Source organism: Pleurodeles waltl, chromosome 6 (assembly GCF_031143425.1).
Source record: "Pleurodeles waltl isolate 20211129_DDA chromosome 6, aPleWal1.hap1.20221129, whole genome shotgun sequence".
Lineage (NCBI taxonomy): Eukaryota > Metazoa > Chordata > Amphibia > Caudata > Salamandridae > Pleurodeles > Pleurodeles waltl.
The window spans coordinates 127,228,846-127,300,934 of NC_090445.1; positions in this window are offsets into that span (position 1 = coordinate 127,228,846).

The following is a 72,089-nucleotide window of genomic DNA, read 5'->3' on the forward strand; positions in this document are numbered from 1 at the left end:
CTGCCGCGGTCACGGTATGTTGGCGGCCGTCAGCACGGCGGTGGGTGGCATTTCCAGCCAGGGTTGTAATGAGGGCCTTAGTCCCTTCAGTTGGGGTGGGGGCATAACCATGCCCACATTGGTTGGTAGCCACCACCGCAGTATCTTTTATTTATTTTTAATTCACTGGCATCTAGTAGGCTTGCCTAAGGGGTCCCTCCCCTTGCATGAAATTGGCGCAAAAAAAATTCCTTGGTGTCTAGGATTGGCCTAAGAAAAAAATGCCAATCTGCCCCCAAGGTGGGCGGAAAAGGCCTCAAATAAATTTGCCCCGCAGGGGAACAGCCCTTGCCTAAGGGGTCCCTTCCCATCTGTTAAAAAAAAAATAGAAACCCTGGTGCCTAGTGGTTTCTGTCCCCAAGGGGGGCAGAAATGGCCTAAAATAAATCCCCCCCCCCAGGAGAGCGACCCTTGCCTAAGTGGTCGCTCCCCTTGCGTGAAACTAACCTAAAGAAAAAAAAAAACTGGTGTCTTGTGGTTTTCCTAATAAAAATAGGCCAATCTGCCCCCAAGGGGGCAGAAATGGCCTAAAAACAAGTTGCCCCCACAGGGAAGTGACCTTTGCCTAAGGGGTCGCTTCCCTTATGAATGTAAACAACAACAACAAAAAATCCCTGGTGTCTAGTGGCTTCTGCCCCCCTGGGGCAGATTGGACTAATTAACATAGGCCGATCTGCTCCCAGGCGGGGCAGAAAAGGCCTAATAAAACAATTGCCCCCTGGGGAACGACCCTTGCCAAAGATCTGATTGCCATTCCTGTACATTTGGTGGTGACTCAGCGCCCCAAGCATGTGCTATGTTGCGCTGGGTCACTATTGCTGCCACGGCTAACCATAGTCCCTGATGCTTCGGCCAGATCTCCTCCACTACTATATTGAGAAGAAACAACTTGGGGTCCAGGGGGGCCGTCCTCCCAAGCACCCGGGTTGCCACCTTCGAGACCCTCCGCCAGTATGATAGAAGGTGCCTTCCTGCCCACACCGCCTCAAACACTGCGGGGTCTGTGCCCTACCCATCTTGCACAGCACCACCCTAGAGTAGTATGCCCTGTGTCAAATTTGCAACTGGATTAGCCTGAAATCGGGCCCCAATTGCAACTACCCTGGGACTTTGCTTCACCTCCGCCCAATCTTCATCATCCAGTGTTCCTAAGTCTGCCTCCCATATAGAGCGGAGGGGTATCATTGGGTCCGGGGAGTTGTTCATCAATTTCCTATGTATCATAGAGATGGTCTTTACCTCCAGCGGTTCCTCCAGGAGACGGTCCTCTGAGGGGACTGAGTCCGCCGAAGCATATTCTTGCTGGAGGTCATCGAACGTCACCAGTGCCTCTACCCTCCATATATAGGGATGGCCAGACCACCCTCAAACACCGCTTGCTTCATTTTTTGCAGTGCTATGTGGGAGCAGCCACCGCCTCACAACAGCAGTTTCCCGATCCAGCTGCTGAAACATCGCAGCCGGTATTCTATAGGGAGTATTCTGGAAGACATATAGGTCCCATTAGGACCTTGGCGGCAAATGCCGCCTACCGCCATGGAGACGGCCTCCAACGTACCGTCGCCGTGGCTACTGATCGTTCATGACATTATGACAGTAGCTGGAATTCCGTCTACAATCATGGCGGTGGACGGCGGTAAGGTGGCGCTGCTGCCAGCAGCAGCACCACACCAGCAAAACATTGCTCATTCGGCCTGGCAGCAAGCAGGTAAGTTGGGTTCTCCAACAGGAGAGGGGGTAGGGGGTATTGTGTGTGTGTGTTGGGGGGGGTGTGAGTGTGTTTGAATGCGTGCATGCGTGTGTAATGCGTGTGTTCATGAGTGGGTGTGAGTGTACATGCATGTTGTGTCGTGAGATTGCATGTGTGCTTGGATGTATGTTCGTGAGTGTGTATGAATGTATGAATGCGTGGGTGAATGTGTGTATGCGTGTGTTGTGTATGGGTCTGTATGTATGTGCGTGTATGTGTGTAAATCTGCGGGGGTTGGGTGTGGGAGGGGGAGAGTGGGGTAGGACTCTGGGGAGGGGGAGGGAGTGGGGAAGACCCCTATCGGTGCCGGGGAAGGAATTCCCTGGCACTAATAGTGCCTACCGCCATGGTTTCAGTGGAGGCACAGAAACTACTGAAACCATGGCTTTGGGTGGGTCAAAATGCCATGGGCAGCCTAGTGACGGCCGCCGGGCTAGAGACTGTAGTCTCCAGGTCGAAACTGAATTTAACGGTCCCCCTCGCAGGCAACACTTTAGAGGTGAGGCCTCTCTGCCTACCCTTTGTTAGGTTTCCCGCCTTTGCTTCCGCCAAAAGTGGGGGTTGGCAAAGTGGGATGCCAGCTGCTGCTAGCAGCAGGCTTGGTGGTCGAGTTTCAAGGGCGGTAAGCCCGCTGAAGGTCGCCGCCAGGACAGTGCACATTCCTGAGGGAGGGGGTGTTAACTCCTCCACCCAGGAATGGCATTGTCTTACAAAATGGAGAGGCGTTCCTTATCCCCCAGGTTTGTATATTGGCTGTCTGGAGGTGGCAGCTGGATAAGACCAGTCAGCAACCATGCCAGGTTATGTTAGGTTTTGCAGGGGGCACCTCTTGGTACATTTAGGGATAAATCCAATACTGGCACCAGTTTGGATTTATCATTCTGAGTTGTTTGATACCAAACAACCCAGGGTTCATAATGGCCATCATGTAGCTGGGAAACCCGTGTTTAACCAGTGTCCAGCACATGCATTAAAATGGCTGTTCTGTTTACTCACTATGGGCCAGATGTAGGAAGCCCAAAAATTGCGAGTCATTGCGAGTCGCAATTTCCAACTCGCAAAATGGTATCCAACAAGAAAAAACCGACTTCATTTTGCGACTCGCAAATTAAGTTGCACCGCAGATTGCGAGTCCGCTGTTAGAGAGGTCTCTTTTTGCGACCTTGCTAAAAACGGACTCGCAAATTGCTAGTGGGTGTCGCAAATTGAGACTGTGCCGCAAATTGCATGCAGGTGCAGCAAAACAGTTTGAAAAATACTTCCTGGCTCTTGCTGATGACATCAGAGCCTGGAAGTCATTAAATACACCTGGGAGGAGGGAGGACCACACCCTTTTCCAACTGCTGAGCAACCACCTGGAGGAACAGCAGCAACAATGGAAAACTCAGGCAGTGCAGGCAGGAAGAGAAAATTGAAGTTCTCTGAAAAGGAACTTGAGGTGCTGACAGAGCAATGCTGCCAGCAACATGACCAGCTGTTTGGAAGGGCTGACCTGAGTGTTCCAGACACGGAGAAGAGGAGAATCTGGCAAGACATCCAGGAGAGGGTCAACGCCATAGGGGTGAGCCACCGAAGTATAGATGAAATAAAAAACGGTGGTATGACCTGCGCTCCAGGACAAAGGAGAGGGTGGCAGAGCGCCTCAGGGAGATGAGGGGTACAGGAGGAGGCGCATCCACCGTCCCACCCCCCACAACCATGGAGGAACTGGTGGAACAGACCCTTGAGTCTGAGGCAGTTGCAGGAATGGGAGTACTGGACACGTCAGCGCCAGGAACATCAAAAAGTGAGTACCATGAAACATGCATGTACACCCATAAATGCTATACCCCCACCCACCCAGTACACAGCAGCATGCACAACCAAACTAGCTCCATTCCAGACTTGCAACCACCAGAATGGTGCATTATGGGCAATGTAGTACAGTAGTCAGCTTATAGGCAACTGTTTATTAGGAGGCATACAACAGATGTTAGATACTGACAGTGTGTTCCCTATGTCCCACAGGTCTCCCACAAGACACCCCCACCAGCCACACCGTCCAGGGTGCAGAAAGCAGCCAACAGGCAGCGCAGGAGTCTGAAGCAGGAACTACAGGGCCCAGCACCACACCACCACAGTTCCCTCCGGCTGAACAAATGGACATGGTGGAAATAGACACAGCACCTGGTCCCAGCCACAGTGTCAGACAGCAGGACCCTGAAGCACCACTGCGTCGCAGACGCAGACCCATGTCCAAGCAGTGTCCCAGGAGGATGTAGGTGACTCATCCATATCTGCAGCTGAGGCAGCCCTCATATCTGATCAGCGCCTGCAAACAAGGCAGATGAGAATCATTTCTGGGGCAATGCAACGGATGGTGCATACTTTCACCAATGGGCTGGCACAAGTGAACACACAGTTCACACGTTTGAACAATAGTGTCGGTGATCTTGCCCTCTCCATACGGCAACTGGTGACAGAACTAGTGTCAGAGAGACAGAGTGCAAGGCGCTGGTACACAGATTGGACCGCATGGCTGCATCCATCGTCCGTCTCGCAGTCAACACCACAGGGCTGTCACGCCGTACTGTGAGCTTGCAGGTGGACTTGGGCCACTTTGCAGGGGATGTGGCTCGGGGACTGGGTCGCATTAGCCACGCTGTGGACATGCTGGAGGCTCGACAGGTGGCTCGGGGCACGGCAGAGACACCTCAGGATAGTGAGGAGGGTTCCACCATCAGCAGCGCATCTGCCACAGACACACGTGTCTTGAGGAGTGGCAGTGCACGTCAGGGGTCTGCTGACACCTAGCACTAGTCATGCTGGGCGTCCCAGGCGGAGGTGTTAGGCCCATGCACTGCAGGACACATGAGGCACATGAAGTGAATGTGCCCTCATTGCAGGTGGACATTTACAGCCCCTTAACAAACGTTCAGTTCTTCACTTATTAGGTTCACGTATTAAAAAGTATTGTTTGATCCACTTCACAACTGGGCTCTTTGTGTGTGACATAAATGTGTGTGGTGACAGTTACCACGTACCTTCCAAAGTATTGGTTTGCAATGTGGTCCCGTCTCTGTCTGCCTTGATTTGCAATGCTTCTATCCCCAGGATGGCGATGTGGTAGCTCTTGCTCGTCATCCTCCGAATCTGGGTCTTCAGGGGTGAGATGTAGCCCACATCTGGTGGCAATGTTGTGCAGTATAGCGCATGCGCCAACTATCTTGAATGCTGTTATTGGGGCATACTGGAGCGCACCTCCACTTCTGTGGAGGCATCGGAATCTCGCCTTTAACAGTCCAAAGGTCCTCTCTATGACATTTCTGGTCCTCCTATGTGCACTGTTATATCACCTCTCATTTTCATTGCTGGGTGTTAGCTACGGGGTAAGTATCCATGGTCTTTGCCATATGCACTGTCACCTGTTTGGCAAAAATGAACAATGTTAGCAGGGCATGGATGGTTTCTACAGTGACCTGTGTGTATGTCTTCAGGGTGTCTGCAGCAATACCTAATAGATATCTGTCTCCAAACTCCCCACGTTCTAGGCGTTGGTGTATCCCACTGTGCCTGAAAATGTAGGAGTCATGTGTACTCCCTGGAAATTTGGCTACCATGTCAGTGATGACATAATGGGCGTCACATACCACCTGGATGTTCAGTGAGTGGGTACACTTCCGATTGCGGAACAGATATTCTAGATTTGCAGGAGGGCATATTTGTATATGTGTCCCGTCTACACACCCTATTACATGGGGGAAGTTGGCAATTCTGTAGAATTTCAACTTGGTGCTGTTGATTTCTGCCTCATTCCTGGGTAGGTATATGTATCTGGACATGTGTGTGAGTATGGCATCTAAGAAACATCTGAAGGACTGTGAGAGTGCACTTTGAGATACCCCACCTGTCACTGCAATGACCCCGATAGCTACCCGAGGCCAAGAGGTGCAGTGAGCATAGCACTTGCACATGTGTGGGGATGGCGCTGCCGTGCACAGTCTGTTGTTGAAGCTGCGGATTGAGTAGATCTATTCTAATATTGCTGCACTGCTGAGTCTGTATTTATCATAAATCTCCTCCTCAGTTTGTTGGAAAAGTGTCTGCCTGGTTCTGTATATCGTCTCCTGTCTCTGGCTCCTCCTCCTCCTCCTCTGCTGGGCGGCGTTGACTCTCCTCCACCTTGCTATCACATATATTTCAGCCATCTTGAGTAACCCAGATGCCTTCTGGGTCTCCTTTTATACCTTGGTTATGGTTACCACCTGCTCTGAGTTAGTGGTAATTTTGGTGTGCAAAATGGGCTTTTTGCAACTAGTCGCAATTTGCGAGTGCCTTTTTCATATGGTTTGCGACTCGCAAATTGCATCTACCTATTTGCGAGTCGCACAATGGGGTCGCAGAATTTGCGAGTCGGTAATGGCTCACGTCGCAATTTGCGATTCGGAAATGGTTTTTTTGCATCCCATTTCCAATTTTGCGGGGTCGCAAATTGCGATTCGGGCCATTTGCGACTTGCAGATTTTTGCTACATCTGGCCCTAAGTCCCAGGTTTGGCAAGGACACAGTGGGGCACATGCAGCTATGCCCTCAAATATCATATGAAGCACCCTGCCTTAGGGCTGTAAGGCCGAGCAGATGGGTGACTTACCTGTAGTAAATGCAGTGTATGGTGGACAGGGCACACAGGCAGTGTACTATGTTGAGTTTGTATTTTAGGCTTGCACCAGGAAACTCAGCCTGCAATGGCAGGGCTGGGTGCATCTGGATGCATGGCCCTAGAGGGTGGCACAATCAGTGCTTCCCTCAGGGGCCTACCCATAGTACCCCATGAGCCTGGGCACCTAGGTGCCCCTTTACTAGGGACTTACAGTGGTAGCTAAGGGTGAATCCAGCTGTGCCAATGCATCACAACAAATTTAGGGAAAGAGCTCTGGCCCAGGGAACCTGGTTAGCAGGGATCAACGGCACTACAATTTCTAGAACACATCAACATCAGGCAAAAAGTGGGGGGATAACCATACCAAAAAGAGGCCCTCTCTCACAAAGGGAAAGACCAACAATTTGTCCCAGTTAATTTGGTAACCAGAATCCCCAAATATGCGAAGAATCTGCATTATCCTATCAATGGACCATCAGGGTTTGGTGACATATAGCGAAATGTTGTCAGAACACAAGGAAATACACTCCTCCCATGCTCTGCCAGACCCTATACCCCGAATCAAGGGATCCTGGCGGATCCACGTCACCGGTGGGCTCAAGTACCAGGGTGTGACGGGCTGACACTGGCGTCGGACCCGCCATACCCCTGGGGCACCGGACGTGCGGAGCTTCCTGACCCGGAAGTCCTCGGGACGGGAACCAATCCTGAGGGACTTCTGGGTGAAGACGGGCAGAAAAGGGACTCTGCGCTCAGACCGGGGAGAACAGGAGGAGGAGCCAGAGATGAACGGAACGCTGAAGGAGACGACAGCAACATCAGGAATGGAGGAGAATACGAGGACGGACCTGTGGATGGCGCACGAGCAGGAAGACACCGGGACCACCAGTCGCGATCTGAAGGAGGGGAGGACTAGGAGGCAATACTCCAAAACCCCGGCCATGCTCGGGAACAGATTGGCCTCCACAGGTGTGTGGGCAGGGTTAAACAAGATCAAGGGGGGGGGGCAGGAATCAAGGAGGGAAAAAACGCAGGGGAAGGATAACTGGGGTTGGTTTGATGTGTTATTCCTTTTTCTTGTTCGTTTGGTGGCGCATTCCTTTTGGCTACCAATTTTTCTTGTTTACTTAATTCTTTTCCATTTGTTGTTTGCTTTAGTTTGTGGTAGTGCTTAAACTGTGGGGTTAAGGGAGGGGTGGCTACCAGGCAAGGAGAGGGGAAAGGACAAAAAAACCCTCAGGAGTAGCATAGAGTACCTCTCTCCACTACAGTTCCAAAACAATACAGGAAGGTGAGGTATAGCCTGGTCCCAGGAGAAAAACAAAAGAGAAAAAATAGGAAGACAGAAATGGTGCAGAAGAAGAAGAAGACAAGAGAAGTGAGGGACAAAAACCCGCCAGTAGAAGAAAAGAAAAGGAAAAAGAAAGAGCGACAGAAGAAAAGTGCAGAGAAGATAATAGGAAGAAAGGAAAAAGCAAACAGGGTGAGAGAGAGCAATAGAAAAAAAACAGAAGAAAACAAAAAGGGAAAACACATTTAGGCCACTTACCGTTTCTTTTCTTTTCACATGTGCGTCCTGGGAGTTGCCCTGGAAAGGGAGAAGACCAGAAATAACGCTAGAGGAAGAGTGACCAATGAACGCATAAAGAAAACAAAACAAAAAACAAACAGTGGCCTGTAGTCTGACAATAAAAGACTATACGTATACAATATACCCACGACTTTTTATCTTCCTTGCGACCCCATTACAGTGGTGTCAGAAGTGGGATACATGCCTTCTTAGGAAGAATCCACAACAGCAGGGGCCACAATGGAAGAAAAACCCACACTCGCTGACATGATAGCCCACCTGGCAGAAGGACAAAGGTATCTCCAGCTGGTCTGGGAGTAGCAACTAAAGGTAGCGAAGGAAGAATGTGAATCACTGCAAACTGCCCTGAAGAGCAGGCCACGATCATTGCCAACAATCAGTTGGTCCATGAAACCGCCCTAAGAAAGTTGACAGACACCATAGCCCAAACGAAGGTACACCCCAACGTCCCAAGCAGTGTTCTTCAAAAATATCAGGACAATGAGGATCCTGATTCTTTCTTCACTAATTTTGAGAGGGTTGCAAGCTCTGCCAATTGGCCCACGGACAAATGGGAACAATACATAGCCCCACTACTCACTGGTCACTTACAGGCGGCATATCAAGCAGTGAACCCGGGAGTTGTAACACCATATAGTGAAATCAAAAAGGCAATGCTTGAAAGCATTGGTTTGGATCAGGAAAGTTATTGTGTCCGGTTTCGGCAAACCAAATGGTTGCCACAAGAAAATCCCTGTACACTGTACTATCGGGTATATCATGCAGGAGGAGAGTGGCTCCACCCCACGGATACTACCAGGGATGAGATATTTAAGGCTATTATCCTAGAACAATATCTTGATGCTCTCCCCTCCAGTACACAAAATTGGATCAGACAACACCCCACTCTCACATTCCGTACGGCAATTGATTTGGCTTGTGCTTTTCAACGAGCTCCCAACTTCCGAGGAGCTCATCCCAAAGCCTCCCCAACGACCTCACGAGTTCCTGTTCACAAACCTATATATGCCAAACCGACAGCGGGCCCAGTACAGATAGGGCTACATCACATCCAACCTCTTTTAGAGAAGTTCTGACAGGACCACAATGTTTCCATTGCTCCAAGTGGGGACATATAGCCCAACATTGCCCGTTAAAGAAAGAACCTGAGGAACCAATGGAGATTGGTATGATGAAGGGCCGGGTGTTGTGGTTGGGACATAATCAGGTGAAATACACTACTACGATGACGCTTAACAACGAAGAAAGGAACGTGCTTATTGACTCAGGGTGTAGTCAGAGCATGGTAAAACTAGACTATGTACGGCCTGGACAGTGGACTCCGAATGTTCAGGTCGTAATAACATGCGGGCATGGGGACCAGAAAACATATCCCGTGGCTACGGTCTTGATTAATATGAAGGGACAAGAAGATTATCTTTCTGTGGGGGTGATACCGAATCTTGGTAAGGATGTGATAATAGGTACTGATTATGAAGATTTTGGGCACTTATTAAACAACAACACTCAGGACCGTATGGCCGAGTTATGGTGGAAAGAAGCCCCTTTCGTTTACACCGACATTGAGGCTAACAGTGTCCAAAGGAAGCTCAGCAAAAAAAAGAGAAGGGAACAAAAGCGAAAGTATCAGGCAAATACGGAAGGACACAAGCTCAATAGCCCTAAGGTCATAATGTCTGTGGCAGGGAATTTTCGACAGGCCCAAAGAGAGGACCCCACTTTGAAAAATGCGTGGCACACTGCATTAGACTCAAATAGGAATTCGGTAGGTCCTACATTTACTGTTACGAATGACTTGCTGTATCGGGAATGTCCCAACAATCCAGAAAGGAAATATCAGTTGGTAGTGCCCCAGAGCTATCGAGATCAGGTTCTCCATCTAGCCCACGGAGATAATGGGGAAGGCCACTTGGGAAGGGAAAAAACAGAAGCAGCAGTTCTGCAAGGTTTTTATTGGCCAGGGGGCTATGGAGACATAAGAAAACATTGTCAGATATGCCCAAAATGTCAACTCATAAACCCATCACATGACCGTGCTGTCCCTCTACAACCATTATCCATAATAGAGATCCCTTTCTCCCGGGTGGGCATGGACTTATTGGGACCCCTAACCCCATCCGTAAAAAGGGACATCAGTATTTATTGGTTTTAGTCGACTATGCTACGAGCTATCCGGAGGCTATTCCGATATCAAATATGACCACCAAGACCATAGCCCAGGCCATGATTGAATTCTTTTGACGTGTAGTCTTCCCCAAATAAATCCTTACTGATCAGGGTACTCCATTTATGTCACGACTCATGTCAGAAATATGTCACACCCTTGGCATAAAACAAATCCGGACCTCCGTGTATCATCCACAGACATATGGTCTAGTGGAACGCTACAATAACACCATTGAGGCCTTATTGCGAAAAGTCATAAGTGACTCCGGAAGAGATTGGGGAAAAAAATTGCCCCTGGTCCTTTACGCCTTACACCCACACATCCAATCGTCCACCGGACATAGGGGGTTATTCCAACTTTGGCGGAAGTGTGAATCCGTCCCAAAAGTGACGGTAAAGTGACGGATATACCACCAGCCGTATTACGAGTCCATTATATCCTATGGAACTCGTAATACGGCTGGTGGTAAATCCGTCACATTTGGGACGGATTACCACCTCCTCCAAAGTTGGAATAACCCCCATAGTCCCTTTGAGTTATTATTCGGCAGACAACCACGTACTTTACTCGAAATGTTGTCCGAACAGTGGGAAGAGTCTGAGGATGACATAAAGGACGTCCTATGATATACCAAAGACCTTAGAGAAACTCTACATACTATTTGGGGTGAGGCTCACAAAACCTTGAGAGAGGCCCAACAAAGACAACGTTATATTACAATACCCACACTAAGCCACGTAATCTAAATGTAGGAGACAAGGTACTGGTGCTCCTACCCACTAGCAATAATAAGCTATTGGCCCGCTGGCAAGGCCCGTACACGATCCTGGACCAAGTCACATCCACAACATACAAGATTGAAATACCCGAGGGAACCGGTAGGGAACAAATATATCATATCAATCTTCTTAAACAATGGCATGAGAATCCCAAGGCTCTTTCTAATCTATATATAACCACCACAAATGACAGCGAGATTCCTGTCTATCCCACAACGGTAGCACCCCAGTCCGATACCCCAATGCCCCACAAAAATGAAAACCTATTCCCCAAACAAAAGGAGCAGCTGGAACATCTAATCCAAATCAGCCTAGACGTGTTCTCCAAAACCCCAGGCAGGACCCACTTGATTCAGCACCAAATACGTTCTAATGGGGACAAAGTAGCCCATCAATGACCTTGTAGAATCCCCGAAGCTAAACGTAAGGTAGTGGAACAAGAAGTTAAGGCTATGCTAGACGCTGGCATAATAGAACCCTCCTCCAGCCCGTGGTGCTCTCCAGTGGTCCTAGTGCCGAAACCCGATGGGTCCACTAGATTCTGCATTGACTTTAGGCAGGTCAATGCATTATCTCATTTTGACTCATACCCAATGCCCCGAATTGACAAACTACTTGAACTGGTAGGGCAAGCAGGGTATATGACCACTCTAGATCTAATGAAAGGGTATTGGCAGATACCCCTTAGAGCCAAGGATAGGGAGAAGACGGCATTCCCCACACCCTCTGGTCTGTATAATTTTACAGTTCTACCATTTGGGCTCCACGGAGCAGCAGCTACCTTCCAACGGCTTATAGATATGATTCTGCGACCCTTCCACACATATGCCGCTGCATACTTAGATGATATAGTCATTTATAGCACCACGTGGGAAGAACACCGCGAACACTTAAGGAATGTGTTACACGCATTGCAAACTGGCCACCTCACTGCAAACCCAGAAAAATGTAAAGTGGGGCATATTATTATCAGATACCTCGGACATATCATAGGGGAAGGACAGGTCAGACCCCAAATTGAGAAAGTACAGGCCATTACACAATTACCCCTCCCACAGAACAAAAAGGACATCGGAGCGTTCCTGGGCATGGTCGGGTATTACCAGCGGTTTACACCTAATTTTTCTGAAATAGCCGCCTCTCTAACTGACTTACTGGGGAAAACAAAACCAAACCGTCTATCGTCTCTCTCTGCTCCCAAGAGGCGCAGCTTTGAACGCTTGAAATCTCTTTTGACCCCTGAACCAGTACTCTGTTGCCCGGATTTTGGTAAGCCTTTCCTGGTCCAAACGGATGCCTCTGATCTAGGTCTAGGGGCAGAGTTGTCCCAATCCGATGATGATGGGTTTCTGCATCCAGTGGTCTTTATCAGCCGGAAACTTTTGCCCTGAGAACTCCATTACCTGACCCTTGAGAAAGAATGCCTGGCCATCAAGTGGGCTATTGAATCCCTCCGTTATTAATTAGCTGGACGCCAATTTACTCTAATCACGGATCACGCGCCCTTGACGTGGTTAGCCCGTCACAAGGATACCAATGCACGGGTCCTCCGGTGGTTCCTCTCACTACAGTCTTTCTCCTTTCAGGTTCTTCACTCCCCTGGGACACGTCAGGCTAATGCAGATTACCTGTCCTGGTACCCGTCAGACGCGTGGCTCTACCAGCCACTTCCTAGGGGGGTGAATGTGACAGGCCAACACTGGCGACGGACCCACCATACCCCTGGGGCACCGGATGTGCAGAGCTTCCTGACCCGGACATCCTCGGGACGGGAACCAATCCTGAGGGACTTCCGGGGACGGGCAGAAAAGGGACTCTGCACTCAGACCGGGGAGAACAGGAGGAGGAGCCAGAGACGAACGAAACGCCGAAGGAGATGACAGCAACATCAGGAACGGAGGAGAAAGCAAGGACGGACCTGCGGACGGCGCACGAGCAGGAAGATATCGGGACCACCAGTCGCCATCTGAAGGAGGGAAGGACCAGGAGGCAATACTCCAAAACCCCAGCCACGCTCGGGGAAGAGCGTGGCCTCCACAGGTGTGTGGGCAGGGTTAAACAAGATCAAATGGGGGGTAGGAATCAAGGAGGGAAGAAAAGGCAGGGGAAGGATAACTGGGGTTTGTTTGATGTGTTATTCCTTTTTCTTGTTTGTTTGGTGGCGCATTCCTTTTGGCTACCAATTTTTCTTGTTTACTTAATTCTTTTCCGTTTGTTGTTTGCTTTTCACCGCCAGAAACAGGATGGCGGGAACGGGTGTCGTGCCGCCCGCCAGGGTCAGAATGACCCTCTTTGTCTCTATCGACAATGTCAAACTACACCATGTAGCCGATCCTGCACAGCCGACAAAAAGGAACATACAGTAGTTCCCAAATCCCTCTCACTACTGGTGAAGAAGTTCCTCTACAAGTTGTAAGCAGCAACACTGATACCTCTCCGAGCTTAGGGAGAGTGGAAAATGATCTTGCATTAGTTCCACTAAAATCAAATTATACAGCAATTACTGATCGATTTGACACAATTTCAACATAGACGGATGGCGCCATTTATTCTGAGCCACCGCGAGAAAAACCCACCCCACATACAGATATGGCTTCAGTTTTTGTACAAACTGATTTTGGATACTTTGCCGACATCAATGACAATGTTTCGGACTCATTTGCCTCTTCGACACATGAACTGTCAAAAACACGTAAGCTGATAAACTGGCTTAAAGTAACTTACTTTATCCTTCCATGGAACTATCTGTAGCTTTTCTTGACTGTACTAGCTTTCATATTTTGGATTGGGTTTGTCATAACTTTCTTTTTAATAATACATGATAATTTTCTTCCTGAAAAATCAACCATTGAACTGGTGGATGAGGTTCTAAAACCACATTTTTCTTCTCACAAGGTCCACAGAGACTTGTCTTTTGTGAACATTTCGGCCTTACTAATTCCTGATGGGATTGTTTGAGATAAAGTAACATTTGATACATACGGCCCCCCTTAGGTCATTCAAATACCATATGTGTTTAAACTTTCAATGAACGATATAATAATACCCGGAGTTGTTTCTGATGATTGGGATGTGAAAACAGTTGATTCTATGATGACTGAATTGCAGTATTACACTGCCTTTGAAAACGAAGATGTTTATCAATCTAAAGAGAATTATGGTGATATGCTTTGCTATTATTATTATGGGCACCATTTCACCCATAGAGCAAGTACCTCAAAGACTGTTTTTAATTACACACAATGGGAACATAGTCCAACTCCACCTCAAGGGAGTTCTAAAACATACTCTGACAAGTTTACATATTTTTCTCGGCATGATGTTAGAAATGCTGAGTCATATTATTTTAAATTACCACCGATAGAAAATGTATGCATTCTATTGACAAATACAAAATGTATTTATTCGGATTCCTTTGTTTCCCGGTTGACTATAGAAGGCTATGAATATTTGCTGAAGTCGATTGATTTAAAAAGTGTGTGGGGAACTAGACATTGGCAAATACGGGGGATGGAAGCTTTATTTAGAGCAAGCCTGATACCTGTTCAAATTATATTTTTAAATGAAACTGTACAAGAAATGAGTTGTTTAGGCTTAGCGAAGATTAAGGAATTGAACATGCCCAGTATTCCTGCCCCTGCAAAATTTCATAAATGACAAAAATATATAAATGCAACTGCAGACCAGCTCGATGAATGGGTCCAGAATGGCACTTTTAATGTTTCACTGTCACGTCCTGGCGGGTGGTTATTGTGGCCAGTAGAGACCAATGGGTGTCATAAACGTTTTATAAATTCCACAGGGGGTTTTAGAACTAGTAGGCCAGACCTTCGCTACATATTGTTCCAACATGTGGGTATAGTAACAACATACACTGTAGGGAAACTATGCCAGAAGTGGTTAAAGAGTTCCTCACTAGATGTGGTTAGAGAACACCTCAGTCTCCTGTCTCCTGTCTAATACCACCGACTTACAGGACTTTCTGTTAGGCCCCAGAAAACAATGCAGAAAGCGCTTCTTATATGAAGTATATAAAGAAATTAGGAAGCTATCCCAACAGGAAGCCGCTGCCTGGTTAAGGCAAATTGACCAAGAAAACTTACAGAAAGCATTAGCTGTTGTAGATAATGGGATTTAAACCTTAAATAACATCGTCTTTTCTGCAATAGACATTATACAAACAGATATGTCTTCATTGCACCATGGACAGAGTCAACTAAGGTCCATTATGCAGTGGGGTGGACACTTCAAACACTGAAGGCGGGTCGCGTGCCCTGGCAACATGTCAGTGTAAGGGAAATATTTTCTACATTTAATTTAGCGTGACAACAACAACTAATGGCTAAGAAAGAAGTGACTTATGTCATGCTAAACATCGAAAAGTTAGAAAAGTTGCCTTTTACTGTGGCTGAAATACTATCTGCTGAGTGGTTAATACACAGGGTCATTAATCTTCCTAATTCCACACTACAATTCACCTCCTGTTTAAAACACATTCCGGTAGGCAGATATGAAAGGCTGGGAGATAGTTAAATCCATGAGGTGTGGGAGCTACCCTTCTCGTACAAATGTCTCAGTGGCATGAAGGAAGTCTTTCTTAACGGTAGTGAATTCGATTGTTTGTAAACAGCTGTCCTTGCATCGGGCGTGTAACGCGTCTGCAGAAAACGTGGCTTGTAATCTGAAGGGAGTTCCAGTCCCCTTGATTAGACCTACGTTCCAGGTGCTTTCAAATGGCAGCTATGTTCTCCTCAATGGTGAAGACTGTTGTGGGATGCGAGCCGGAATAGTTTATGTTGTTTCGGTCTCTAAAATTGTTACATGCTGCTGGAACGCACTTTACCCTCCCACTAGAATAAAAGAGGTGCCTGACATTTGGCCCCATATTGCTATGTCTAATATGAATTTTGACAACTTGAGCAGACTCAAGGCTTTATTGTTTTAAAAACATGTGGCTCTCACATCTGCACGAGAGACCTACGCACTTCAGGTGGCAAGATGGCAAGGTCGTCAGCAGAGATACAATCCCTTTTAAGTACCAACTTTCTGTGACACTTTGGTGAACTCGTGTGACAAATATTTAATGCGTCCAGTACTACTGGATTCGCACATTTCTTTAATGCTGTTGGTTCTGGTTTCGTTCACACCTACTCCTCCATATTTGGTTTGATACCATCAGCCATCCACTCAATATTCTCCAGTATTTTCATGGGATTTCCAATAACTTTGGCCAAAATAGATGGCAGGTTGCTGTTGCTATTTTTTATGCGAAATGGCTGTCCCACCGCAACAAGGAGGAATGAGAACGCTCCAATCAGCGCAGCTGTGTCGTGAACGCATGATGCAGTATTTTGGAGCAACACTCCTGGTGCAATTGGATTGTGACTGGTCCCTGTCATTGAGACCGGTTTTGCATTGTGTGCAGCCTGTGTTTCAGTTTCTCTGGTGCTCTTTCGAACATGCACTGGAAGTTTGTCTTTCTACGCAGCGCTTGCTTTCATTGGACGCTGATCTGTTTAATGTTCTCGCTGAGGGTTCATTACCGGACATCCGCATTGAGGGTGCGTTTGCTACGGGAAGCTGCTTCTGATTTGCCCATTCTGGAGGATGTGGCTCTTAACTCATCATTGGGCACACCAAGGAATGCTGCTGCCTTGGCTGAGGCTCATGCTATGGAACGCAACTGCTCCTTGGTCCTTCTCGGCGATGCCTTTTCAACTTTATTACCTGCCGAAGTGGAAGATTTTCTGTCCTCCATTGTCCCAGAATCAAATGGAAGTTCTAAAAATGACTTGACATTCGGTCTTTTTTAAGCCACATGTTGACCTTTTAAATTGTCCTTTTATATATGCTCATGTGCCTCTTTAACTTGTCATTATTGAAATTTTTACATATATATCTTAGGTTGAGCTTTAGTAGCTTTTATGTACATTTAGGCTTTGAACAACCTTCAACCAACAAACACACATCCTTACATAGCGAAATTTTCTCAGAACATCAGCTGTTTTATTAAAAAAACACTTCCCTGTCCCTTGTGCCTTAGAGGGAGATTCTAGCCAGAGAGCCACAACTGTATGCTGATAGCTGAACGCTTTGCTACAGCTGCTTATGCAGACTTCAGGCCTTTGCTCAGGTATGGGGGATTATGTCTTCCCAGGGGAACCTGAAGGGCAGAATTAGAGCTTAACAGGCTGTGCTCTATTACAGCCTAGGTAGGAATTAGTCTCTTGACTCTAGTGACAATATGGTAGCGTTATTTCTATGCTTTACTCACCTTGTCACAATTTTAATCTTGACATGCTGTATCGTCCTGGTTATTGCAGCCCATGCTTTGCTATCTAAGATGTAGTTGCTTCATCAAAATCTTATTGAAACATACTGCCTCTGTTTTGTCATTGTGTATGTGAGACTAATGTAACTGAGAGAAAAGGATGAGACCTGAGTGACCACGGTTTCCCTGAGAAATCAATTATGTCATGTGCTCCCCTGCCCAATCATTCCTGCCCTTGGGTAGAGATGAGGCACTGCTAGTTAGCCGGAGAAAAACCCGGATTGGGGCGACAGGTGTCACCTATGGAGGGTCAGACGCAGTCTCCCACACCACAGGTGATTCTGCCGCTCAAAATCCAGTAGTCTCATTAGAATAATGAGAGCCTATGTGACAAAAGGAGACAGGCTTATGAGGTGGATTAACCTGTGACTGACAATACCTGCCTGGCTGTCATTCTTGTCCTCTTTATTCTTGCTGCATTGTTACTCATGACCTGATGTTACTTCATGTCATGTTTGCCGTGATGGGGAGACATGTGTATCTTCACGCGGTGTCTTGGAGGAGCGGTGCAAATGTTCTCAGGAGATATGATTTTATCTTGGAGATAGCGATAACCTACCACTTGGGAATGGTTCGTTCTATGTGTCCGATGGGAATAGTTCCTTTTATGTGCATTCATGACAGTGTCTGAGCAGTTCTGATATTATGTTTATTCTGACATGTGCCTTTTCGAAGTAGTGACAATCTGATTGGTGCTTGTGATGCAACATACCAGTAAACTTTATGTTTACTTGACTACTGCTTGCTTTCGCAGAGTACTAGTAACCTGTATGATGTTCTGACAATTGCCTGTGTCGCAGGGTATTACTGATACATGTAATTTCGGTCTAAAGTTGTTTTGTGCAATACAGTTTATTTTTATATAAATTCTTGTTGTGTTTTCTTTGTGGTGTATTTATTGTGTCACATGTGTTGTGTGTGTTCTGCAAAGCTTTCCACATGGCCTCTGGAATAAGCCTGGCTGCTCTTAGCAAGCTACCAAGGGGGAGAGGAGGGATTATCTTGGGTGTGTAACTCCCTTGTCCTGCCTAAAGTGGGTGGGTCCTGCCTGGCTGATGTGCATACCCTAGCCAACCAGAAACACCATTTCTAACATTGGTGATCAGCGGTGAGGATAGGACTTGCGCTTGCACAATACCATTGTGATTCATTATTGCACTATTAATTGCACTTCAACCATTACTGTAGGAAGCTGGCCTGGTGTGTGGTGGGTACCTAAGGTTCAGGTATCGCCTATTAGTGTGGTGTAGGCAATGTCTAGATGTCAGGCTCTCTAGAGGTAGCTGTGGATGAGCAGCCAAGGTTTATCTAAGAGACGTGCAAAGCTCATGCAATACCACTGTAGTCGCACAGCACTTACACACATAATAGAAAACACTCAGGCCCTCATTACAACCCTGGCAGTAAATCCCGCTTACCGCCGTGCAGAAGACCGCCAACATACCGCTGCGGCTACAGGTATTACGACCTACAGCTCGGAATCCGCCACAATACAGACACCCACACAAGTCCGCCACACCAAAGGTCAGTGATAAACTGGCGATAACAAAACGGACACCGTCAAAACCAACAAGAATACGCCCACACTATCACGACCCACGAATCAACGCGGCGGACCTTCAACAGCGGTAAACCATTGGCGGTAAACACCGGCCACACTGCATGTGGAGCACTCTGGGCACCAGGCTCCCTCCAGAACCAGTGGAGAATGACATCCACTACCTCAGTCTTTGGCAGGATGAAGCACTCTGGGCACCAGGCCCCCTGCAGAACCAGTGGAGAATGACATCCACTACCTCGGTCCTTGGGAGGATGAAGCACTCTGAGCACCAGGCCCCCTCCAGAACCAGTGGAGTCTGTTATCCACTTGAGAGACTGTGGCTTTGCACTCCCCAGGATAAAGCAGGGGGCAAAGCACTCACTGGAGAGACTTGAGAGACTGTGGCTTTGCACTCCCCAGGAGTGAGCAGTGGGCAACCCACCCACTGGAGAGACTTGAGAGACTGTGGCTTTGCACTCCCCAGGATGAAGCAGTGGGCAAACCACCCACTGGAGAGACTTGGGAGACTGTGGCTTTGCACTCCCCAGGATAAAGCAGTGGGCAAACCACCCACTGGAGAGACTTGAGAGACTGTGGCTTTGCACTCCCCAGGATAAAGCAGTGGGGAAACCACCCAATGGAGAAACTTGAGAGACTGTGGCTTTGCAGTCCCCAGGATACAGCAATGGGCATGGAGCCACCTCGTGCAGCAGTGGCGTTGTGTGTTCATCTGGCTGAGGTGCCCCACCTCACCCTGAGGTTCCAGGTTCATTTCAATCTAATGCCCCTGCAGTGTTCTCTCCGTTTCCAGTCAGGTATCTAGTGCAGGCTTTGCCCATGCATTTTGGGCCCAGTGGTCCACGGACAGTGATTGGTGCACTATCCGGACTTGTGTAGTTGGTGTACATAATTGTATTTCCTGGATTTTGAACTTTGATAATGAGATTTCACATGATTACATTTGTTCAAATCATTTCCTTTTGTCCTTGCGTTCTTCCAGGGGTTGGGGGTGTGTAAGTGTAATGTTGCTGCATGTATTTGTGTGTATGGTGTTGTGGGTGAGGGTGGGGGTGGGGGTGTGCGTGTGTGTGTCACTTTCTTTTCCCTCCCCCCTCCCCTGTGTTGTAGTTGCAGTACTCACCGTGGTCGTCGCTGCTGTATTTGGTGCTCCTGATAGAAGTGAAGGAAGACCAGCATCGTCAGGATCTGCAATTCTGGCTCCATGGCGTCCTGTTCCTCGTGGGGTGTGGAGAGGTGAGTGTTTTCCCTTCTGTGTACTGTTTCCGCCGTGTTTTGTTCGCGTTGGTTCCGCCCTGGAAAAGGTGGCGGATAGGCCTCTTGTGATACGATGGGTGGTACATTGTCTTCCGCCTGTCTGTTGGCGGTTACCGCCGTGGTGTTTGTTTCTACCACCGTGGCAGTCGGAGTGTTAAAGTGGCTGTCTATGTTGGCGGTTTCCGCCATGGTCATGATTCAGTTTTTTTCTGCCGGACTGTTTGCGGTATTTTACCGCCGCTTTAACACCGACAGACACCATAGCCCAAACGAAGGTACACCCCAACGTCCCAAGCAGTGTTCTTCAAAAATATCAGGACAATGAGGATCCTGATTCTTTCTTCACTAATTTTGAGAGGGTTGCAAGCTCTGCCAATTGGCCCACGGACAAATGGGAACAATACATAGCCCCACTTCTCACTGGTCACTTACAGGCGGCATATCAAGCAGTGAACCCAGGAGGTGTGACACCATATAGTGAAATCAAAAAGGCAATGCTTGAAAGGATTGGTTTGGATGAGGAAAGTTATTGTGTCCGGTTTCGGCAAACCAAATGGTTGCCACAAGAAAATCCCTGTACACTGTACTATCGGGTATATCATGCAGGAGGAGAGTGGCTCCACCCCACGGATACTACCAGGGATGAGATATTTAAGGCTATTATCCTAGAACAATATCTTGATGCTCTCCCCTCCAGTACACAAAATTGGATCTGACAACACCCCACTCTCACATTCCGTACGGCAATTGATTTGGCTTGTGCTTTTCACCGAGCTCTCAACTTCCGAGGAGCTCATCCCAAAGCCTCCCCAACGACCTCACGAGTTCCTGTTCACAAACCTATATATGCCAAACCGACAGCGGGCCCAGTACAGATAGGGCTACATCACATCCAACCTCTTTTAGAGAAGTTCTGACAGGACCACAATGTTTCCATTGCTCCAAGTGGGGACATATAGCCCAACATTGCCCGTTAAAGAAAGAACCTGAGGAACCAATGGAGATTGGTATGATGAAGGGCCGGGTGTTGTGGTTGGGACATAATCAGGTGAAATACACTACTACGATGACGCTTAACAACGAAGAAAGGAACGTGCTTATTGACTCAGGGTGTAGTCAGAGCATGGTAAAACTAGACTATGTACGGCCTAGACAGTGGACTCCGAATGTTCAGGTCCTAATAACATGCGTGCATGGGGACCAGAAAACATATCCCGTGGCTACGGTCTTGATTAATATGAAGGGACAAGAAGATTATCTTTCTGTGGGGGTGATACCGAATCTTGGTAAGGATGTGATAATAGGTACTGATTATGAAGATTTTGGGCACTTATTAAACAACAACACTCAGGACCGTATGGCCGAGTTATGGTGGAAAGAAGCCCCTTTCGTTTACACCGACATTGAGGCTAACAGTGTCCGAAGGAACCTCAGCAAAAAAAAGAGAAGGGAACAAAAGCGAAAGTATCAGGCAAATACGGAAGGACACAAGCTCAATAGCCCTAAGGTCATAATGTCTGTGGCAGGGAATTTTCGACAGGCCCAAAGAGTGGACCCCACTTTGAAAAATGCGTGGCACACTGCATTAGACTCAAATAGGAATTCGGTAGGTCCTACATTTACTGTTACGAATGACTTGCTGTATCGGGAATGTCCCAACAATCCAGGAAGGAAATATCAGTTGGTAGTGCCCCAGAGCTATCGAGATCAGGTTCTCCATCTAGCCCACGGGGATAATGGGGAAGGCCACTTGGGAAGGGAAAAAACAGAAGCAGCAGTTCTGCAACGTTTTTATTGGCCAGGGGGCTATGGAGACATAAGAAAACATTGTCAGATATGCCCAAAATGTCAACTCATAAACCCATCACATGACCGTGCTGTCCCTCTACAACCATTATCCATAATAGAGATCCCTTTCTCCCGGGTAGGCATGGACTTATTGGGACCCCTAACCCCATCCGTAAAAAGGGACATCAGTATTTATTGGTTTTAGTCGACTATGCTACGAGCTATCCGGAGGCTATTCCGATATCAAATATGACCACCAAGACCATAGCCCAGGCCATGATTGAATTCTTTTGACGTGTAGTCTTCCCCAAAGAAATCCTTACTGATCAGGGTACTCCATTTATGTCACGACTCATGTCAGAAATATGTCACACCCTTGGCATAAAACAAATCCGGACCTCCGTGTATCATCCACAGACATATGGTCTAGTGGAACGCTACAATAACAACATTGAGGCCTTATTGCGAAAAGTCATAAGTGACTCCGGAAGAGATTGGGGAAAAAAATTGCCCCTGGTCCTTTACGCCTTACGCACACACATTCAATCGTCCACCGGACATAGTCCCTTTGAGTTATTATTCGGCAGACAACCACGTACTTTACTCGAAATGTTGTCCGAACAGTGGGAAGAGTCTGAGGATGACATAAAGGACGTCCTATCATATACCAAAGACCTTAGAGAAACTCTACATACTATTTGGGGTGAGGCTCACAAAACCTTGAGAGAGGCCCAAGAAAGACAACGTCATATTACAATACCCACACTAAGCCACGTAATCTAAATGTAGGAGACAAGGTACTGGTGCTCCTACCCACTAGCAATAATAAGCTATTGGCCCGCTGGCAAGGCCCGTACACGATCCTGGACCAAGTCACATCCACAACATACAAGATTGAAATACCCGAGGGAACCGGTAGGGAACAAATATATCATATCAATCTTCTTAAACAATGGCATGAGAATCCCAAGGCTCTTTCTAATCTATATATAACCACCACAAATGACAGCGAGATTCCTGTCTATCCCACAACGGTAGCACCCCAGTCCGATACCCCAATGCCCCACAAAAATGAAAACCTATTCCCCAAACAAAAGGAGCAGCTGGAACATCTAATCCAAATCAGCCTAGACGTGTTCTCCAAAACCCCAGGCAGGACCCACTTGATTCAGCACCAAATACGTTCTAATGGGGACAAAGTAGCCCATCAATGACCTTGTAGAATCCCCGAAGCTAAACGTAAGGTAGTGGAACAAGAAGTTAAGGCTATGCTAGACGCTGGCATAATAGAACCCTCCTCCAGCCCGTGGTGCTCTCCAGTGGTCCTAGTGCCGAAACCCGATGGGTCCACTAGATTCTGCATTGACTTTAGGCAGGTCAATGCATTATCTCATTTTGACTCATACCCAATGCCCCGAATTGACAAACTACTTGAACTGGTAGGGCAAGCAGGGTATATGACCACTCTAGATCTAATGAAAGGGTATTGGCAGATACCCCTTAGAGCCGAGGATAGGGAGAAGACGGCATTCCCCACACCCTCTGGTCTGTATCATTTCATAGTTCTACCGTTTGGGCTCCACGGAGCAGCAGCTACCTTCCAACGGCTTATAGATATGATTCTGCGACCCTTCCACACATATGCCACTGCATACTTGGATGATATAGTCATTTATAGCACCACGTGGGAAGAACACCGCGAACACTTAAGGAATGTGTTACACGCATTGCAAACTGGCCACCTCACTGCAAACCCAGAAAAATGTAAAGTGGGGCATATTATTATCAGATACCTCGGACATATCATAGGGGAAGGACAGGTCAGACCCCAAATTGAGAAAGTACAGGCCATTACACAATTACCCCTCCCACAGATCAAAAAGGACATCGGAGCGTTCCTGGGCATGGTCGGGTATTACCAGCGGTTTACACCTAATTTTTCTGAAATAGCCGCCCCTCTAACTGACTTACTGGGGAAAACAAAACCAAACCGTCTATCGTCTCTCTCTGCTCCCAAGAGGCGCAGCTTTGAACGCTTGAAATCTCTTTTGACCCCTGAACCAGTACTCTGTTGCCCGGATTTTGGTAAGCCTTTCCTGGTCCAAACGGATGCCTCTGATCTAGGTCTAGGGGCAGAGTTGTCCCAATCCGATGATGATGGGTTTCTGCATCCAGTGGTTTTTATCAGCCGGAAACTTTTGCCCTGAGAACTCCATTACCTGACCCTTGAGAAAGAATGCCTGGCCATCAAGTGGGCTATTGAATCCCTCCGTTATTAATTAGCTGGACGCCAATTTACTCTAATCACGGATCACGCGCCCTTGACGTGGTTAGCCCGTCACAAGGATACCAATGCACGGGTCCTCCGGTGGTTCCTCTCACTACAGTCTTTCTCCTTTCAGGTTCTTCACTCCCCTGGGACACGTCAGGCTAATGCAGATTACCTGTCCTGGTACCCGTCAGACGCGTGGCTCTACCATCCACTTCCTAGGGGGGTGAATGTGACAGGCCAACACTGGCGACGGACCCACCATACCCCTGGGGCACCGGATGTGCAGAGCTTCCTGACCCGGACGTCCTCGGGACGGGAACCAATCCTGAGGGACTTCCGGGGACGGGCAGAAAAGGGACTCTGCGCTCAGACCGGGGAGAACAGGAGGAGGAGCCAGAGACGAACGGAACGCCGAAGGAGATGACAGCAACATCAGAAACGGAGGAGAAAGCAAGGACGGACCTGCGGACGGCGCACGAGCAGGAAGATATCGGGACCACCAGTCGCCATCTGAAGGAGGGAAGGACCAGGAGGCAATACTCCAAAACCCCAGCCACGCTCGGGGAAGAGCGTGGCCTCCACAGGTGTGTGGGCAGGGTTAAACAAGATCAAATGGGGGGTAGGAATCAAGGAGGGAAGAAAAGGCAGGGGAAGGATAACTGAGGTTTGTTTGATGTGTTATTCCTTTTTCTTGTTTGTTTGGTGGCGCATTCCTTTTGGCTACCAATTTTTCTTGTTTACTTAATTCTTTTCCGTTTGTTGTTTGCTTTTCACCGCCAGAAACAGGATGGCGGGAACGGGTGTCGTGCCGCCCGCCAGGGTCAGAATGACCCTCTTTGTCTCTATCGACAATGTCAAACTACACCATGTAGCCGATCCTGCACCGCCGACTAAAAGGAACGTCCAGTAGTTCCCAAATCCCTCTCACTACTGGTGAAGAAGTTCCTCTACAAGTTGTAAGCAGCAACACTGATACCTCTCCGAGCTTAGGGAGAGTGGAAAATGATCTTGCATTAGTTCCACTAAAATCAAATTATACAGCAATTACTGATCGATTTGACACAATTTCAACATAGACGGATGGCGCCATTTATTCTGAGCCACCGCGAGAAAAACCCACCCCACGTACAGATATGGCTTCAGTTTTTGTACAAACTGATTTTGGATACTTTGCCGACATCAACGACAATGTTTCGGACTCATTTGCCTCTTCGACACATGAACTTTCAAAAACACGTAAGCTGATAAACTGGATTAAAGTAACTTACTTTATCCTTCCATGGAACTATCTGTAGCTTTCCTTGACTGTACTAGCTTTCCTATTTTGGATTGGGTTTGTCATAACTTTCTTTTTAATAATACATGATCATTTTCTTCCTGAAAAATCAACCATTGAACTGGTGGATGAGGTCCTAAAACCACATTTTTCTTCTCACAAGGTCCACAGAGACTTGTCTTTTGTGAACATTTCGGCCATACTAATTCCTGATGGGATTGTTTGAGATAAAGTAACATTTGATACATACGGCCTCCCTGAGGTCATTCAAGTACCATATGTGTTTAAACTTTCAATGAACGATATAATAATACCCGGAGTTGTTTCTGATGATTGGGATGTGAAAATAGTTGATTCTATGATGACTGAATTGCAGTATTACACTGCCTTTGAAAACGAAGATGTTTATCAATCTAAAGAGAATTATGGTGATATTATTTTAAATTACCACCGATAGAAAATGTATGCATTCTATTGACAAATACAAAATGTATTTATTCGGATTCCTTTGTTTCCCGGTTGACTATAGAAGGCTATGAATATTTGCTGAAGTCGATTGACTTAAAAAGTGTGTGGGGAACTAGACATTGGCAAATACGGGGGATGGAAGCTTTATTTAGAGCATGCCTGATACCTGTTCAAATTATATTTTTAAATGAAACTGTACAAAAATGAGTTGTTTAGGCTTAGCGAAGATTAAGGAATTGAACATGCCCAGTATTCCTGCCCCTGCAAAATTTCATAAATGACAAAAATATATAAATGCAACTGCAGACCAGCTCGATGAATGGGTCCAGAATGGCACTTTTAATGTTTCACTGTCACATCCTGGCGGGTGGTTACTGTGGCCAGTAGAGACCCATGGGTGTCATAAACGTTTTATAAATTCCACAGGGGGTTTTAGAACTAGGCCAGACCTTCGCTACATATCGTTCCAACATGTGGGTATAGTAACAACATACACTGTAGGGAAACTATGCCAGAAGTGGTTAAAGAGTTCCTCACTAGATGTGGTTAGAGAACACCTCAGTCTCCTGTCTCCTGTCTAATACCACCGACTTACAGGACTTTCTGTTAGGCCCCAGAAAACAATGCAGAAAGCGCTTCTTATATGAAGTATATAAAGAAATTTGGAAGCTATCCCAACAGGAAGCCGCTGCCTGGTTAAGGCAAATTGACCAAGAAAACTTACAGAAAGCATTAGCTGTTGTAGATAATGGGATATACACCTTAAATAACATCGTCTTTTCTGCAATAGACATTATACAAACAGATATGTCTTCATTGCACCATGGACAGAGTCAACTAAGGTCCATTATGCAGTGGGGTGGACACTTCAAACACTGAAGGCGGGTCGCGTGCCCTGGCAACATGTCAGTGTAAGGGAAATATTTTCTACATTTAATTTAGCGTGACAACAACTACTAATGGCTAAGAAAGAAGCGACTTATGTCATGCTAAACATCGAAAAGTTAGAAAAGTTGCCTTTTACTGTGGCTGAAATACTATCTGCTGAGGGGTTAATACACAGGGTCATTAATCTTCCTAATTCCACACTACAATTCACCTCCTGTTTAAAACACATTCCGGTAGGCAGATATGAAAGGCTGGGAGATAGTTAAATCCATGAGGTGTGGGAGCTACCCTTCTCGTACAAATGTCTCAGTGGCATGAAGGAAGTCTTTCTTAACGGTAGTGAATTCGATTGTTTGTAAACAGCTGTCCTTGCATCGGGCGTGTAACGCGTCTGCAGAAAACTTGGCTTGTAATCTGAAGGGAGTTCCAGTCCCCTTGATTAGACCTACGTTCCAGGTGCTTTCAAATGGCAGCTATGTTCTCCTCAATGGTGAAGACTGTTGTGGGATGCGAGCCGGAATAGTTTATGTTGTTTCGGTCTCTAAAATTGTTACATGCTGCTGGAACGCACTTTTCCCTCCCACTAGAATAAAAGAGGTGCCTGACATTTGGCCCCATATTGCTATGTCTAATATGAATTTTGACAACTTGAGCAGACTCAAGGCTTTATTGTTTTAAAAACATGTGGCTCTCAAATCTGCACAGAGACCTACGCACTTCAGGTGGCAAGATGGCAAGGTCGTCAGCAGAGATACAATCCCTTTTAAGTACCAACTTTCTGTGACACTTTGGTGAACTCGTGTGACGAATATTTAATGCGTCCAGTACTACTGGATTCGCACATTTCTTTAATGCTGTTGGTTCTGGTTTCGTTCACACCTACTCCTCCATATTTGGTTTGATACCATCAGCCATCCACTCAATATTCTCCAGTATTTTCATGGGATTTCCAATACCTTTGGCCAAAATAGTTGGCAGTTTGCTGTTGCTATTTTTTATGCGAAATGGCTGTCCCGCCGCAACAAGGAGGAATGAGAACGCTCCAATCAGCGCAGCTGTGTCGTGAACGCATGATGCAGTATTTTGGAGCAACACTCCTGGTGCAATTGGATTGTGACTGGTCCCTGTCATTGAGACCGGTTTTGCATTGTGTGCAGCCTGTGTTTCAGTTTCTCTGGTGCTCTTTCGAACATGCACTGGAAGTTTGTCTTTCTACGCAGCGCTTGCTTTCATTGGACGCTGATCTGTTGATGTTCTTGCTGAGGGTTCATTACCGGACCTCCGCATTGAGGGTGCGTTTGCTACGGGAAGCTGCTTCTGATTTGCCCATTCTGGAGGATGTGGCTCTTAACTCATCATTGGGCACACCAAGGAATGCTGCTGCCTTGGCTGAGGCTCATGCTATGGAACGCAACTGCTCCTTGGTCCTTCTCGGCGATGCCTTTTCAACTTTATTACCTGCTGAAGTGGAAGATTTTCTGTCCTCCATTGTCCCAGAATCGAATGGAAGTTCTAAAAATGACTTGACATTCGGTCTTTTTTAAGCCACATGTTGACCTTTTAAATTGTCCTTTTATATATGCTCATGTGCCTCTTTAACTTATCATTATTGACATTTTTACATATATATCTTAGGTTGAGCTTTAGTAGCTTTTATGTACATTTAGGCTTTGAACAACCTTCAACCAACAAACACACATCCTTACGTAGCGAAATTTTCTCAGAACATCAGCTGTTTTATTAAAAAAACACTTCCCTGTCCCTTGTGCCTTAGAGGGAGATTCTAGCCAGAGAGCCACGACTGTATGCTGATAGCTGAACGCTTTGCTACAGCTGCTTATGCAGACTTCAGGCCTTTGCTCAGGTATGGGGGATTATGTCTTCCCAGGGGAACCTGAAGGGCAGAATTAGAGCTTAACACGCTGTGCTCTATTACAGCCTAGGTAGGAATTAGTCTCTTGACTCTAGTGACAATATGGTAGCGTTATTTCTATGCTTTACTCACCTTGTCACAATTTTAATCTTGCCATGCTGTATCGTCCTGGTTATTGCAGCCCATGCTTTGCTATCTAAGAAGTAGTTGCTTCATCAAAATCTTATTGAAACATATACTGCCTCTGTTTTGTCATTGTGTATGTGAGACTAATGTAACTGAGAGAAAAGGATGAGACCTGAGTGACCACGGTTTCCCTGAGAAATCAATTATGTCATGTGCTCGCCTGCCCAATCATCCCTGCCCTTGGGTAGAGATGAGGCACTGCTAGTTAGCCGGAGAAAAACCCGGATTGGGGCGACAGGTGTCACCTGTGGAGGTTCAGACGCAGTCTCCCACACCACAGGTGATTCTGCCGCTCAAAATCCAGTAGTCTCATTAGAATAATGAGAGCCTATGTGACAAAAGGAGACAGGCTTATGAGGTGGATTAACCTGTGACTGATAATACCTGCCTGGCTGTCATTCTTGTCCTCTTTATTCTTGCTGCATTGTTACTCATGACCTGATGTTACTTCATGTCATGTTTGCCGTGATGGGGAGACATGTGTATCTTCACGCGGTGTCTTGGAGGAGCGGTGCAAATGTTCTCAGGAGATATGATTTTATCTTGGAGATAGCGATAACCTACCACTTGGGAATGGTTCGTTCTATGTGTCCGATGGGAATAGTTCCTTTTATGTGCATTCATGACAGTGTCTGGGCAGTTCTGATATTATGTTTATTCTGACATGTGCCTTTTCGAAGTAGTGACAATCTGATTGGTGCTTGTGATGCAACATACCAGTAAACTTTATGTTTACTTGACTACTGCTTGCTTTCGCAGAGTACTAGTAACCTGTATGATGTTCTGACAATTGCCTGTGTCGCAGGGTATTGCTGATACATGTAATTTCGGTCTAAAGTTGTTTTGTGCAATACAGTTTATTTTTATATAAATTCTTGTTGTGTTTTCTTTGTGGTGTATTTATTGTGTCACATGTGTTGTGTGTGTTCTGCAAAGCTTTCCACATGGCCTCTGGAATAAGCCTGGCTGCTCTTAGCAAGCTACCAAGGGGGAGAGGAGGGATTATCTTGGGTGTGTAACTCCCTTGTCCTGCCTAAAGTGGGTGGGTCCTGCCTGGCTGATGTGCATACCCTAGCCAACCAGAAACACCATTTCTAACATTGGTGATCAGCGGTGAGGATAGGACTTGCGCTTGCACAATACCATTGTGACTCATTATTGCACTATTAATTGCACTTCAACCATTACTGTAGGAAGCTGGCCTGGTGTGTGGTGGGTACCTAAGGTACTTACACCTTAAGCCAGGTTCAGGTATCGCCTATTAGTGTGGTGTAGGCAATGTCTAGATGTCAGGCTCTCTAGAGGTAGCTGTGGATGAGCAGCCAAGGTTTATCTAAGAGACGTGCAAAGCTCATGCAATACCACTGTAGTCGCACAGCACTTACACACATAATAGAAAACACTCAGGCCCTCATTACAACCCTGGCAGTAAATCCCGCTTACCGCCGTGCAGAAGACCGCCAACATACCGCTGCGGCTACAGGTATTACGACCTACAGCTCGGAATCCGCCACAATACAGACACCCACACAAGTCCGCCACACCAAAGGTCAGTGATAAACTGGCGATAACAAAACGGACACAGTCACACCAACAAGAATACGCCCACACTATCACGACCCACGAATCAACGCGGCGGACCTTCAACAGCGGTAAACCATTGGCGGTAAACACCGGCCACACTGCATGTGGAGCACTCTGGGCACCAGGCTCCCTCCAGAACCAGTGGAGAATGACATCCACTACCTCAGTCTTTGGCAGGATGAAGCACTCTGGGCACCAGGCCCCCTCCAGAACCAGTGGAGAATGACATCCACTACCTCGGTCCTTGAGAGGATGAAGCACTCTGAGCACCAGGCCCCCTCCAGAACCAGTGGAGAATCACATCCACTACCTCAGTCCTTGGCAGGATGAAGCACTCTGGGCACCAGGCCCCCTCCAGAACCAGTGGAGACTGTTATCCACTACCTCAGTCCTTGGCAGGATGAAACACTCTGGAAACCAGGCCCCCTCCAGAACCAGTGGAGTCTGTTATCCACTTGAGAGACTGTGGCTTTGCACTCCCCAGGATAAAGCAGGGGGCAAAGCACTCACTGGAGAGACTTGAGAGACTGTGGCTTTGCACTCCCCAGGAGTGAGCAGTGGGCAACCCACCCACTGGAGAGACTTGAGAGACTGTGGCTTTGCACTCCCCAGGATGAAGCAGTGGGCAAACCACCCACTGGAGAGACTTGGGAGACTGTGGCTTTGCACTCCCCAGGATAAAGCAGTGGGCAAACCACCCACTGGAGAGACTTGAGAGACTGTGGCTTTGCACTCCCCAGGATAAAGCAGTGGGGAAACCACCCAATGGAGAAACTTGAGAGACTGTGGCTTTGCAGTCCCCAGGATACAGCAATGGGCATGGAGCCCCCTCGTGCAGCAGTGGCGTCGTGTGTTCATCTGGCTGAGGTGCCCCACCTCACCCTGAGGTTCCAGGTTCATTTCAATCTGATGCCCCTGCAGTGTTCTCTCCGTTTCCAGTCAGGTATCTAGTGCAGGCTTTGCCCATGCATTTTGGGCCCAGTGGTCCACGGACAGTGATTGGTGCACTATCCGGACTTGTGTAGTTGGTGTACATAATTGTATTTCCTGGATTTTGAACTTTGATAATGAGATTTCACATGATTACATTTGTTCAAATCATTTCCTTTTGTCCTTGCGTTCTTCCAGGGGTTGGGGGTGTGTAAGTGTAATGTTGCTGCATGTATTTGTGTGTATGGTGTTGTGGGTGAGGGTGGGGGTGTTGCGTGTGTGTGTCACTCTCTTTTCCCTCCCCCCTCCCCTGTGTTGTAGTTGCAGTACTCACCGTGGTCGTCGCTGCTGTATTTGGTGCTCCTTATAGAAGTGAAGGAAGACCAGCATCGTCAGGATCTGCAATTCTGGCTCCATGGCGTCCTGTTCCTCGTGGGGTGTGGAGAGGTGAGTGTTTTCCCTTCTGTGTACTGTTTCCGCCGTGTTTTGTTTGCGTTGGTTCCACCCTGGAAAAGGTGGCGGATAGGCCTCTTGTGATACGGTGGGTGGTACATTGTCTTCCGCCTGTCTGTTGGCGGTTACCGCCGTGGTGTTTGTTTCTACCACCGTGGCAGTCGGAGTGTTAAAGTGGCTGTCTATGTTGGCGGTTTCCGCCATGGTCATGATTCAGTTTTTTTCCGCCGGACTGTTTGCGGTATTTTACCGCCGCTTTAACACCGACCGCCAGGGTGGTAATGAGGGCCTCAGTGTTGAAAAAACAAAGGAAATTTATTTTAGTGACACAAGTACCAAAATGTACTTGAGAGACAACCCTCCAAAAGGAGGTAAGTAATACACTAGATACATACACAGAAATATACATAAAAATAAGTAGAAAACAGTGCAAATAGCAAAAGACAATAGTGACCCTAGGGGGAGCCGAAACCATATACTTAAAAAATGGAATGTGAATGCAGGTCCCCCACCTGGGTAAGTGGAATCTGTAGAATGGAGTTGGGGGAACTAGGAAATCCCAAAGGTAAGTATCACAGTGCCCCCCCAGCAACCAGGAAGGAAGGAGTAAGTTCCTGGATTTTCCCCAAACCACCCAAAAGGACTAAAAAAGAACATAATGCAACACCCAGACAAGACTGCAAGAACCCAGCGGTGGATTCCTGAAGAGGAAGACCTGAAATGAAGGGGACCAAGTCTAGAAGTCGCAGGAGTGTCCGCTGGGGGCAGGAGCCACTTCCCACCCGTCTGTGGTTGCAGGAGTTGGTCAACGATAGGACAAAGACGGTCAGCAATGCAGCCCTGGAGTCGGTGAAGAGTTTCTGGAGGATGCAGTCGACGTTCCACGCTGAATGGAAGATTGCAGTCTGTTTGTGGCGTGGCAAAGCCACCAACAAGCCTTGGCAAAGACAAGAGTCACCGTACAGGAAAAGTGGAGTTGCCGGGGACCAGAAAGGTCCAGAAGGACGCAACCCACAGGGCAGAGAGTCCACAGTGGGGCAGAGAATCCACAGCGAGGCAGAGAGACCACAGAAGAAAAGGCAGCCCCCACAGGAGACCCACTGGAGCGGGATCCAGAAGTCGCAGAGGAGCCTAAGCAGCACAACTGAAGAAGGGTCCCACGCCGGAGGGGAAGCACACAGACGGCTGGGCATCACAGGGAAGGGGGCTGGGGCTAAGTATAGCCTGAAGATCCCTTGGAGGAGATGCCAACAAGCCTTGGTAGCTGAAGGAGATGCAGTGCACGGGGTACTGTCCTGCGTGGGAAAGGCAAAGGCGTACCTCCACCAAAGTTGGACAGCTGGCTGAGAGTACCAAGGGGACAACTCCAGACCACCACCCTTGATGCAGGATCCATGCAGCTGAGGATGAGAGGAGATCCACACAGCCAGTCATTGTTGTTGGCTGCGGATGCAGGGGAGTGACTCCTTCAGTCGTAGCGAGATTCCTTCTTCCTTCTCATTCAGACTGAAGACTTGCCACCCTCAGAAGATTCACAGCCGTGAAAATGTTGCAGAAGCTGGAAGGACCCATGGAAACTATGTTGCAAGCAGAGTCTTCATTCTGGGTGCAGATTGTCGGTTCCTGGAGTGCCCACTTGCAGTTCCATTGGCTAGAAGTCGAAGTAGAGGTTGCAGAGGAGTCGTGCTGGAATCTTGCAAGCCTAATCTGAGGACACACCCAAGAGGGAGACCCTAAATAGCCCTGGAAGGGGGATTGGTCACCTAGACAGGTGACCACCTAGCAGGTTGGGGCTCTAACGTCACCTCCCTGACCTTGCCACTCAGGTGCTTCCAGAGGCCTCTGCCCACCTTGAATTCAAGAAGGCAGAATCAAGGGACCCTCTGGAGGAGCTCTGGGCCCCACCCCTGGGGTGATGATGAACAGGGGAAAAGTCGCTCCCCTTTCAATTGTCCAGTTTCGTGCTAGAGCAGGGACTGAAGGTCCCTGAACCAGTGCAGACTGGTTTATTCATGGAGGGCACCAAATGTGCCCTTCAAAGCATACCAGCGACTTGGGGAGGCTACCCCTCCCAAGCCATGTAACACCTATTTCCAAAGAGAGAGAGGGTGTTACCCCCTCTACCAAAGGAAATCTTTTGTTCTGCTTTCCTGGGCTTGACCTGAACAAGCAGCTGGAGGGCAGAACGTGTCTGAGGGGTGGCAGCAGCTTGGGTTGGTCAGAAAATCCCAGAAAATGTGGTAGGAACAAAGCTGGTAGTATTCTAAGGAGCCCCCAAAGGGAATGAAATCATACTTCCTATACTGGTAACAATATTGCGGTATGATTCTAACATGTTTGATACCAAGCATGCCTAGGTTCGTAGTTACCATTATGAAGCTGGACCTAGGTAGTGACCTATGTCCAGTGCTTGCGTAAAATGGCGTCCCTGCACTCATGAAGTCCATGAAAATGGAGCTGGAGTTCGTGGGGGCACCTTTGCTCATGCAGGTGTGCCCTCACACACAGGTACCTGCGCCCTGCCCTCTGGGCTAGGAGGGCCTACCATAGGAGTGACTTATAGTGACCTTGTGTAGTGACCTGTAGTGAAAGGGGTGCGTGCACCCTTTCACGCAAGCTGCAGTGGTAGGCCTGCAGATACACTTTGCATGGGGTTCCCATGGTTGGCATGACACATGCTGCAGCCCATGGGGGACCCCTGGTACACCAATGCCCTGGGCACCTGGGTATCACATACTAGGGACTTATATGGGGGCCCCAGTATGCCAAATGTAGGGTGTGTGTGGTACAACCAAATTTAAAGGGAGAGAGCATAGTCACTGGAGTCCTGGTTAGCAGGATCCCAGTGAACACAGTCAAAACATACTGACAAAAGGCAAAAAGTGGGGGTAACCATGCTAAAAAGAGGCTACTTTCTAACAATGACGTGTTTTGATTTTTACTGATACCCTCATTTAGTCAGTTTTCTTGTGTCAGCTCTTACACTTGGGACTTTTGTTGATTTATACTTGTATTTTGTTGCACACACCTGTCAATAATGAAGTCAAACTTTAGTCTTGAAGAACTGGCATATTACGCAGTCTGAAGAGTTACAGAGCTTATGCAGGGAGAAAAGTTAGCGGTGAGTAGGGAAGCCACACAGCTGGAAAACCCTGCTGGCGTCTGAGTGTGAGGGGGCAATAGCAAGATTGAACCAGGGGGGTGGTGGTTTTGAGGAAGACCCTGAGGAGGACCCCGAGATTTGTGAGGACTCTGAGTGGAAGGGTTCTCAGTCCACACCCCAGGGGGACAGTGAGCCAGAAGAGTTGGAACCAGAGGTAGAAGTTGACTGGGCAGGTACACCAGTAGATTGAGACAACCCCATAGATGAGGAATCCCTTGCTGAGTCCAGTACCAGAGCAGTGTCACCCCACCATTCCCTGTCGCCTCAGGAGCTCAGAGATCGGCAGAAAGAGAGAGACCTGAGGTTGCAGCAAGCATGGCTGACTGCGGAGGAGAGAAGGGCTAAGGTAGAGAAGGCCTTGGGCCAGGAGAGGATGGCAGAGGCTGAAAGGGCATTTGCCAGGGAAAGACTCGCCCTTGCGTGCAGTCTTGACATGTCTGGACTCACCAGCAATGCAGGTGGAGTCCACTGGTGGCAGCAATTGTAAATGTAGTGTCAGGGACAATACCCAAATACCCACAGACTTGTTGAAGGGTAGCACAACAAACAATTTTGAAGGGCCGTTCAATCTGATTGTCAGAAAGCACATGTTCCGTTGTTGTTTTCCAGGGCTACGCTGACACCTAGTGAAGTGTAAGTTCTCTGACCCCAGGGAACTTGCATAGGAGGCTGACCTCTGGCTGAGTGCCAGAAGATCTGAGAAGGCAATTGGGAGTGATCCTAATGGGAGAAACTCAGGTTCCCCTCAATCAATGGCCAGGGAGGTTCAAAGTAGCCCAGGCAAGTCCCACCGGGAGGAGGGGGTGGGGGGGCAGATTGGTTAGGGAAGGGGACGCAAGTTCTAGATTGTCCTATGCTCAGCCACAGACCCTGGAAAGTACCCAATGAGGGCCACAGGGAGGAAACTTAGGGGGTCATTCTGACCCTGGCGGTCGGTGATAAAGCGGCGGCCAACCCGCCAACAGGCCGGCGGTCAAAAAAATGCTATTCTGACCCTGGCGGGAACCGCCAACACAGCCCGCCGCATTAACACTCCGAGCGCCACGGCGGAACAAACAAACAGCGCGGCGGTCACCGCCAACAGCCAGGCGGCAGACAATGTACCGCCCACCCTATCACGACCCACCAATCCGCCACCTTTTCCGGGGCGGGAGCACCGCCGATAAAAACACGGCGGAAACAGACTACGAACGGGAAAACGCTCACCTCCACATACTCCACGCGAGATTCCGGCAGTATGGAACCCGAGTTACAGGTCATCCCCGCACTCCTATACCTGCTCCTGTACCAGGAGCACGCCCGGCGGCGCGGAAGACATCGGTGAGTACTGCACCTACGACACAGGGGAGGGAAAAGATTACCGGCACACACCCATCCACCCACACCCACTACAACACACACATCAATGCATTCCCACAGATCACTGTCACAACCCACAAACCCCCCCCTCCGAAATAATGCAAAGACCAAAAGAAGAGATCTTAAACGGGCAGATATATTGAAAAATGGACAGCAGTAATCCAAATAAATAAATAAACTATGTACAAAATATATACATCTACTATATGTAGTCCAACCACTGTCCGTGGACCACAGGGGTCCCGAGCAAAGGGGCAAGGCCCAGTCCCACGACAAGAACTCCACGGAGAGAACACTGCAGGGGCATCAGAAAGAAAAAAGGACAGGCACCTCAGGGGGAAGGGAAAGGGGGGCACCTCAGCCACTTGAGTACACGACGCCAGATCCACGAGGGGACTCCATGACCACTGGCCCATCCTGGGGAGAGCAAAGCCACAGTCCATACAGTGGGTGGCCTGCCCACTGGGCCATCCTGGGGAGTGCAAAGCCACAGTCCATACAGTCCATACAGTGGGTGGCCTGCCCACTGGGCCATCCTGGGGAGTGCAAAGCCACAGTCCATACAGTCCATACAGTGGGTGGCCTGCCCACTGGGCCATCCTGGGGAGAGCAAAGCCACAGTCCATACAGTGGGTGGCCTGCCCACTGGGCCATCCTGGGGAGTGCAAAGCCACAGTCCATATAGTCGGTGGCCTGCCCACTGGGCCATCCTGGGGAGTGCAAAGCCACAGTCCATACAGTCCATACAGTGGGTGGCCTGCCCACTGGGCCATCCTGGGGAGAGCAAAGCCACAGTCCATACAGTCCATACAGTGGGTGGCCTGCCCACTGGGCCATCCTGGGGAGTGCAAAGCCACAGTCCATACAGTGGGTGGCCTGCCCACTGGGCCATCCTGGGGAGAGCAAAGCCACAGTCCATACAGTCCATACAGTGGGTGGCCTGCCCACTGGGCCATCCTGGGGAGAGCAAAGCCACAGTCCAAACAGTCCATAACAGACTCCACTGCCACTGGAGGAGGCATGTTGGCCAGAGGACATCCTGCAGCCCTGCCCGACAGATCCTGCCCTGCCACGTCTGCCAAAGGGCCAGCGGTTCTTGCCTGGAAGGGCCCAGTTCAGCGGTTCTTGCCTTGAAGGGCCCAGTTCAGCGGTTCTTGCCTTGAAGGGCCCAGTTCAGCGGTTCTTGAGACGGCGGTCCCCAGCGGAGCGGTGCTGGAGACGGCGGGGCCCAGTTCAGCGGTTCTTGCCTGGAAGGGCCCAGTACAGCGGTTCTTGCCTTGAAGGGCCCAGTTCAGCGGTTCTTGCCTTGAAGGGCCCAGTACAGCGGTTCTTGCCTTGAAGGGCCCAGTTCAGCGGTTCTTGCCTTGAAGGGCCCAGTTCAGCGGTTCTGGCCTTGAAGGGCCCAGTTCAGCGGTTCTTGAGACGGCGGTCCCCAGCGGAGCGGTGCTGGAGACGGCGGCCATTCTATGGCCAACTGCTCATTGCCTGGTGGTGCCCTCCTGGGCAGCGGGGATGGTGCTCCTTCAATGCCCACCTGGGCTGTGGGTGGTGGGGCCCTCCTGGCCAGCTGGGCTGGGTTCTCCCTGGGCAGCGGCTATGGGCGTGGTGGGCTCTCCCTGGGCAGCTGTGACGGTTCCTCCCTGGGCAGCGGCTATGGGGGTTGTGGGCTCCTCCTGGGCAGCTGTGACGGTTCCTCCCTGGGCAGCGGCTATGGGGGTTGTGGGCTCCTCCTGGGCAGCTGTGACGGTTCCTCCCTGGGCAGCGGCTATGGGGGTGGTGGGCTCCTCCTGGGCAGCTGTGACGGTTCCTCCCTGGGCAGCGGCTATGGGGGTGGTGGGCTCTCCCTGGGCAGCTGTGACGGTTCCTCCCTGGGCAGCGGCTATGGGGGTTGTGGGCTCCTCCTGGGCAGCTGTGACGGTTCCTCCCTGGGCAGCGGCTATGGGGGTGGTGGGCTCCTCCTGGGCAGCTGTGACGGTTCCTCCCTGGGCAGCGGCTATGGGGGTGGTGGGCTCTCCCTGGGCAGCTGTGACGGTTCCTCATTGGGCAGCAGGCCTGCTGCCTGACTTCTCCGCCTTGCTGCCCTTGCCCTCCTTAGTCGGGAGTCTGTGGCCCTTTCCTCCCTTTGGAGCTGTGGCTGTTGACGGTGGATGGCTAGTGTCCTGGGGGGATATAGAACCCGGGCTCCTGCGGCGGCCCTTCCGCCTTCTGCTCCTCTTCCCAGGGGGTGGGCTGCCTGTCCCCTTGCTGCTGGGCGAAGATCCAGACATGCGGGCTGGTGGGCTCCAATACCCCTGCACCCTTGTCAAGGGGGCTGCAGGGCTGGTGGTGGCTGAGGTGCACTTTTTACCCCGACGAGAAGGAGGGGGGGGCTCAGGGTCAGGAAAGAAGTTAGCAGTAGAGAGATAGATTTTCTTGGGACAATGGAGAGTGATAGGTACAGTGGGAATGGGAGTGGAGGGAGAGGATGTGGTTGTAGGTGAGTGACGTTTGCTGTCTTTGGGTGCAGGTGCAGGAGGGATAGGCTGTCGTGAGGTGGATGGCTGTTGGGTGGGTGGGTGGCTGCGTTTGTGTGGTGTGGAAGAGGGGGTGACAGACACAGTGGGAGAGGACACAGGGGACGTGTAAATGGCAGTGGGGGTGGTGACTGCACGTGTGCGGAGTGTTCTGGTGGGTGTGCTGGTGATGGAAACACTGGCTGATGGTGAGGTGAATGAAGGTGTGAGTGTAGACGTCACAGGGAGGGAAGAGGGAGACGAGGAGGTGGGGGTCACAGAGGTGGTAGTGACTGTTGGCATGTCTGCATCGGAATGTTGCTTGTGTGAATGTCTGCGTGATCTGTGGTGCTTATGTTTGGATGAGCTGCCCTTGGGTGTAGAGGTGTGTGCAGGCTGGTCTGATGGTGTGGGTGGGACAGGCAGAGGAACAGGAGACTGGGAGGAGGGAGTTAGTAGAGGGAGGCAGGAGACAGGGACAATGGCTGCCGTCAGTGCTGAGGCCAGAGCCTGGAACGATCGTTGATGGGCAGCCTGACCCGAATGAATGCCCTCCAGGTACGCATTGCTGCGATGAACCTCCCTCTCCACCCCCTGGATGGCATTCAAAAGGGTAGTCTGCCCAACAATGAGCGTTCGGAGGAGGTCAATGACCTCCTCACTGAGGGCAGCGGGGGTAACAGGGGCAGGGCCTGAGGTGCCTGGGGCGAAGGAGATGCCCGGCTTCCTGGCAGAGCGGGCACGGGGCGAACGCTGAGGGGCTGCTGGGAGGGCGGAGATGGTGCGCTGGGTGGCGGCTGTACCTGTAATGGCGGGGGGCATGGATGTTGCCCCCCCGCAAGGGAGCTCCCTTCCGAGGACGTGTCCGTGTCGCTGCAGGGTCCAGTCGTCCCCGTTGTGGAGCTCCCCTCGCCCTCCGTCTCACTGGTCCAGTCAGACTCTGTGGCATGGCCCTCCTGGGCCATGTGAGATGCAGCTCCCTCCTGCCCCGATGCCACTTCTCCTCCGCCTGATGATGCTGATGCACACAAGCACAGAAAGACAAACAAAAAGGGGGGGGGAGAGAGAAATAAAGAGATTTTGAGTACATGGATCACCGGTACAGTTAGCGGACATGACAGACACAGATGCCCCCTGCACTAAGTTGCGCACTTGGGGTCCGCTACGCATTCCGTGGAACATGCCCTACACGCCTAGAGTTGACAACTGCACCCATGGATGACACGGCCCAGGGATGGCTGTACTGGCACACTACTGAGGGTGGTGGCTGGGGACACAGGGGCTTACGGGGGTGCCCAGCCTACAGATATCGCCCTGGCCTAGGGGGACCCACAGCCCTCCTCCCCCACCCAGACACCTCCACTGCGCGACAACAGAGTAGATTATGCTTGTACTCACCCCCTTGTGTCTGCTGTGCTGCCCTCACGCGCCCATCCAAATCAGGGTAGGCCACCGCCAGGATCCGGAACATCAGGGGGGTCAGTTGACGGCAGGCACCCCGCCTACGTTGGGAGGCCATCCCCAGCAGAGACTCGGCGGTCTTCTTGGTCCCGCGGCGGATGTCCTCCCACCTCTTGCGGCAGTGGGTGCCCCGTCGATGGTGGACCCCCAGGGTCCGGACTTCCTTGGCGATGGCACGCCAAATCCCGATCTTCTCATGGGCGCGGACCTATGTGACACGTACAGGGAGGGAGAAATACCACGTTCAAGTTTGTCTGCATTTTCGTTGCCAGTGGCCCAACGCCCCCCATCCCCGCCACGCCCCCCGCCATGCCCAACATGCCCCCCATCCCCGCCAGGCCCCCCGCCAGGCCCAACATGCCCCCCATCCCCGCCAGGCCCCCCGCCAGACCCAACATGCCCCCCATCCCCGCCAGGCCCCCCGCCATGCCCCCCGCCATGCCCAACATGCCCCCCATCCCCGCCATGCCCCCCGCCAGGCCCAACATGCCCCCCATCCCCGCCAGGCCCCCCGCCAGGCCCCCCGCCAGGCCCAACATGCCCCCCATCCCCGCCAGGCCCCCCGCCATGCCCCCCGCCAGGCCCAACATGCCCCCCATCCCCACCAGGCCCCCCGCCATGCCCCCCGCCAGGCCCAACATGCCCCCCATCCCCGCCAGGCCCCCCGCCATGCCCCCCGCCAGGCCCAACATGCCCCCCATCCCCGCCAGGCCCCCCGCCATGCCCCCCGCCAGGCCCAACATGCCCCCCATCCCCGCCAGGCCCCCCGCCATGCCCCCCGCCAGGCCCAACATGCCCGCCAGGCCCCCCGCCATACCCCCGCCAGGCCCAACATGCCCCCCATCCCCGCCAGGCCCCCCGCCATGCCCCCCGCCAGGCCCAACATGCCCCCCATCCCCGCCATGCCCCCCGCCAGGCCCAACATGCCCCCCATCCCCGCCAGGCCCCCGCCAGGCCCAACATGCCCCCCATCCCCGCCAGGCCCCCCGCCATGCCCCCCGCCAGGCCCAACATGCCCCCCATCCCCGCCATGCCCCCCGCCAGGCCCAACATGCCCCCCGCCAGGCCCCCCGCCATGCCCAACATGCCCCCCGCCAGGCCCCCAGGCCAGCCAGTGGCCCCAAATCCATATTGAATTAAACTCACTTGTTGGTCTGGAGGACCGTAGAGTAGCGCATACTGGGGGAGGACCCCATCCACAAGTTTCTCCAACTCTTCTCCAGTGAAGGCAGGGGCCCTTTCCCCAGTCGCAGCAGCCATTGTCCCTTCCAGACCGAGGTCACAGCAACACTTGCAGTATAGGTCCTCTCCTGTGAAAGTTCAAGTCGCGAGTGAATAAGTAGATAGAAAATGGCGGTCACGCCCGCGGCGGTGCGTACCGCGGCGGGGCGTACCGCCACCGCCGGCGCACTTCGCTATTGGCTCCTGATACCCATAGGCTTCAATGTTATCCAATGCGGCTTCGCGCCGCGGTCTTCGACCGCCTACCGCCACGGTGTGCCACGCCAGCGCATTGACCTCACATCCCATTGTCACACTTCACAGGTCAGGCAGCCGCCATTTCGAGGGTCCACATGGCTCAATTTCAACTGCGTCACACAGGCCTAGGCCTTGCATAGCCACTCATACACGCCATTCACTGCATAGAGAATCGTTTACTGTGCAAGCTGTGAGTACGTACCTGTGGGTTGCTTGACTGTGTGCTCCATGTTGTCCTTCCTAGGCACCGTCCGCTGGGTTTGGCGAGGAGAAGGAGGAATCCTCCCGTGTACAGACCGCTGGTGGACCCGCTGGTGGACCTGTCGACAATGGAAGCACGCCACATTATCCTGACCTACCGGCTTGACCGTGCCACTATACATGAACTGTGTGCCCAGCTGGAGCCCGACCTGATGTCCCCCATCCGCCAACCCACAGGGATTCCCCCTCTGGTGCAGGTCCTGTCAGTACTCCATTTCTTGGCAAGTGGGTCATTTCAGACAACAGTGGGAATTGCTTCTGGGATGTCTCAGCCCATGTTTTCGAAGGTGTTATCCAGAGTGTTGTCTGCCCTGATGAAATACATGAGGAGCTACATCCTTTTCCCTGAGGTGGGCGAATTGGCTACAGTGAAGGGTGATTTCTATGCCCTTGGACATATTCCCAACGTCATTGGTGCCATTGATGGGACCCATGTGGCTTTGGTTCCCCCCCAAGGAAGTGAGCAGGTGTACAGGAACAGGAAAAGTTACCATTCTATGAACATCCAGGTGGTGTGTTTGGCTGACCAGTACATCTCCCATGTCAATGCCAAATTCCCTGGGTCAGTGCATGACGCCTACATCCTAAGGAATAGCAGCATCCCTTACGTGATGGAACAGCTAGAGAGACACCGTGTATGGCTATTGGGGGACTCTGGGTACCCCAACCTGTCGTGGCTACTGACCCCAGTAAGGAATCCCCGGACCAGGGCAGAGGAACGGTACAATGAGGCCCATGGGCGTACTAGGAGGGTGATCGAACGCACCTTCGGCCTCCTAAAGGCCAGGTTTCGGTGCCTGCATATGACAGGTGGATCCCTAATGTACTCACCTAAGAAGGTGTGTCACATCATCGTGGCCTGCTGCATGCTTCACAACCTGGCTTTGCGCCGCCAGGTGCCTTTCCTGCAGGAGGATGGTCGAGACGGTGGTGTTGTGGCAGCTGTGGAACCTGTGGAGAGTGACGAGGAGGAAGACGACGGGGCTGAAACAGACAACAGGGACAGAATCATTGCACAGTACTTCCAATAGGACACAGGTAACAATTCAAACATAATTTAGTAAATGTAAACTACTCTCCTGCATCTCTGCTGCCTGTCTATTTGCCCCAGTGTATGATGACTGAGTTGTGGCTTTTCCCTCCCTATTTCAGATCTGGGGTCCCCACTACGAGTCCTGTGCTTCGTTTCCCCATGGACTACAGCTTTGTGGCAGCGGTTTGTTGACTTCACTATGTACAAGGACATATTTGCACTGTCATGTCAATTACAATATTTTGAAATCACAGCCAGACTCCAGATAGTTTTGTGCAAAATAGGTGTTTATTTCAGTGCTCAAAATGGGATGGGTGGTTTCAAGTGGGTGGGGGCTATGGTGAAGGAATGTCCATGGCAGGGTCCAGAGTAACAGTCACACAGGTGCATTGTCCATAGGCCTGTGGAGAGATGGAGCATGGGCAGTTCAAGGATGGACAGGGTGACAATGTGGGACAGTGGGATGACATCAGGTGGTATCCTTTGCTGGCGGGGGTCTTGACATCCTACTCTGTCTTCTTGCGAGATCTCAGGGCCCTCTTGCGGGGTGGTTCTTCTCCTGCAGGAGGTGGGGGTCTGGTGGGCTGCTGTTGTGCGGGGGACTCCTGTCCACTAGCGCCGGCGGAGGTGGTTGGCTGTTCTTGGTCCAGGCTAGTGGCAGGGGCCCTTTGTTGTTGTTGAGTGTCCGTCCTGGTGTTGATGAGTTCCTGCAGCAGCCCTACCATGGTAACCAGGGTGGAGGTGAGGGCTCTGATGTCCTCCCTGTACCCCCGATAGTGTTCCTCCTGCAGTACCTGGATCTCCTGGAACCTGGCCAGTACCGTCGCCATCGTCTCCTGGGAGCGGTTGTATGCTCCCATGATGGTGGTGAGGGCCTCGTGGAGAGTGGGTTCCCTGGGCCTGTCCCCCCCCTGTCGCACAGCTGCCCTCCCAGTTCCCCTGTTTCCCTGGGCCTCTGCCCCCTGGCCGGTGTGCCCACTACCACTGCCCCCAGGTCCCTGTTGTTGTTGGGGTGGTGGGTTATCCTGGGTGCCCTGTAGTGGTAGACACACCGCTGATTGTCGCGCCCTGGAGACAGAGGCATGGGCCCGCTGGGTGGGAGCTGTGCTGGTGTTCCCAGAGGGGTTTGCGTCTGTAGTGGCCTGTGGCTGTCTGAGGGGAACCGACTGTCCAGAGGTCCCCGATGGTCCGGGCTGGTCATCAGTGTCCAGGTCGACAGAGCTGCTGTCATCGCTGACGGCCTCTTGGGTGGGGGGTGTGGAGAATTCTGGGCCCTCCGTTGCGGTGTGTTGGCGGTCGGGTCCTGCAGGGGTATAGAGGTATGGTTATAGTTTCAATGTGTGCCATATGGGTGTATCTGTGGGTTCCCGTGTCCCCAAGTGCTGGCATTCGTGTGTGGGGGCTTTGGTGAGGGTGGCTTGTGGTGGGGATGTGTATATGCATTGGGCATGCTTTGGTGATGGGTGTCCATGCTTAGTGGACGCATGCAGGCCTAGGTTTTGGGATGTGTGGGTTGTGATGGTGAGACATTGGCAGGGAATAGGTGTGCTGGGGGTGGGGGTGAGGATGGTGGTGGGGGTGAGGATGGTGGTGGGGGTGAGGGTGGGGGTGAGGATGGGGGTGGGGGTGAGGGTGGGGTTCGAGGATGGGGGTGAGGGTTGGGGTATGATTTGGCATGCAGGTGGGGGGGAAGCAGTATTGAAGCTTCAACTTACCAGAATCCATTCCTCCGCCGACTCCTGCGAGGCCGTCAGGATGCAGGATGTTCAAGACTTCCTCCTCCCATGTTGTAAATTGTGGGGGTTGAGGTGGGGGTCCTCCGCCAGTCTTCTGCACGGCGATGTTGTGCCTGGATACCATGGAACGCACCTTCCCCCGTAGGTCGTTCCATCGCTTCCTGATGTCTTCCCGATTTCTGGGGTGCTGTCCCACAGCGTTGACCCTGTTGACAATCCTCTGCCATAGCTCCGTCCTCCGGGCAATGCTGGTGTATTGGACCTGTGTGCCGAAGAGCTGGGGCTCTACCCGAACGATTTCCTCCACCATGACCCTGAGTTCTTCGTCTGAGAAGCGGGGGTGTCTTTGGGGTGCCATGGAGTGGTGTGTATGATGTGTGGGGTGGAGTATGTGTAGTTAAGTGTGTTGAGTGTGGTGGTGTGTGTTGTTTTGTGTGTGGATATTGTGTGGGTGATGGTGTAGTGTGCCTCTGTGTGATGGTGTTCTATGATCGCTGCTGTGTCTCTCAGTGCTTCTTTTTGGATTTTGGTCGAAGGGGTTTGTGGGTGATGTGGGTGTGTGTTTTATATTGTATTGTGTGTGTGGGAGTGGTGTGTGTATGTGTATCAGGTGTGTGGAATTCAAATCGTCCAATGTTGCTGAGTTTTGTTCGTTTGTGTGTATTCTGACCGCGGCGGTGTGTACCGCCAATGGGAAACCGCGTTTGAAAGACCGCCGCGTGGATTCGTGGGTCAGAATGGCATGGGCGTATTTCTGTTGGCGTGACGGTGGAGGTTTGGTCACCTCCACTTTTCCGCCGACCGCTGGTCTGGCGGTCTGTTGTGGCTGTCGGATTTTCGGAGGTTTGGCTGCTGCGGGTCAGAATGACCGTGGCGGATTGCCGCGACCGCGGCGGAATTATGGAGGATTTCTGACCGGCGGTAAGCGCCTTTTACCGCCGAGGTCAGAATGACCACCTTAGTTTGTACAGGGAGACCATCCACTGAGGGGGATTCCTTAGTGTCAGGAGAACTTGGGGAGGTGACTGGAACCAGCGTCCAACCAGTTGTGCTGTCTGGCAGTACCACTCTGAAAAGGGGGTGCAGAAGCCCAGATTGAGGGGTTTGAGGGAGAGGGAGGACTCTTCCCTAACTCCTCTCCAACTTAAGGGTGCAGACTCTAGATTGGGGAACCATGTCTAGGGAATCCCCCTTGGCCAAGGTATATGGACAGCTGTTACCAGCATCCCTACAATTTTGGCTTCTAGGGGTACCCCTCCTGGTGGGAGGGTGCAGAACTCTAGAGGGAAGGGTTTGAGGGAGAGGGAGGAATCTCCCCTAACTCCTCTCCAGCCCAAGGGTACAGACCCTAGTTTGGAAGACCAGTTACAGGGTAACTCCCCTGGGCTGGTGGAAGAGCTGAGCAGGACGACTGACACCAGCGCCCTGACAGTTCTGGATTCTGGGGTACCACTCTCAAAAGGAGCATACGGAACCCTAGAAGGAGGGGAAGGGAGAGGAAAGTCTCACCCATTGCCCCTGTCCAGTCTGTGGGTCCAGGCCCTAAGCTGGGGGACCAGTGGGAGGGTAGAACTCCTGAACTGATGGGAATTGGAGGGAAAGAGGATGCCCCCACTCAGTAAATTTCAGAGACCAGGGTACCCTGGATGACCTGGGCCTGGCTCTGGCCACAGACAACTAGCGAGCCCCCTGGGTTAACTTAGATTTTCTGTGAAGCATAGAAAGAGGGATCCAACTGGGTTCGAATTGGCGTAGAACTGGAACGGGCCCCTGCAGCTGCGGGCCATGGTCTATGTTCAATCACCCCAAACAGAGAATCCCATCAAGGTATTGATTGGTCTCCCCTGGCTTTAGGCTGGTGGGGTGGTGTGTTGGACCTGGCCTATTTTGCAGGGTAATCCCCAAACATTTTGCCTCCCTCCTGTAGGAGGCTGGCCTGGCTTGTAGTGGGTACCAAGGGGTACTTACACCTTGCACCAGGCCCAGGTATCCCTTATTAGTGTAGAGGGGTGTCTAGCAGCTTAGGCTGATAGAAAAGGTAGCTTAGCAGAGCAGCTTAGGCTGAACTAGGAGACGAGTGAAGCTCCTACAGTACCACTAGTGTCATATGCACAATATCATAAGAAAACACAATACACAGATATACTAAAAATCAAGGTACTTTATTTTTATGACAATATGCCAAAAGTATCTCAGTGAGTACCCTCAGTATGAGGATAGCAAATATACACAAGATATATGTACACAATACCAAAATATGCAGTAATAGCAATAGAAAACAGTGCAAACAATGTATAGTCACAATAGAATGCAATGGGGGCACATAGGGATAGGGGCAACACAAACCATATACTCTAGAAGTGGAATGCGAACCACGAATGGACCCCAAACCTATGTGACCAGGGTCGCTGGGACTGTAAGAAAACAGTGAGGGTTAGAAAAATAGCCCACCCCAAGACCCTAAAAAGTGGGTGCAAAGTGCACCTAAGTTCCCCAAAGAGCACAGAAGTCGTGATAGGGGAATTCTGCAAGGAAGACCAACACCAGCAATGCAACAACGATGGATTATCTGACGAGAGTACCTGTGGAACAAGGGGACCAAGTCCAAAAGTCACAATCAAGTCGGGAGTGGGCAGATGCCCAGGAAATGCCAGCTGTGGGTGCAAAGAAGCTGCCACCGGATGGTAGAAGCTGTGGATTCTGCAAGAACGACAAGGGCTAGAAACTTCCCCTTTGGAGGATGGATGTCCCACGTCGTGAAGAGTCGTGCAGAGGTGTTTCCGTGCAGAAAGACCGCATACAAGCCTTGCTAGCTGCAAGGGTCGTGGTTAGGGTTTTTGGATGCTGCTGTGGCCCAGGAGGGTCCAGGATGTCGCCAATTGCGTGAGGGGACAGAGGGGGTGCCCAGCACCCGCAGAAGTGCCACAACAGGCACTACGAAGTGGAGTGAACCGGAGCTCACCCGAAGTCACAAAAGAGGATCCCACAACGCCGGAGGACAACTCAGGAGGTCGTGCACTGCAGGTTAGAGTGCCGGGGACCCAGGCTTGGCTGTGCACAAAGGAAATCCTGGAAGAGTGCACAGGAGCTGGAGTAGCTGCAAAACACGCGGTTCCCAGCAATGCAGTCTAGTGTGGGGAGGCAAGGACTTACCTCCACCAAACTTGGACTGAAGAGTCACTGGACTGTGGGAGTCACTTGGACAGAGTTGCTGAGTTCAAGGGACCTCGCTCGTCGTGCTGAGAGGAGACCCAGAGGACCGGTGATGCAGTTCTTTGGTGCCTGCGGTTGCAGGGGGAAGATTCCGTCCACCCACGGGAGATTTCTTCAGAGCTTCTAGTGCAGAGAGAAGGCAGACTACCCCCACAGCATGCACCACCAGGAAAACAGTCAAGAAGGCGGCAGGATCAGCGTTACAAGGTAGCAGTAGTCGTCTTTGCTACTTTGTTGCAGTTTTGCAGGCTTCCAGCGCAGTCAGCAGTCGATTCCTTGGCAGAAGGTGAAGAGAGAGATGCAGAGGAACTCTGATGAGCTCTTGCATTCGTTATCTAAAGAATTCCCCAAAGCAGAGACCCTAAATAGCCAGAAAAGGAGGTTTGGCTACTTAGGAGAGAGGATAGGCTAGCAACACCTGAAGGAGCCTATCAGAAGGAGTCTCTGACGTCACCTGCTGGCACTGGCCACTCAGAGCAGTCCAGTGTGCCAGCAGCACCTCTGTTTCCAAGATGGCAGAGGTCTGGAGCACACTGGAGGAGCTCTGGGCACCTCCCAGTGGAGGTGCAGGTCAGGGGAGTGGTCACTCCCCTTTCATTTGTCCAGTTTCGCGCCAGAGCAGGGCTGGGAGACCCCTGAACCGGTGTAGACTGGCTTATGCAGAGATGGGCACCATCTGTGCCCATCAAAGCATTTCCAGAGGCTGGGGGAGGCTACTCCTCCGCAGCCCTGACACCTTTTTCCAAAGGGAGAGGGTGTAACACCCTCTCTCTGAGGAAGTCCTTTGTTCTGCCTTCCTGGGCCAAGCCTGGCTGGATCCCAGGAGGGCAGAAACCTGTCTGAGGGGTTGGCAGCAGCAGCAGCTGCAGTGAAACCCCGGGAAAGGTAGTTTGGCAGTACCCGGGTCTGAGCTAGAGAGTCGGGGGCTCATGGAATTGTCTCCCCAGATCTTAGACATGTTACATTGCCATGTTCGGAGTTACCATTGTGACGCTATACATATGTCGTGACATATGTATAGTGCACGCGTGTAATGGTGTCCCCGCACTCACAAAGTCCGGGGAATTTGCCCTGAACAATGTGGGAGCACCTTGGCTAGTGCCAGGGTGCCTAAATATAAGCAAAAACAAATGAGCTACAAATAATGTTCACTTTTAACCAACATAGGGAAAAAAACAATTAAACTGTGACAAAATCTAAAGACAAAAAATATTTATTACAGATGTATGTCAAACAAAAGCACATCTCAATATGAAGATATACAATTATATAGAAGTAAAGCTGGGAAAACACAAAAAATATTTCTATACATATTTACACCTATATACAAATAGACAAAGACGAACTGACACATCAGACAAGACAATAAAACTAATCCAACCATAACAAAAACACAAACATATACAAAACAACTTTTTTTTTTAAGTAATAGAATACAAACAGGAAATATACACTTCTTTTTTCTGGAAATGAAATGATATTCACATAAGTACCATATTATTATTCAATTTCTGATTGTGTGTCCATCTTACTTGGAAAAAGAAAAAACATTGTATCTCGACTTCATTAATTCAAAGTTCATATAAACAACAAGCAGTAGTAGGAACAAAGCCTACGCGCGTTTCGGCGGTAACCACCAAATTCAAAGAACCGCCTTCATTAGGGCCATTTCTTTCCCATCATTACTGCATAATATCGCAAATTAAGTGGGTTCCCTTCTTTCCCATTACCATAAAACCTAATAAGCAAAAAATAGAACACAATAAATTTTGATCCAAATTCTTGAGACTGAACTAACCACCAGTGATTATTACCAACAGAATCACCAACCAATAAATGAATATCGTGAAAACACGAAATACCAAATACCAAAACCAGAAAGGATACAAAAAAATATATAGGAAATAACATTTAAAAAAAAGAAAAAATATATATAATAATCTAATAAAGAATGAATCTACCATAGAAGTGAAATAGGCAAGAAATTCACACAACACCATCTCCCTTGTGTATAGAATCACCAATAGCCACTTTCTTAAGTTACTAAGTAAATAGATAAAATTAAATAAATACCCGGCGATGTTGTTGCAAACTTTTCTCGATTCTAATACAAACAGGGTTCAATTTTGTACTTCCACTCGCAGGTGACACCTTGTAAAGACACATAGCCATATAGACGAAATTACCTCACTTGGTTTTCAAAAAACCCACCAATTCATTACAAAAGGTGAAAGACCTCAAGTCTCAACCATAGGACCAAGAACAGATTCCTCTACCTATCCGAATGGTTGTTTAAGGTAGAAAACTTCTCTGGGGGTTCATCAAAATGATCCACACGCCTCCTCTAGCTGAATAAAGCAAAGGAGACACAAAATAGAGAAATTTGTCGACCATAGTCAATCCCTCCTAATCTTTCACGATGTAGTCTGTCTTTCCGCATTTATTTTAAAAAATCCGCTCACCCAGAATCCGACCGTAACAGAACCTCGTGTTCTCACTATTGATATAAAACGCTTCGCATATATAGCGATCTAAATCACTCTACAGATTTTATAAAAAGCTAAAAAAGATAGCGCTGCACCTACATACGGGCTAGTATTCATATTCAAAAACATACCTGAACACTCGCTACTTCTTATAGACGGCGCTGATCTCTAGCGTCCGAAGAGCATATTGTCCGGTAGTGCTGACTCCATTATAAAGTCAGGCACCGGAAGCCCTGTTCTCACTTCAAAAAAACGCGAGACTGATAGTGCCAGGGTGCCCACACACCAAGTAACTTAGCACCCAACCTTTACCAGGTAAAGGTTAGACATATAGGTGACTTATAAGTTACTTAAGTGCAGTGGTAAATGGCTGTGAAATAACGTGGACGTTATTTCACTCAGGCTGCACTGGCAGGCCTGTGTAAGAATTGTCAGATCTCCCTATGGGTGGCACAAGAAATGCTGCAGCCCATAGGGATCTCCTGGAACCCCAATACCCTGGGTACCTTAGTACCATATAGTAGGGAATTATAAGGGTGTTCCAGTATGCCAATGTAAATTGGTGAAATTGGTCACTACACTGTTAGTGACAATTTGGAAAGAAATGAGAGAGCATAACCACTGAGGTTCTGGATAGCAGAGCCTCAGTGAGACAGTTAGTCATAACACAGGTAACACATACAGGGCACACTTATGAGCACTGGGGCCCTGGCTGGCAGGGTCCAAGTGACACATACAACTAAAACAACATATATACAGTGAAATATGGGGGTAACATGCCAGGCAAGATGGTACTTTCCTAAACCCCCCCCCCCCCAAACGAAGGACAATAAGACTAGCCATGACCTGATGAGTCTTCATTGTCTAAGTGGAAATATCTGGAGAGTCCATCTTCATTGGAGTGGGTACTCCCAGGTCTATGTTCCACTGTATAGTCCATTCCCTGTAGGGATATGGACCACCTCAACAATTTAGGGTTTTCACCTTTCATTTGTTTTAGCCAAAGTAGAGGTTTGTGGTCTGTCTGAACAATGAAGTGAGTGCCAAACAAGTGTGGCCTCAACTTCTTCAGTGCCCAGACCACAGCAAAGGCCTCCCTCTCTATGGCAGACCAACGCTTTTCTCTAGGGGTCAACCTCCTGCTGATAAAAGCAACAGGTTGATCCTGGCCCTCAGAATTAAGTTGTGATAAGACTTCCCCTACCCCTAATTCAGATGCATCAGTTTGGACAATTAATTTGTTGGAGTAACAGGGGCTTTTCAGGACAGGTGCAGAGGACATGGCCTGCTTCAGCTCCTCAAAAGCTTTCTGACAGTTTGCTGTCCATAATACCTTTTTAGGCATTTTCTTAGATGGGAGGTCATTAAGAGGGGCTGCAATGGAGCCATAGTTCTTTATGAACCTCCTGTAGTACCCAGTGAGGCCTAAGAAGGCTCTCACCTGAGTCTGAGTTGTAGGGGGAACCCAATCTATAATAGTTTGGATTTTCCCCTGAAGTGGTGCAATCTGTTCTCCACCTACCAGGTGTCCCAGATAAACCACTTTCCCCTGCCCTATCTGGCTCTTTGAAGCCTTGATAGTGAGGCCTGCCTTTTGCAGGGCCTCCAAAACTTTCCATAGGTGGACCAGGTGACCATCCCAGCTGGAGCTAAAGACAGCTATATCATCTAGATATGCTGCACTAAAAGCTTCCAGCCCTTGCAGGACTGTATTCACCAACCTCTGAAAAGTGGCAGGTGCATTTTTCAACCCAAAAGGCATTACTGTGAATTGGTAGTACCCTCCAATGGTTGAAAATGCAGTTTTTGCTTTTGCATCCTCTGATAACTTGATCTGCCAATACCCTGCAGTCAAATCAAAGGTGCTTAGATACTTGGCAGATGCCAGTGTATCTATTAGCTCATCTGCCCTGGGTATAGGGTGAGCATCAGTTTTGGTTACTTGGTTGAGACCTCTATAGTCTACACAAAATCTCATTTCCTTCTTTCCATCCTTGGAATGAGGTTTTGGTATAAGTACCACAGGAGAAGCCCATGGACTTTCAGAGTTCTCAACCACTCCCAGTTCAAGCATCTTCTGAACTTCTTGTTTTATGCAGTCCCTGACATGGTCAGGCTGCCTATAGATCTTACTTTTGACAGGCAAGCTGTCTCCAGTATCTATAGTGTGCTCACACCAAGAAGTGGTGCCTGGCACAGTAGAAAAGAGTTCAGAAAACTGACCCAGGAGATTTATGCAGTGGTCTTTCTGCTCAGCAGTAAGATAATCTGCCAGAACTACACCTTCCACTAGAGCATCTTGCTCTGTGGAAGAGAAGAGATCAGGGAGAGGGTCACTCTCTTCTTCCTGTCCTTCATCTGTTGCCATGAGCAGGGTGAGATCAGCCCTGTCATAGTAGGGTTTCAGGCGATTGACATGGAGCACCCTAAGGGGACTCCTGGCAGTGCCTAAGCCAACTAAGTAGGTGACTTCACCCTTTTTCTCAACAATAACGTGGGTCCACTCCATTTGTCTTGGAGTGCTCTTGGGGCCACAGGCTCCAAGACCCACATTTTCTGCCCTGGTTGGTACTGAACCAGAACAGCCTTCTGGTCATGCCATTGCTTTTGGAGCTCTTGGCTGGCCTGAAGGTTTTTACTGGCCTTTTTCATGTACTCAGCCATCCTAGATCTTAGGCCAAGTACATAGTCCACTATGTCTTGCTTAGGAGGTTTTAAAGGTTGTTCCCAACCCTCCTTCACAAGTGTTAGAGGACCTCTCACAGGGTGTCCAAATAGGAGTTCAAAGGGGCTGAAGCCCACTCCTTTTTGGGGTACCTCCCTGTAAGCAAAAAAGAGGCAAGTTAACAGGATATCCCATCTCCTGCGGAGTTTTTCAGGGAGTCCCATTATCATTCCTATGAGAGTTTTATTAAACCTCTCAACCAGTCCATTTGTTTGTGGATGATAGGGTGTGGTGAACTTGTATGTCACACCACATTCCTTCCACATGGCCTTTAAGTAAGCAGACATGAAATTGCTTCCCCTGTCTGATACCACCTCTTTTGGGAAGCCCACCCTGGAAAAGATTCCCAGGAGGGCCTTTGCCACTGCAGGAGCTGTAGTGGTCCTTAGAAGAATTGCTTCAGGATATCTGGTAACATGGTCCACTACCACCAAGATAAACCTATTGCCTGAAGCAGTAGGAGGGTCAAGGGGGCCAACTATGTCAACCCCTACCCTTTCAAAGGGAACCCCAACCACAGGCAGTGGAATAAGGGTTGCCTTTGGAGTGCCACCTGTTTTGCCACTGGCTTGACAGGTTTCACAGGACTTACAAAATTCCTTTGTGTCCTCTGACATTCTAGGCCAATGAAACAAGGGGATAAGCCTGTCCCAAGTTTTCATTTGCCCCAAATGTCCAGCTAAGGGAATGTCGTGGGCTAGAGTTAGGAGGAACTTTCTGTATTCCTGAGGAATCACCAATCTCCTGGCAGCTCCAGGTTTTGGATCCCTTGCTTCAGTATACAAAAGGTTGTCCTCCCAGTAAACTCTGTGAGAGTCACTGACATCCCCATTTGCTTGTTTGACAACTTGCTGCCTTAGACCCTCTAGTGTGGGACAGGTATGCTGTTCCACACTCAGCTCCTCCCTGGCAGGCCCCCCTTCACCCAAAAGCTCAGCAGTGTCTGCTTCCAGCTCCTCTGGTGTAGGTTCTACACAGGGTGGAAATTCGTCTTCCTCAGAAGTTGAATCCACTGTAGAGGGAGGGATAGTAGGTAGTGTTTTACCTTTACTAACCCTAGCTTTAGGGAGCACTTGGTCCATTCTTCCAGGATCCAAGTCACCCTGTCCTTTTTGCTTTTTGGCCTGTGCCCTGGTTAAATCAAAAATATGCCCTGGAATGCCCAGCATTGCTGCATGAGCCTCCAACTCCACTTCTGCCCAAGCTGATGTCTCTAAATCGTTCCCTAGTAGACAGTCTACAGGTAAATCTGAGGCAACCACAACTTTCTTTGGACCAGTAACCCCCCCCCCCCCCAGTTGAGATTCACAACAGCCATGGGGTGGCTAAGAGTGTTGTTATGAGTGTCAGTTACTTGGTACTGGTGACCAATTAGGTGTTGTTCAGGGTGGACCAGTTTCTCTATTACCATTGTAACACTGGCACCTGTGTCCCTGTAGGCCTGAACCTCAACACCATTTATTAGGGGAAGTTGCTTGTACTTATCCATATTAAGGGGACAAGCAACCAAGGTGGCCAAATCAATGGCCCCCTCAGAGACTAACACAGCCTCTGTGGTCTCCCTAACAGGACCAACCCCAACTAAGTGACCAAAAGTGAGCCCAGCTACTCCCTTGGATTGGCTATTAGTAGGTTTGCTCCCACCACCACTGCTATTACTAGGTGTACTAGTTGTAGCAGCAGGGGTTGTAGTGGTAGGAGGCTTGGTGCTTTTCTTTGGACAACTGGGATCTGTTGTCCAATGGCCTTTTATTTTACATAAATAGCACCATGGTTTCTTTTCTTTGTTTTGATTTGAAGAGGATTTGGGCCCACCACCCCTACCAGAGTGTTTTTGTGGGCCTGATGAAGACTAATTTTTAGAATTGTCCCCACCCTTGTCAGAAGACTTACCATCCTTCTTCTTGCCATCCTTGTCACCCCCTGTATGAATTTTTCTGTTCACCCTTGTTCTGACCCATTTGTCTGCCTTCTTTCCCAATTCTTGGGGAGAGGTCAGATCATAGTCTACCAGGTACTGGTGTAACAAATCAGACACACAATTATTAAGAATATGCTCTCTCAGGATTAAGTTATACAGGCTTTCATAGTCATAAACGTTACTGTCATGTAACCACCCCTCCAAGGCCTTCACTGAATGGTCAACAAAGTCTACCCAGTCTTGTGAAGACTCCTTTTTGGTTTCTCTGAACTTGATCCTGTACTGTTCAGTGGTTAAGCCATAACCATCAAGGAGTGCATTCTTAAGAACTGTAAAATTATTGGCATCACTTTCTTTAACAATAAGGAGCCTATCCCTACCCTTTCCACTGAAAGATAGCCATAGGATAGCAGCCCACTGCCTTTGAGGGACTTCCTGTACAACACAGGCCCTCTCAAGTGCAGCAAACCACTTGTTAATGTCATCCCCCTCCTTGTAAGGGGGAACTATCTTGTGCAGATTCCTAGAATCATGCTCTTTTGCAGGAGGGCTATTTGGAATACTGCTGCTGCCACCATGGGGTCCTAACCCCAACCTCTGCCTTTCTTTTTCTAAGTCAAATGCTTGTCTATCTAAATCCAGCTGTTGCTTTTTAAGCTTCAGCCTGGATTCTTCCACTCTCAATCTATTGAGCTCCCTTTCTAACACTCTGTCTTCAGGGAGGGTGGGTTGGGCATGCCTTGACACAGAAGAATGGTGAGAATGAACAGAGGGAGACCTGTCCCTAACAGATGGCACTCTAACATTCTGGCCTAAAGAAGTAACACTCCTACTGTGATGAGAAGTAACACTCTTACTGTGACGTGAAGTCACATTAGTACCAGCCATGCTAGGTGGCTTGCTAGGGGGCAGGCTGGGAAGGTTCCCTTCTAACTCTCTTACTGGGGGTGCCCCAGAGTCAGAGTGTGAACCATCAGCTAATTTCTCAACAGAAGTGCCAACTAAGGTCTTATCTTGTTCAATGAGCATATTAACTAACAGTTGTCTTGAGGGATTCTTCCCTACCCCTAAACCTCTATCTATGCAGAGACTCCTTTCTTCCTTCCAGCTAAGGTTGTCATAAGCTATGCTGGCCAGATCAAGAGTTTGGCCTGTACCAGACATGATAGACAAGAGTTTAAGGGACAGAAAAAGAAGGAAAAAAGTTTCAGAACTTTTTAAAGAACAGAAAAAAAAACTGTTTAAACTTTTAAAGAACTTTTTGAAAGTTTAGAGGTACTTTTCAGCACTTAGCAAGAAGAGTAAGAGAAGAAAAGCAAAACTTTTTGGTTAGGTGTACATACACTGAACTTGTTTTGTATATTTTTCTCTTATGAAAAGTACAAAATGACAAAGTGGTAAGTAGTTGCAAGTACTTATCCCACCGCTGCACAACCAATGTAGGAGGCTGGCCTGGCTTGTAGTGGGTACCAAGGGGTACTTACACCTTGCACCAGGCCCAGGTATCCCTTATTAGTGTAGAGGGGTGTCTAGCAGCTTAGGCTGATAGAAAAGGTAGCTTAGCAGAGCAGCTTAGGCTGAACTAGGAGACGAGTGAAGCTCCTACAGTACCACTAGTGTCATATGCACAATATCATAAGAAAACACAATACACAGATATACTAAAAATCAAGGTACTTTATTTTTATGACAATATGCCAAAAGTATCTCAGTGAGTACCCTCAGTATGAGGATAGCAAATATACACAAGATATATGTACACAATACCAAAATATGCAGTAATAGCAATAGAAAACAGTGCAAACAATGTATAGTCACAATAGAATGCAATGGGGGCACATAGGGATAGGGGCAACACAAACCATATACTCTAGAAGTGGAATGCGAACCACGAATGGACCCCAAACCTATGTGACCTTGTAGAGGGTCGCTGGGACTGTAAGAAAACAGTGAGGGTTAGAAAAATAGCCCACCCCAAGACCCTAAAAAGTGGGTGCAAAGTGCACCTAAGTTCCCCAAAGAGCACAGAAGTCGTGATAGGGGAATTCTGCAAGGAAGACCAACACCAGCAATGCAACAACAATGGATTATCTGACGAGAGTACCTGTGGAACAAGGGGACCAAGTCCAAAAGTCACGATCAAGTCGGGAGTGGGCAGATGCCCAGGAAATGCCAGCTGTGGGTGCAAAGAAGCTGCCACCGGATGGTAGAAGCTGTGGATTCTGCAAGAACGACAAAGGTTAGAAACTTCCCCTTTGGAGGATGGATGTCCCACGTCGTGAAGAGTCGTGCAGAGGTATTTCCGTGCAGAAAGACAGCAAACAAGCCTTGCTAGCTGCAATGGTCGCGGTTAGGGTTTTTGGATGCTGCTGTGGCCCAGGAGGGACCAGGATGTCGCCAATTGCGTGAGGGGAAAGAGGGTGTGCCCAGCAAGACAAGGAGCCCTCTCAGAAGCAAGCAGCCCCCGCAGAAGTGGAGTGAACCGGAGCTCACCCAAAGTCACAAAAGAGGATCCCACGACGCCGGAGGACAACTCAGGAGGTCGTGCACTGCAGGTTAGAGTGCCGGGGACCCAGGCTTGGCTGTGCACAAAGGAAATCCTGGAAGAGTGCACAGGAGCCGGAGTAGCTGCAAAACACGCGGTTCCCAGCAATGCAGTCTAGCGTGGGGAGGCAAGGACTTACCTCCACCAAACTTGGACTGAAGAGTCACTGGACTGTGGGAGTCACTTTGACAGAGTTGCTGAGTTCAAGGGACCTCGCTCGTCGTGCTGAGAGGAGACCCAGAGGACCGGTGATGCAGTTCTTTGGTGCCTGCGGTTGCAGGGGGAAGATTCCGTCGACCCACGGGAGATTTCTTCGGAGCTTCTAGTGCAGAGAAAAGGCAGACTACCCCCACAGCATGCACCACCAGGAAAACAGTCGAGAAGGCGGCAGGATCAGAGTTACAAGGTCGCAGTAGTCGTCTTTGCTACTTTGTTGCAGTTTTGCAGGCTTCCAGTGCGGTCAGCAGTCGATTCCTTGGCAGAAGGTGAAGAGAGAGATGCAGAGGAACTCTGATGAGCTCTTGCATTCGTTATCTAAAGAATTCCCCAAAGCAGAGACCCTAAATAGCCAGAAAAGGAGGTTTGGCTACTTAGGAGAGAGGATAGGCTAGCAGCACCTGAAGGAGCCTATCAGAAGGAGTCTCTGACGTCACCTGCTGGCACTGGCCACTCAGAGCAGTCCAGTGTGCCAGCAGCACCTCTGTTTCCAAGATGGCAGAGGTCTGGAGCACACTGGAGGAGTTCTGGGCACCTCCCAGGGGAGGTGCAGGTCAGGGGAGTGGTCACTCCCCTTTCCTTTGTCGAGTTTCGCACCAGAGCAGGGCTGGGGGATCCCTGAACCGGTGTAGACTGGCTTATGCAGAGATGGGCACCATCTGTGCCCATCAAAGCATTTCCAGGGGCTGGGGGAGGCTACTCCTCCCCAGCCCTGACACCTTTTTCCAAAGGGAGAGTGTGTAACACCCTCTCTCTGAGGAAGTCCTTTGTTCTGCCTTCCTGGGCCAAGCCTGGCTGGACCCCAGGAGGGCAGAAACCTGTCTGAGGGGTTGGCAGCAGCAGCAGCTGCAGTGAAACCCCGGGAAAGGTAGTTTGGCAGTACCCGGGTCTGAGCTAGAGACTCGGGGGATCATGGAATTGTCTCCCCAATGCCAGAATGGCATTGGGGTGACAATTCCATGATCTTAGACATGTTACATGGCCATGTTCGGAGTTATCATTGTGATGCTATACATATGTCGTGACATATGTATAGTGCACGCGTGTAATGGTGTCCCCGCACTCACAAAGTCCGGGGAATTTGCCCTGAACAATGTGGGAGCACCTTGGCTAGTGCCAGGGTGCCCACACACTAAGTAACTTAGCACCCAACCTTTACCAGGTAAAGGTTAGACATATAGGTGACTTATAAGTTACTTAAGTGCAGTGGTAAATGGCTGTGAAATAACGTGGACGTTATTTCACTCAGGCTGCACTGGCAGGCCTGTGTAAGAATTGTCAGATCTCCCTATGGGTGGCACAAGAAATGCTGCAACCCATAGGGATCTCCTGGAACCCCAATACCCTGGATACCTTAGTACCATGTACTAGGGAATTATAAGGGTGTTCCAGTATGCCAATGTAAATTGGTGAAATTGGTCACTAGCCTGTTAGTGACAATTTGGAAAGAAATGAGAGAGCATAACCACTGAGGTTCTGGATAGCAGAGCCTCATTGAGACAGTTAGTCATAACACAGGTAACACATACAGGGCACACTTATGAGCACTGGGGCCCTGGCTGGCAGGGTCCCAGTGACACATAGAACTAAAACAACATATATACAGTGAAATATGGGGGTAACATGCCAGGCAAGATGGTACTTTCCTACACCTCCTACTATTTATTCTGACCTTTTTGTTGACGTTAGGACTCTGAGCACTTTACCACTGCTGAGCAGTGCTTAAAGTGCATATGGTCTCCCTTCTACACTTGGTATGATTGGCTTACACCTGATGTGCACATTGAATTTACCTGTATGTTCCTTGTACAGTGGTATCCCCACACCCAGGGCTTGTAAATTAAATGCTATTAATGGGCCTGCAGCACAGCTTGCGCCACCCACAGAAGTAGCCTTTCAAACCTGTCTCATGCCTGCTACCACAGAGCCTGCGTGTGCAGTTTACTGCCTCAGGGACTTGGCATCTACATTGACTTGCCAGGCCTCGACCTCCCCTTTTGCTACATATAGGTCACCCCTAAGGTAGGCCCTAGCTAGCCTCATGAGCAGGGTGCTGTGTATGTCTTTATGCCCTACATGTCCTACTAGTGATAAACAGCCCATGTAGTTTCTCACTACTGTAAACACTGCCCTTCTCATAGGTTTTCATTGGAAAAGTCCCTAACATATGTATAAGTGGTATTGTCTAATCCATAGGTACTCACAAACAGTTTCCCAGGGGCCACACAGTATGGTGTGTGATGTGACCGAGGGCCACATTGATGCCTACAGGGTGGCAGGCTGGAAGTGGGGGGTAGCGATAATAAGGTGGAAGTTGTAGAATTGAAGCGTATACATCTAGGGACTTGTTTATGAGGCCCTTCAGCCACTGGAGCTTCAGTTTTAGTGCCCTGTTCCATATCTACAAGGCAGCGTTAAGCCACTCTAAGGTGGTCATTACAACCTCGGCGGTCTTTTTACAAGACCGCCGAGGGACCGGCGTGCGGAAGACCGCCAGTAGCGGCGGTTTGCCGCTCGGCGTATTATGACTGTTGGCTGCTCTCCGTCCTTTTTCCGATGGAGATCCGCCAACAGCCATACTGGCGGGCGGCGGGGAAGTGGAGGTTGCTCCACCTTCACCGCCACGCCAACAGAACACCGCCCACCGAATCACGTCCTGTGATTCGGCGTGGTGGTGTTCTGTTGGCGGTGTGGTGTCGGCGGAGCAGCACCCATGGCTCACGTCCCCTCCCAGAGGATCGACGGAACAGGTAAGTCGATCGTCCGTTAGGTGAGGGGGGTGGGGGGGTGCTGTGTGTTGTGTGTGTGCATGGGGGTGTGCGTCTGTGTATGTAGAGGGGGTGTGTGAGTGCGTGTATGCTTGCGGGGGTGTTGCGTGTTTTGGGAATGAGTGCGTGTATGTCTGTGGGTATGTCTGTATGGATGTGTGCGTGTATGTTTGTATGTGGGTGTGCGTGTCTGACTGTGTGTGGATGTAGGCATGTGTCGGTGTGTGTGCGTGTGAGTGTTGGTGGTGCCTGCGTGCGTGTCGTTTGTGTGTGAGTTCTGTGATGTTGGGGGTCGGGGTGGGGAGGGGGGCCCTGCCACCTTTGAGGGGTGGCAGGGGAGGTGGGGGGTGTAGGAGAGGGAGTCTGGGTGGGGTGGGGGGGGGACCCCTATCAGTGCCAGGGAAGGAATTCCCTGGCACTGATAGTGCTTACCGCCATCGATTTCATGGCGGTTCCAACCACAGGAAATCCACGGCGGTAAGCCGGGTCAAAATATCGGCGGTATTGTGATGGCTGCCAGGCTGGAGACCCAGGTCTCCAGCCCGGCAGTCGTCTCTGCCCTGGTGGGCGGAACGGAGAAACCGCCATGGTCATAATATAAAAAAAAAGACCGCCAGCCTGTTGGCGGTCTTACCGCCGCTTCTACGCCTTCCGCCAGGGTCATAATGACCCCCTAAGTGGCTTAACGCTGCCTTGTAAATATGTGCTGCCCGGCACAGTTTTCTGCGGCAAAGGGCCATGTAATGGGTGTTGCTGTAGGGGTACCCACACAACACCAATTGGTTTTTGATGCTGCCCCAAATTTAGAAGAAATCTTAAACCTGAGTCAGTGCCAAAAACTAAGGCCATCCCAGGGGTGGCGTTAGAGTGGCGCAACAAGGAGAAAGACTTTTGTTTCTCTTAACGTTTTGCTCTTTCAACATAAAAGGAGCAAATCATCATTAATGATTGTTTATGTGCAGGAAGGTGTCCCTTCCTGCACATAAAGAATTACCCCTACAACACAGGCATTATTGCGCCATGGCGCAATGATGGCTGTGTTGGAGCTAGGCAGCTGATTTAGCCCCGGCGCAGGGGAAAACACAAAGATGCGCTGTATTATTGTAAATATGGCACATCCATTTTTTGGGAAATGACGCAGCTCAGTGCAGCAGTATTGCTTGTGGCACCATGCTGCACCATTTCCTATTAAATGAGGCCCCTAGTGTCTGAATTGCACAATGTGAAACAAGAAAGTTGGGTACAAATCCCAGATTCTCTACTTAACCAAACTGTATGATCGTAAGCCATTGTTTAATTTCACTTTTTCTTTTTTTCTTATTATCACATATGAGAACCTTGAAATACATAGCTTCAGGATGTGCGCTGTGCAAAACTTTCTGTGTCTGATTTAGTAAACTATAAGGTTGTTCATGTGTAATAGAAACCCAGGCCTCCCAAAGAGTTCACATAACGACTTGCCTCTTAGTTCACAATTCACGTTGTCAGGTTGGGGGGATGAATGAACGTTTCTAAATTCATGTTTGAAAACTTTAACTTAAAAAAATTACTACTCAATACACTGATATAATCTTGGGCATTCGGGTAAAACGGTTCTGCATGTTAATGAAATGCACTTTTTGAATTTCTGAACAGACTTTCTCATACTTTTATACTCTTGCTGCAAGATGTCTATTAATGAAGGTGTTTTTAAATTAAGAGGTGCAGCACACCCTAGTTACTTCCTTTCTTCAGCTTCAATTAGCCTTTAATAAATAATTGCCTGTTTATTTAACATTTTTAGTGTTAGTGCTGTGTCGAGTAAACAGCAGCACAGTGCTACTGTTGACCAGGGGGCCGCTTGTAAAGGTCAGGAGGGCCTCATGCAGCCCACGGGCCATACTTTGAGTATCACTGGTCTAATCTATGAGGTATGGCGTAGGCATGTTTGGTATGGTTGGAATGGTAGTAAGGAATGTTGCTTCCTGGAGTGGGTGGATTTTTTATTACCATTATAGAAATGCCACTTTTGGAAAGTGGGCATTTAACTGTGTTTTGCAGCTTGACTCCAATCCATGTCTGGGTTAGAGTGACAGTTGGGCTTTGTGCATACTTTTCAGACAGCCTGGGCAGGGCACACCTGAATCTGTAACAACTGTTCTCTGACCTCACAAAAAGGGCTCATTTACCTCCTACTGATGTCTTGAGTCAGTGCTAGAGGAGAGAGGGGACATTCCTGGAACCGGTTAGTGCTGGTTGGAGCCCCTCTCCCCCTTTTGTGGAAGCTGAGCAAAGTGAATATAAGTACAGAGGGTTCCACCCCACATTTTTAGACACTGCATGGATTTTTACTTAGATTCTGCCACAAGGGACTGTGATGCTAGGAACCGCCATGAGGACCTTTGGCATGCACACTCGAAGGAGGACTGCCATTTTGCTTAAAAGGGCCCATATGTGCTGGCCTGCTTCGAGCCCCCAGCATCTGCCTGCTCCCCAGTTGTAGTCCAGGGGTCAGGAGTTGTGCGCTATTTCCCGCACCCCCTCCCACCCCCTGTTCTTCTGGAAACTGCCTTCCCAGGAGCACTTGGTGAGCGCTGCAACCAGCTTCATTGGAACCTGTGGTGAGCGCTGCAAATTGTCTTCACATAGCGCTTGGTGAGCACTACTGTTTCCTCCCTGTGGCACCACAGAGAGTGCCAAGCTGTTTCCCCCCTGCGAGGTGGGACCAAGAAGGAGGAGGTGCTGCAGCCGGTGGCAGTAGTTTACTTTGCGCAACAAGGCGCACACTCTCTGTGGTGCCTTGGGGGCATGAGCCAGCACCTCCTGCCAAGTCACCGCCATGGCCCTGGTGGGCGTTCAGGAAACCGCTGCCAGAGACTGGGCCAGCCAGGGCAGCTAGAGTTCCTGTCTGCAAGCCCAGGAGGGTTCCAGCTGCACTCCAGGAGGGAACTCGCAATTAGAGAGGACATCACAGGAGTGAGCAGCATCCCGCAGGTAGGCAGGTAGCTGACTGGCGGTTTCTTCCCTTGCGGGGGAGCCAGGGAGTGTTACTCGATACACGTGACCTCCTCATGGGCCCCCTCTCTCTTCTACCTTGTCTCAAGGGGGAGGCTGTGGTTGAAAAGCTTTGTTGATGTCGGTAGTAGGCCGTCCTGCCAGTATTATTTGCACAAGGCCGCATGATTTATTATCAGAGTGCAGGAACCCCTAGTGCAAAAGGAGCGCAGGAGTGCGATCGCTCTCAAAGGAGACTGGCATATTGGGTGGATTAGCCTGTGACCAGCAGTACATGTCTGGGTGTCATTCGTGCCCTCCTTATTCCTGCTGCATTGCTACTCGTGACCTGATGTTACTGCATGTCATGCTTGCCGTGTTGGGGGAGACGTGTGTATCTTCAGGACATGTATTGCGGGGAGGGTGGTGCAAATGTGCGAATGTTCTCAGGAGGTATGCTTTTATCTTGTTGATAACGATGACCTGCCACTTTGTAATTGTTTGTTTTCTGTGCCTGATGGGAATAGTTCCTTTTATGTACATTCATGACAGTGCCTGGGCAGCTCTGATATTATGTTTATTCTGCCATGCCTTTTGGGGGTAATGACAACCTGACTATTGCTTGTGATGCAGAATACTAGTAACCTATATGTTTACCTGACTACTGCTTGCTTTTGCAGAGTACTAAGTAACCTGTGTGATGTTCTGAGAACTGCCTGTATAGCAGGGTATTACTGATACATGTTATTTTGGTCTCATGTTGTTTTGTACAATACAGTTTATATTTATATAACTTATTGTTGTGTTTCCTTCTTTGTGGTGCATTTATTGTGTCACATGTGTTGTGTTTGCTGTGCAAACGCTTTACACATTGCCTCTGGGATAAGCCAGGCTGCTCGTACCAAGCTACAAAAGGGGAGAGAAGGAGTTATATTGGGTGTGTAACTCCCTTGCTCTGACTAGAATGGTGGGTTCTGCCTGGCTGAGGTGCATACCCTAGCTAACCAGAAACCCCTTTTCTAACACTCACCTTCCAGGCATTCAGAATGACCAAGCAGATGCATTCAGAAGGGGTCTCAATGAGAACCGCGAGTGGATACTGAACAAAGACATCGTTCAAAATATCTTCTGCTTGTGGGGCACACCTTTTATCGACCTCTTCGCCACAGCGTAAAACTAAAAATGCTGTGTCTTCGCAGCCAGGTTTTAGCAACCAGAATCATTAGGGACTGCCCTCTGGATCGACTGGACCAACATATTTCTTTACGCCTTTCCACCTATTCCCTTGATCCCAGCACTCCTGCTCAAGCTCTCGGTAACTTCATCCAGGTTGATTCTCATTGCACCAGAGTGGCTGAGATAATGGTGGTTACCGGATGTTCTCCACTGGTCGCTCTGTCTACATCTCAGACTGCCATGCAGGCCAGACCTGACGAAATTCAGAAGACAGATGAGACACCCCTTACCCTCCTTGAATTTTTCAGCATGACTCCTGAGTACCGTATGGTCACTTTAACCTACCACAAGATGGTATGGAGGTTCTGAAAGAGGCAAAGTGGCCATCCACCCGATCTGCAGATGCCTTCAAATGGAAGAGATTCTGCATCTGGTGTTCCTCCAAGAAGATAGACCCCACATCATGCAGTGAGGATGTTATTCTTCCATATTTATTGCAACTTGATAAATCTGGTCTGCAATTCTCTTCCATAAAAGCTCTCACTGCAAACAGGAAAAGTATGTCACAAAACTCTTTCTTTAAAATGCCAGTCATCAAATATTTCTTAGAGGGGATTGAGAAGGTATTTCCTCCTATTAGGCGCCCTTCTCCACCATGGGAGCTTAACGTAGTCCTTTCACATCTCATGCAGCAATGATTGGATCCTATACACAAGACATCTCTCCAACACCTCACTAGTAAAACTGCTTTCCTTGTGGCAATTACAACAGCATGCAGGGTTATTGAGATCCAGGCCCTCTGTGGTCACGAACCATACACGGTATTCCACTCTTCCAAAGTAATTATGAGGACACATCCTAAATTCCAACCCAAGGTTATCTCTGATTTTCATGTAAACCAGACTATTTCTTTACCAGCATTCTTTCAAAATCCATCTACTCTGGCTGAGAGAGCACTTCACTCTCTGGATGCAAAGAGGGTTTTGAAGTTTTACCTGGACAAAACCAAATATATGCGCAGATCACAGCAACTGTTCATTAACTATGGTCCGGTTCGCACAGGTCTTGCCACCTCCAAACAATCACTCTCTAGGTGGATTGTCTCATGTGTTCTGTACTGTTACCATCTAGCTAATAAAACTCTTGCTGGCAGACTAAAAGCACACTCTACCAGAGGCAAGTCAGCCACGACTGCCTTAATGAGAAATATCCCCTTAGCCGATATTTGCAAAGCTGCAACATGGCGGTTGTCCACACGTTCACTAACCACTACTGTATTGATTCTGAAGCGTTGACAGGTGGTCAAGTAGGACAGGCTTCTCTCAGAAATCTCTTTGCTTGATTGCCTATCTCATTATTGTTCTGTCTACTCCACTGCTTTCAATGGGATGGACTTGCTACTCTATTCAACTCTTATGACTATACAAGGAATAGTTTCTTACCTGTCACTCCAGTTCTCACGTAGGGGTATTTCCATGATAGTCATAAGCAACCCCCCTCCTCTCCGGTGGACTAGACAAAATAATATATTAGTTTCTCGTTAAATCAGCTAGTACTTCATACAAAAAGAACTGAGGTAACTGCCTTTCAACAGGCATGATGGGATACTGAAGGTCCAAGTGTTCTTAAAGACACAGGTGGTTATTATGAACATGGCAGGAAACACCGCAGAACTGGCGATGGTGGTAACTACCACCAACAGGCTGGTGGTCCGGACTGCCAAATAATGAAGCCAATGAGAAACAAGTAGCAGTCCATCCACACACCGCTATTTTTGTACTCCCGCCAACCACCGAGGAGGCCGCCCTCAGGCCGGTGGAAAGGCCCTACCCGCCTACCAAATAATGAGACTCCACACCACCATCAGTTCCGGGACGGGAACCACCGCCAGGCAAAGCATGGCGGAAAAAAACAAAATAAAGGGAAACACTCACCGGAGGTACACAGAACACGACGACGCAGACATGGAGCGAGAGTTGGAAATAATGCCAGTGCTTCTCCTTGCCATATTCTTCCGGGACCGTGACCGATGACGAAGACGATGACGGTAAGTACCGCAGCCTAGTACACATGGGAAGAAAGGGCACAGTTACACACCCACCCTACCTATCCCGCAACGCACTCCCAACCCCTCCCACCATCCCAAACCATACATACCACAACAAGATCTACTTACCAGACACAAGCCAACAGATACCTGGACCAGTGCACACACCTGTGCACACCACACCCCCACAGTGAAACTCTGCACAACGGGTCAATATTGTGCCAAAAGCACTGCTGGGCACCAAAATTTAATTTCAAGAAACATCAGGAATGTCCGAATAAGGCCATTGGCCATTCCACTGTTACTTTCCTGAAGGGCGAATATAGCCCAAACTTGACCCCTATGTCTGTAAAGAAAACTCCACTGGGAAGTGGCATCAGTGGGGCAGCCAGGCACCTCAGGAAACAGGGGAAAGGGGTGGCGAGGGTGGGGACTCAGGTCTTGAAGGGCGGGTCTTGGGCTTAGGAGGTGGAGTGGGCCTGGACCGGGGGGGTGGCAGAGGGACCTGGGGCAACACAGGGCTTCTTCAATCCTGTGGGAGGGGCACAGGATTAGGAGGGCCCGACTGGGGCAGATTTAGACTAAGAAGGAGTGGTCTGGAGCAAGGGCATGGGAACGTTTAGGGACAAGACAGGGTGGGCCAGTGGGTTCAAACAGGTCAACACGAGAGAGGAAAAGCTTCTTAGATGCAGTTGGAGGGGATCTGGAGCCAGGTCTGGGAGTAGAGGTTGAGGGAGTGGTCGTACGAGGTGTAGGTGTGCTGGATGTGGATGCAGGTGCCTGTTTAGTATGCTTATGTATGGTGGATGTGTGTGGTGTGGATGTGTGTGAACGTTTGAGTGTTTTGGGAGGGGGAGTGGACACAGTGGGAGAAGACAGGCTGCCAGTGTAGATGGATGTTGTGTGGGTGTCTGCAGGTCTGGTGAGTGTGCTGCAAGTGTGAACGTAGACGTGGTGAGTGCAGGTATGGTGTCTGGGGTACATGACTGGCTGTCAGCTGTTGTGGTGACTGCAGGAATGGCAGAAACAGCAGTGACTGAGGGTGCAGTGCTTGTGGGTGATCATGGTGAGGGGACAGACTGAGAAGAGGGGGAAGCTGACACATTGGGGGAGGTGGATGTTGTTGTGTGTGCCTTTGTATGTTGGGTGTGGGCATGCCTGTGGTGGGAAGTGTGGTGCTTGTGTTTTTCAGTGTGCTTTTTGTGAGTTGCACATTGTGCATGGCTGTTTGTATGTGTGCTTGGGATGGGTGAAGGCAGTGGGGTGCTGGAATGGGTAGAGGTGGTGGGGGGGGGGACGGAAAGACCAGGAACATTGGCTGCCATCAAAGAGGAGGCCAGAGCCTGAAAAGATCTCTGTAGGCCAGACATGGCACTGCAAATGCCCTCCAGATATGCATTGCATTGCTGCATTTGGGATGCTAGCCCCTGGATGGCATTCACAATGGTTGTCTGCCCTACAGAGATGGTTCTCAGGATGTCAATAGCCTCCTCCGTGAGGGCAGCAGGGCTGACTGGGGCAGGGGATGAGGTACCTGGGGTGAAGGGGACACGCACCCTCCTGGGTGAGCAAGCACAGGCAACTCGGTGAGGAGCAACTGGGAGGGCGGTGATGGTATGGGGGTGGCGGAAGATGACAAAGAATGGGTGGGCCCAGTAGGGTCCGCAACCACCAGGGAGCTGCCATCGGAGGAGGAGTCCGAGTCACTGCCTCCAGTGGTAATTGTCTCCCCGTGGTACTCCCCTTGCCCTCCAATCCCCTTGTCCCCTTGGCGTCGGTCGACTCTGCCTCCTTGGATCCGTGGGCTGCTGCATCCCCACTCGCTGGTGCCTCAGCTCCCTCGCCAGATGATACTAATGTACACAGGGGCACAAGAGCACAGGGGTGTGGAAACAAAACAAGAAAAAGTATGTCAAATCCTGGAAATAGGTACATTTTGGGACACAGACACACCCACCCAGGTCAGACACGGACCCTCAGCAGACACAACCCACGTTATGAATGTGTCCCCCAGAATACACTACATTACCATCCTGAAACACAACTCTGATACACTTTGAGGAGTGAACCCATGAGAGACTAAGCCAAGCCAATACATCTACAAGTTCATATGCCATATTACCAAAATGGGACCCATCACAGGCCTACAGACCCTGCCAAAACTAGCTATGACACTATCCCATGGACGTGGAAGGGGGCAGGACTGCATGTACACACCTGTCGAAGTGCCTGGCACCACAATGCATGCAACCCTTAGCACCCAACTACACCCATCATAGTGGCATCACAACAGTGTTGATACTCACCCCTTTGTGGCTACTGTGCTGCCATCAAGTGCCCATTCAAATCCGGATAGGCCACCGTCAGAATGTGGGCCATTAGGGTGGTCAGGGTCCAGCGGGCACCCCTTACTTGTTGGGAGGCCTTCCCCAGCTAGACCTTTCCGGTCTTCCTGGCCCAGCGCCTCAGGTCCTCCCACCGCTTCCTGCAGTGGGTGCTCCGCCGGTTGTAGACCCCCAGGGTCCACACTTCCTTGGCGTTGGCTTGCCAGTCCCCTCTTCTGATGGGCGCTGACCTGCATGGGAAACACAGAGTAAAGAACAGATGTCAGTGTGGGTGCCCCATACACAAATGCCATGCCCGTTCATACTGACATGATGCATGGAGACTTAAAAATGAACAAATAACAAGCAGAAAGTGCCAGACACACAGCGAACAAAAACTCATACAGGCATCTGCCACAATCACACACATCTAAGGAAGACAGATAGCAACTTACCTGCTCCTCTGGTCGCCCATACAACTTTGCATACACGGGTAGGACCCCGTCCACCAGCTTCTCAAGCTCCTCACTACACTGTGATGCCATTATGACTGAGAAACCTCGGCACACATTAGCCTGACGGTGTGCCTAATTCTTTGTGTTTGTGTGCATAACCTATGTGTCGCATTGTAGAAAAGTATAGTGACCCCATGTGATGCAAGTGTACGTGGAACCTCAAAATGTGTTCCTCCATCACCCATAGGTACAGACCCATGTGGCGAGGGAGGGCCCCATCTGTTTCCAGACCCCTGGTAGATTTGGCCACCATGGAGGAATGTCACATCATCATTACCTACCAGCTTAATCAAGCGTCAATCCTTGACCTCTGTGCAGTAATGGATCCTGTTCTGAAGCCGGCCAATCGGAATCAGCATGCCATACCTACAACTGTGCAGGTGTTGTCTGTGCTCCATGTTTTGGCCACAGGCTCATTTCAGGTAACAGTGGGCATGGCTGCATGGGTATCTCAGCCAATGTTCAGCCACATCCTGTCCAATTTCCTGGATGCATTCGTTCAACACTTGCAAACTTATGTCCAGTTTCCCCAAAGGGCTGACCTCACCACCATCAAGTCAGGATTCTATGCTTTTGCTAATATCCCTCGTGTGATAGGTGCCATTGATGGAACCCACATTGTCCTCATACCCCCAAGATTGAATGAACAGGTGTATCGAAATCGTAAGAACTATCACTCCATGAATATCCAATTGGTGTGTACTGCTGATCAGTACATTTCACATCTCAATGCAAGGTTCCCAGGATCAGTCCATGATTAATTTGTCCTGAGAAACAGCAGTGTGCCACACATGATGGGAAAACTACAGGGGGACAGAGCTTGGCTCATAGGTGAGTGTGAATAACACTGGATCATTTACATAGCTGACAGGTAGGATGTATGCAAGTGAAATGTGTGTGTTCAGGTTCTCTTTCGTCCACATTTGCAGGTGATTCTGGCTACCCCAGCATGCAATGGCTCCTGACACCTGTGAGGAATCCCAGGAGGGATACAGAGAGGAATTATAATGAGGCCCATGGTGATAGGGTGATAAAGCGCACTATAGGACTCCTGAAAGCAAGATTTTGTTGCCTCCATCTCTCTGGAGGATCCCTGTGCTATGTCCCTGACAAGGTGTGTAAGGTAGTGGTGGTCTGCTGCATGCTGCACAACTTGCCTGTGAGGGAAGCTATCCCACTTCTGGAAGAGGAGGGTGCTGGCCAACCAGCCCTGCAACCTCAGAGGAGGGATGCGAGTGATGGTGAGGAAGAAGAGGGGGAATATATCAACTCCAGGACCCAGCTAATACGGCTATACTTCCAGTGACTCTCAGGTACTGTTCTATGATTTTGATATCTTCACTGCATTGTTTCAGTCTGACTCATGTTATAAGTACTGCGGTTTCCTTTGTTACTAAAAATGAAAAGATCATGACTGCAGTGGCAGATGCCACTGCACGCAATGGTATGTACAGTGTGACATACTTCAGACACTACAATGTGTTGGATCCTGTCCTGCAATAAAAGTGGTATTATGATAGTAACTGACAAATGCATTCACATTCACATTTGATCCCTCATATTGGTGAAGGGCATATAATTTAAGTGCATAGGTGTATTTATTCAATTTCTAAATAAACAGGAGTGTTGAGACAGTGAAAGGGAGTGGGCACAGGGTGAACAACATACTCAGGTACATATGATCAGCTGTTGGTTGCACAGGGGTATCGTCCATGGGGCCATTGGAAGATGGTGAGATGGCAGTGGCATGTCAGTGGCATGTCAACGAGGTAGCTCAGTGGCACACAAGAGAGACAGTTCATGGCAGGGTCACTTCCTTGCACTGGGCTTGGTCTTGGCTGGTGTTTCAGTGGCATATCTTGGTCTGAGGGCACGTTTGTGAAATTGCAGCTGGAATGCATGGGTAGGGGTGCTGATGTCCTGTGAGTCCTCTGGCAATGCCACCAGTCCAGTGGATGCTGCAGATGTAGATGGCAGGGCAGTGTCCTGGCTAGTGGTAGGGGCCTGCAGATGGGTGGAGGACTCAGGCTGGCTGTGGTACTGGCGCTGCAGCACCCCTGCAATGGAGGTCATGGTGGCATTGAGCTGTTAAATTTGCTCCATGGCCTCCTGGTAGTGTGCTACCTGCAGCCTCTGATTCTGCTCCAAGGTGGCCAACAGGCAGGCGGTAAAAAAAATGGAATTCTGACCCTGGCGGGAACCGCCAACACAGCCCGCCACTTTAACACTCCGACCGCCACGGCGGAGCAAACAAACAGCGCGGCGGTCACCGTCAACAGACAGGCGGCAGACAATGTACCGCCCACCCTATCACGACCCACCAATCCGCCACCTTTTCCGGGGCGGGAGCCCCGCCGATAAAAACAC